Here is a 72,089-nt window from a genome sequence, read left to right as displayed (position 1 = left end):
TGAGTTCAATATTTAAAATTAAACGGGTATAATTAGTGTGTGGAATCACTTGCTTTCTTTCATTTTTTTTTGGGTGGTCAGTAAGCTACGGGAGTGCCTACTTTCACCTCCAAGCAGTCATCAAGCAAAGCTGAAGATTCATATCAACTTTGGAACACTCTTGCCAGACGCTATTTGACTTCCATTTCTGACAAATTTATTTATTATCAAAATTCATCTGCAATGGAGACATTGAGACCATCAAATGGAGAGATCTGCAGTGTTTGGGTGTCTTGAACCAAACCAATGCCCTTCAAAATATATTCAGAAGGTAGCCTAGACCCTCACTTTTTCTTATTTCAAAGGTAAAATGTGAGGTGCTGTGTTCCAGATGCAATTCGATTGGTCAGCCTAGTCAGCGTTAAGCAAAACACAATTTTTTCAAACACTATCGTTAAAATACAACAAAAGACAGAAGAATTTGGAATAACTTAATGCTATGGGAAAACTTAACAGAATAATAGATATAGTAACTATTATGATTTAACTGTTCCAATATAGCAACATCCCGTAAACATACTATTGGCAAGAAAGCAAACTCAGAAAACAGATTTTGTTTCTCACACAATCCAGCAGCTCAGGAAGAGAACCTCTGCTTTAATTAAGAGAGGGAAAAATACGTTCCACCCCCAAAAGCAACTTCGGAAAATTAACGAAAAATCCTGGATCTGTGAAAGCTTAACCATGACCATTCAGGCTGCTTCTGTTGTTCCAACTTTTAAAAAAAATCAAGCCTCACAAGTTGTTCATATTCTCATAGACTGCTCTTCGGGTATTTGGGTATTTCATCACTACTAGCGTAATACCAGTTTAAAGGATTAATCGTCTATGTCATTTCAAATGACAGATTTGTCCAAAACTCCCATACCCCTAATTCTTAGGAAATGAGGGCTTTATAGTGTACTGTTTCATTAAACAGAATGAACGTATCTGCAAGGTTCAAGATCATTGCAACACATGGAGTCTGACATCTAAACTTAGGGCTGGTCAAAGAAGTAGCAGGTTTTCATAGGCTTGTAGATTGGTTATGGCACCAAAGGAGGCCATTAGTCACAATGTGTCCGTGTGCTGTGTGCAAGAGCAACTCACTTAATAACTTCACGCTGTGTTTGCCTGTAACTCAGCACATTTTTCACTTTTTTTATACAGAGTCATAGAGATGTACAGCATAGAAACAGACCCTTAGATCCAATTCGTCCATGCCAACCAGATATCCCAAACTAATCGAGTCCCATTTGCCAGCACTTGGCCCATATCCCTCTAAACCCTTCCAATTCATATACCCTTCCAGATGCCTTTTACGTGTTGTAATTGTATCAACTTCCACCACTTCCTCTGGAAGTTCATTTCATACATGCCCTACCCTCTGCATGAAAAAGTTGCTCCTTAGGCCCCTTTTATATCTTTCCCCTTTCACCCTAAACCTATGCCCTCTAGTTCTGGACTCCTCCAGCCCAAGGAAAATACCTTGTCTATTTATCTTATCCATACCCCTCAAGATTTTATAAACCTCTATAAGGTCACCCCTCAGCCTCCGAAGCTCCAGGAAAAACAGACGCAATCCAATTCAGCCTCTCCCTATAGCTCAACCCATCCAACCCTGGCAACATTCTTGTAAATCTTTTGTGAACCCTTTCAAGTTTCACAACATCCTTCCGATAGGAAGGAGAACAGAATTTCACGCAATATTCCAACAATGGCCTAATCAATGTCATGTACAGCCTCAACATGACCTCCCAACTCTGATACTCAGTACACTGACCAATACAGGTCAGCATACCAAATGCCTTCTTCGGTATCCTATTTATCACTATCTAATCCTATCTAACTGTAACTCCACTTTCAAGGAACTATGAACCTGCACCCCAAGGTCTCCTTGTTCAGTAACTCTCCCCAGAATCTTACCATTGAGTGTTTAAGTCCTGTCCTGACCTGCCTTTCCAAAATGCAGCACCTCGCATTTATCTAAATTAAAGTCCATCTGCCTCTCCTCGGCCCATTGGCCCATCTGATCAAGATCCTGTTGTACTCTGAAGTAACCTTCTTTGCTGTCCACCACATCTCCAATTTTGGTGTCATCTGCAAACTTACTAACTATATCTCCTATGTTCACATCCAAATAATTTGTTTAAATGACAAAAAACAGTGGACCAAGCATTGATCCTTGTGGCACACTGCTGGTCACAGGCCTTCAGTTGAAGTGCAACCTCTACTACCACTTTCTGTCTTATACCTTCATTCAGTTCATTATCCAAATAGCTAGTTCTCCCTGCATTCCATGTGATCTAACCTGGCTATTCTTGGTAGTGTGGATGTGCAGAGGGATCTTGGAGTCCACGTACATAGATCCCTGAAAATTGCCACCCAGGTTGATAAAGCTGTTAAGAAGGCAAACAGAGTGTTAGGTTTCATTTGTAGAGGGATTGAGTTCCGGAGCAGCAATATTATGTTGCAACTACACAAAACGTTAGTGCAGCTACACTGGGAATATTGTGTACAGTCTGCTCGCCATATTTTGGGAAGGATGTCGAAACATTGGAAAAGGTACAGAGGAGATTTATGAGGACGTTGCCTGGTCTGGAGGGAAGGTCTTATGAGGAAAGGCTGAGAGACTTGAGTCTGTTCTCATTGCAAAGAAGAAGGCTAAAAGGGGATTTGATAGAGACATACAAGATGATCAGAGGATTAGATAGGGTAGACAGTGAAAGTCTTTTTCTTAGGATGATGTCAGCTTGTACGAGGGGGCATAACTACAAATTGAGGAGTGATAGATTTAGGACAAATGTCAGTGGCAGATTCTTTACTCAGAGAGTAGTAAGGGCATGGAATGCCCTACCTTCCAATGTAGTTAACTCAGTCACATTAGAGAGATTTAAACAATCCTTGGATAAGCACATGGATGATGATGGGATAGTGTCAGGGGACGAGCTGAGAATAGTTCATGGGTCGGTGCAACATCGAGGGCCAAAGGGCCTATTCTGCGCTGTATTGTTCTATGTTCTAACCAGTGTACTATGAGGAACCTTGTCAAATGCCTCACTGAAGTCCAGACCTTTGCCTTCATCAATCCTCTTTGTTACTTCTTCAAAAAACTCAATCCAATTAGTGAGACACAATCTCCCACGCACAAAGCCATGTTGACTCTCCCTAATCAGTCCTTGCCTTTCTAAATACATGTAAATCTTGTCCCACAGGATTTCCTCCAACAACTTGAACATTATCAACGTCAGGCTCACTGGTCTATAGTTCCCTGGCTTTTCCTTACCACCTTTCTTAAATAGTGGCACCACGTTAGCCAACCTCCAGGCTTCTGGCACCTCACTTGTTGCTATCGATGATGCAAATATCTCAGCAAGGGGCCCAACAATCTCTCCCCTCACTTCCTACAGAATACTATGGTACACCTGATCAGATCCTGGTAATAATCCAATTCCTTCCTAAATACCTTGATTAAACCTGCTTTCGCTGCACTATCAAATTGAAATGAGATCATACCAGAATAACCAGAATAATACTTCAATTTATTCACGATGACACAAAGGCATCTGTCTTGCTTGGCTGAACAGAGCTCGATCTCGCCTTACAAAAGAGATCGCGAGAATTTCAGAAAGATGAAGTCAGGAGGCCTGACATTCTGAGAATAGGACATATTGATATCTGATAAGCTCAGAGAAAGAGCTTATGGGTCTGTATGAGAGTACATGGAAATTCATTTGCATTTCACCAACGACCTATTAAAAAAAGTGATTGCTTATTGATAACTGCCCCATTGTCGATCAATCCAAACAAATGTTGAAGAAGATTATTCAGATGCATTATTCTTTTAATCTCATCAAATGCTTTCGATTTCTTCCTGAAAGTTTGAGATTGCACGGCAGTGATATAGGCAGAATTGCTCTGAATGGACAGCCTGTTTGCTCAGTATTAGTGTCCTCATTTCTGCCTTCTGTGGGTTCTTAACTGCGTACCAGGGACTGGAGACCAAAATGTAGATTGAAGCATTCACTGGAGTAATGAGGGAGTGCTGTCAGAACAGTTGTCTTTTTGATCAACTCGTAATTACAAGGCTATTTTGCTCATTCAGTTGGATGGAAAAGATGCAATGAGCTGTTCAAGACGGATAAGGAGATTTTTTTTCACCCCTCTAAAAACATAAGCAAAACCAGTTACCTGATCATTTATCTTGCTACTCCATTTTGTTCACTTAAGGGATGTGGATGTCATTGGCTGAGCCGGCATTATTGCCCATCCCTAATGAATCATAGAATCCTGAGAGTGTAGAAACAGGCCATTCAGCCTATCGAGTCTATGCCGACCTTCTGATGAGTATCCCACCCAGACCCCCTTCCCCACCACCCCACCCCATCCTATCTCCGTAACCCTGTATATCCCATGGATAACCCAACTAGCCTACACATCCCTGAACACTATGGGTGATTTAGCATGGCCAATCCACCTGAGCTGCACATCTTTGGACCGTGGATGGAAACTGGAGCACCCAAAGAAAATCCATGCAGATACAAGGAGAACGTGCAAGCGCCACACAGACAGTCGTTCAAAGATAGAATCGAACCCAGGTCCCTGGTGCTGTGAGGTAGCAGTGCTAACCACTGAGCAACCCCTAAGATGGTGGTGAGCTGCCTTCCTGAACTACTACACTGTAGGTAGATCCACAATGCCATAAGGGAGGGAGTTCCAGGACTTTGACCCAGCAACTCTTAAGAAACAGCAATATATTTCCAAGTCAGGATGGTGAGTGGCTTGGAGGGGAACGTGAACGTGGTGGTGTTCTATGTACCGCCCTTGTCCTTCTAGATATAGTTATCGTGAGTTCAGAAGATGCTGTGTGTACAGATCTTTGGTGAATTTCTGCAGTGCATCTTGTAGATAGTATACACACTGCTGCTATTGAGTATCAGTAGCAGAGGGAATGGATGTTTGTGAATATGGTGCCAATCAAGGGGGCTGCTTTGTTCTGGATGGTGTCAAGCTTCTTGAGTGTTGTTGGAGCTGCACCCATCCAGGCAAGTGGGGAGTATTCCATCTTTGTGAGATCTTGCTACAGTTGGCTGTTACATTTTCTTATATGTCAAGAGGAGCCACACATTTTAAAAGTACTTCGTTGCACATTGCGCCTGTAAAAGGGGTCTTTATAATAACAAATTTCCTCTTTCTATTATATACATAAGTACGAGGACTCGATTTGACGGCGTAAGTTTGTATTGTGCCTATGAGTTGCTCAAGCTAAATGATATCACTGATATACTTGATCTGTATCAATTGCGTGGATCTCTATAATGTGAGAAGTCCAGAGTAATGAAGAAGGGTAGCTTGCATGGTTTGCTCATAATTGCTACCTTTGTGTGAACTGAAAAGTAAATCTCTCAGTTAAGAAAAGGAGCAAGAGGAGAAGCAACATTGTATGATTGTAAAAATTGCAAACAATGCTTGCAAAATGGAAGATTTTGGGCACGGACATAATGTAGTAGAACACAATGGCTATTCAATCAGAATTTGTTTTCTGCGGTCTTACTTTCACCGAGTTAATAATTTACCATGCAGGTAAATCCTACACTTTTATTAATTATAAACATACAGTTACATTGTTGTTATCTGCTTTGTGTATTTCTAAAGACACCGCGTGATATCGAATGTCCTTCTCTGTGGTGGGTTTGATGGTGGACAGGTGATGTAATCAAGGTGGGAGGGTGGTGGCAGAAGTCCCTTGTTCAAAGACATTCAGTGCCTGATAGAGATACCCTGCGTCAGGAAGAGGTGGGCCCCTGTCCTTATTCGACGTTTCGGGCAAAAGCCCTTTATCAGGAATCCTGATGAGGGGCTTTTGCCCGAAACATCGATTTTCCTGTTCCTCGGATGCTGCCTGACCTGCTGTGCTTTTCCAGCACCACTCTAATCTAAACTCTGGTTTCCAGCATCTGCAGTCCTCACTTTTGCTCTGTCCTTATTGCTGACTCTCTCTCTCTCCTCTGTCTCAAACTTACTCTCCTACTATTACTCACCTGTGACTGTGTCCATCCATGATCCTGTGGCTTGGGTGGGTGTTGTACCTGCAACAGCTATTGCCTTCCTGACACTCAGAGTCAAGATGATTCCAAATTATGATTTAATCACTCTGATTCAGAGCTCTAAAGAAGAGAAAATTGCTGGATTTATGGTTCCCCACAGTTACATCACCATTCAAAGTCCAACTTCTTTGATTTGGCTTCTTGTTGCACTTATTAAAAGTACCTTTAATGGGATATGAGCATTGTTAGCAAGATCAACGTTTGTTGCCCATCCATAATAGCCTTTGAATTGAATAGCTCCCTTAGCCATTTCAAACAGGAGCTAAGAGTCAACCATATTGTTGTGGGTCTTGAATCAGATGCCAGTTTGGCAAGGTCGACAGAAAGGAGGCTGGAAGAGCACAGCAAGCCAGGCAGCAACATGAGGTGCACAAGTCAACATTTCAGATGTTACCCTTCTTCAGGCAGCAGATTTCATTTCTAATAAAAGTTTAGTCACAAGACAGGCTTTTACAACAATTTGATCTTTTTTTTCAAAAACTGTGACTAGTTTTATACTTTGTTTTAAATTCTCTTGTTAAGATATGTTCTGATGTACCTCTGAAACATAATAGGATGTGAAGCCATGAATTCAGAACATGAACCTTGGTATAGAGTCATAGAGATCTACAGCATGGAAACAGACCCTTCAATCCAACTCATCCATGCCAATCAGATATCCCAATCTAATCTAGTTGCATTTGCCCATATCCCTCAAAACACTTCCTATTCATATTCCCATCCAGATGCCTTTTAAGTACTTTAATTGTAACAGTCTCCACCACTTCCTATGACAGCTCATTCCATCCACGTACCACCCTCTGTGTGAAAACATTTCCCTTTAGGTCCATTTTATATCTTTCCCCCTCACCCAAAACCTATGCCCACTAGTTCTGGACTCCCCCATCCCAGGGAAAAGACCTTGTCTATTTACCCTATCCATGCTTCTCATGATTGTGTAAACCTCTATAAGGTCACCCCTCAGCCTCTGATGCTCCAGGGAAAACAGCCCTAGCCTATTCAACCTCTCCCTATAGCTCAAATCCTCCAACCCTGTCAAAATCCTTGTAAATCTTTTGTGAACCCTTTCAAGTTTCATAACATCCTCCTGATAGGAAGGAGACCAGAATTTCAAGCAATATTCCAAAAGTGGCCCAACCAACGTCCTGTATAGCTGCAACATGACCTCCCAATCCCTATAATCAATGCTCTGAACAATAAAGGAAAGCATACCAAACAGCTTCTTCACTATCCCATCTACCTGCGATTCTATTTTCAAGGAGCTATGAACTTGCACTCCAAGGTCTCTTTGTTCAGCAACACTCCCTAGGACTTTCCCATTAAGTGTGTAAGTCCTGCTCTAATCTGATTTTCCAAAAATGCAGCACCTCGCATTTATCTAAATTAAACTCCATCTGCCATTCCTCAGCCCATTGGCCCATCTGATCAAGATCCCATTGTAATCTGAGGTAACGTTCTTTGCTGTCCCCTACAACTCCAATTTTGCTGTCTTCTGCAAACTTACTAAATATACCTTTTATGCTTACATCCAAATCATTTATTTAAATGATGAAAAGTCATGGACCCAGCACTGATCCTTGTGGCACTCTACTGGTTACAGGCCTCCAGTTTGAAACACAACCCTCCACCACCACCCTCTGTCTTCTACCATCAAGCCAGTTCTGTATCCAAATGGCTAGTTCACCATGTATTCCATGAGATCTAACCTTACTAACCAGTCTCCCATGAGGAATCTTGACAAACACCTTACTGAAGTTCATAAAGGTCATGTCCACTGCTCTGCCCTCATCAATCCTCAGCACAAAGCCATGTTGACTATCCCTAATCAGTCCTTGCTGTCCAGGTATATGTAAATGCTGTCCCTTAGGATTCCCTCCAACAACATGCCCATCACCGACATCAGGCTCACTGGTCTATAGTTCCCTGGCTTGTCCTTATCACCCTTCTTAAACAGTGGCACCACGTTAGCCAACCTCCAGTCTTCCAGCACTTCACCTGTGACTATCGATGTTACAAATATCTCAACAAGGGGCGCAGCAATCACTTCCCTACCTTTACATAGTGTTCTAGGGTATGCCTGATCAGGTCCTGGGTATTTATCTGTTTTTATGCTTTCCAAAACATCTAGCACCTCCTCCTCTGTAATATGGACATTTTCCAAGATATCACCATCTATTTCCCTACATTCTATATCTTCCATGTCCTTTTACACAGGTAAACACTGATGCAAAATACTCATTTACTATCTCTTCCATCTCCTGTGGCTCCACACAAAGGCTGCATTGCTGATCCTTGAGGAGCCCTATTTGCTGCCCAGTTTCTCTTTTGTCCTTGATGTATTGGATTCTCCTTAACTGTATTTGCCAAAGCTATTTCATGTCCCCTTTTTGCCCTCCTGATTTGCCTCTTAAGTATACTCCTACTGCCTTTATACTCTTCTAAGGATTCACTCAATCTATCCTGTCTATACCTGACATATGCTTCCTTCTTTTTCTTAACCAAAACTTCAATTTATCTAGTCATCCAGCATTCCCTACACCTACCAGCCTTTCCTTTCACCCTAACGGGAATGTACTGTCTCTGGACTCTCGTTATCTCATTTCTGAAGGCTTCCCATTTTCCAGACGTCCCTTTACCAGCGAACATCAGCCCCCAATCAACTTTTGAAAGTTCTTGCCTAATATCGTCAAAATTAGCCTTCCTCCAATTTAGAACTTCAACTTTTAGATCCGGTCTATTCTTTTCCATCACTATTTTAATACTAATAGAATTATGGTTGCTGGCCCCAAAGTTCTCCCCAACTGACAAATCAGTCCCCTGCCCTTATTTCCCAAGAGTAGCTGGATGGGTATATGAATGGGAAGGGTTTGCAAGGATATGGGCCAAGTACTGGCAGGTGGGACTAGATTGGGTTGGGATATTTGGTCGGCATGGATGGGTTGGACTGAAGGGTCTGTTTCCATGCTGTACATCTCTTTGACTTTATGACTCTATGAGTAGGTCAGGTTTTGCACCTTCTCTTAGGTACATCCACATACTGAATTATGACTTCTTGATGCCATTATGTGGTAAGAGGTGTGTTCAAATTTCATGTTACCGCACCATATGAGAAGATCATGCAATATAGATGTCATTGATATTTTCTCAATTAGTGCAAGTCAGTGTAAAATAATTCAGCAGCTGGTAACCTGACATTCCTAATGGAAGAGCTACCTGACCCTGAGCAGTTTGCTATTTGACACCAAGTTGGAATGAATGGGTAACTAAGCTGCTTAAATATAATCGTGTAGGCCAGACTGCTTTGTTCATTTGCTCGTTCCAGGGAAAGGAAGGTTTGACTCAGAATAAGTTGAAACTCAGCAAAGGTGGGTCCCTCCCCAGTGTATGCATGACCTGCTTATTGAAGTTTGCTGGCAGCTGGTCTGAGGAAGAATTCCTGGATGAATCAAAATTAAAACAAAGGTATTAGGGACAAGGCAACAGGAATCGAGGACTGAACTACGCAGACATGATACTGCTGCTGCTTCACTACTTATTGCTGGACAGCTCACAAGGTACAGCTGTATTGTTTTATTCATGCACAGGATGAGGGCGTCACTGACTAGGTCAGCATTTATTGCCTATCCTTAATTAACCCGACGGCAGCAAAGAATCAACACATTGCTGTGGGTCTGGAGTCTGGAGTGAAGGATTATATCGATTGCTGTACACATAGACCCATAGAGGTCTACAACATGGAAACAGGCCCTTCAGCAACTTGTCAATGCTACCCAGTTTTCACAATTAAACTCGTCCTTATTTGCCTGCATTTGGTCTATATCCCTCCAAACATCTCCCATCCATGTACTTGTCTAAATATTTCTTAAATTATGAAATTGTACTCACTTCCACCACTAGCTCTGGCAGCCCGTTCCAGACACTCATCCCCGGGGGGAAGAAATTGCTCCTTTGGATCCTTTGTCTCTCTCTCTCACCTTAAAAGACCTTTTAGCCATGTTTTAACAAGGTTAAAATGTAATTAGTGTAATTCATTTTCCAGTCCAGCAGATTTATAATTGTGTATTGAAAGTAAACTTTCCAAAATTACAAGAATGAAGGCACTGTGAAGTGGCAATGGTAATCGCCTCAGGATTAATAATCCCGAGACCCAGGCTGATGCACCGGGGATGTGGGCTTGACAACCATCACAGCAGACAGAGGAATCTGAATTCAATTTAAAAATCTGGAATTTAAAAAAGACTAGTTCAAAGTAACCATGAAACAATTGACCTAAAAATTCTCTACTGGTTCTCTACTGTCCTTTCAAGAGAGAAATTTATCATTCTTACCTGGTTTATCCTACATATAACATCAGTCCTAGAACCATGTTTGTCTCTTAGCTGCCATTTAACATGGCCTAACAAGCATTCAGCTCAAGGCAACTAAGGGGGTATAATAAATTGTGTCCTTGCTGGTGATGCCTACATCTTATGGCAGAATAAGAAAAAGTTTCAAAAGTGCTTAATTGGTTGTTAAACACGTGATGCCTTGAGGCAATGACAGGTGTCATATAAATTTAATTACTTCTTTAACCTTTTGTGCATCTCTGTATTTTTTGAGTAATATTTACCTCCAAAACAAAAATTGATTATACAATGGCCTGATCATTGAAGTTTCAGCATTTTGGGGACATCCTCAGGCTTTCATTGTTCTTAGTGCAAATGCACTCTTAGCAAGTTTCACACGATGACTTCATTTTTGAATATATGACATGTACTGTAAAGAAAATTGCAGGGTGAAAGGAGAAAATGCATGGGACAAAGTATGGTATTGTAGCAGAGAGTTGGCATGCCACAAATGCATAATGGTGTCCTGTGCTATAGATATTCCATAACTCAGCCCCTATTAGGGTGCTGGAGATTGTTGAGCTGCTCAGTGTAAATGTTGGAATATGGATTTTTTTCCAAAGTTGGGAGAGTTACTGGTTACAAAACTGCTGCCTATAGTGACTCACAAACATAACCATATAATTAGATAAATTCTGAATAGATATAAATGCATGTTCATGTATTAAGTGTTGGAGTGTTTATGTACGGCAAAAAATTAATGTGCAGTTTTTCAGCTCCTTTGAGTTCTGGCAATCTCAATATCAGAGTATTAATTGCTATAATTTCCAAGAGGCTGATCACTTTCATTAAATTCGAACTTTCAGTACACAACTGAAAGGTGGCACAAGACTTTACATTTCCAGTTCCAAAGTCTCACAAAACTGCTCTTTTCAATCTGAATACAAGTTCTCACGGGCAGTCTTGTAGGGTGAACCATTAAGATTTTCAGTCATTTATTTCTCCCTGATTCTGCCAGACTGTATCACTGAGTTACCAAGAGAACCTTAGAAATCCTTCTCCTCTCAAAGCCCATTGCCATGGCTGTGTGAACCAGATGGGTTTTGTATTCAGATAGAAATGCTGATTAGCTCCTTTTCAGACTTCAACTCTGTTGTATATTTAAAGTAAAACACAGTTTAAAGCGTAAACATTTTTAGACTGACAATCTCAACATCTTTGTGAGATTTTGGAAATGGACAGTCTAACACAGTTGCTGCTGTCATTGTCTACAGGTGTGAAACCTTTTTCCTGCTTCCTAGCAAAATGACTTGGAGCTTCTTTTACAGCTACATCAACCAGACCTGTTGCTTGGCAGACTTCAGAACCAGGCAGAAGTGGGTACTGCAGATGCTGGAGATGAGAGTCAAGATAAGAGTGGTGTTGGAAAAGCACAGCAGGTCAGGCAGCATCCAAGGAGCAGGAAAATCGACGTTTCGGGGTGAAGGGTTTTTGCCCAAAATGTCAATTTTCCTGCTTCTTGGATGCTGCCTGACCTGCTGTGCTTTTCCAGCACCCCTCTCTAATCCTGGCTTCAGAACCGGTCGCATGACCTGCTTTATTTTATCCTGACTTAAAGGCACAGTTCTGAAACACAACAATCTTTTAAACCTCATATTTATAACAATATCCAAACTTTGAGTGAGGTGGAAGGCAATTATTGCATCGGCAATCTTAACATTGCCTGATTTTTTTGTTTGACCTGATTTGAAGTAGAAGGCAAAGTATTTTCAGGGAATGTAGAACCTGTGTAAGCAAGTTGTAGCTTGTTGCAGACTAAGAATACTTAATCCTCCACAAAGGATACCTGGGCTACTGCTGTGGTTACTGGTAAGTAGCAATCATATAGTTATTTCAACACTGAATGATTTCAGTGTCTATTATAATAAACGATGAGCAGTTTGGAAGAGCAAAGGAGTTGAGTATGTTTTATTTAAAGGGGAGCTACATGAAGAGAAGGAAAAAAGTCGCAAGTAACGTTTGTTATGACTTTGATTGGGGGGAAATGAGTTGCTAATAAAGCCCTACTGCTCCATCTCTTACACCATTGGTCCAAATGTGAGGATTTAATTATCCAAATGGCCAATAGTTTATCCTTAGTGATACTATACAGAATAAAAGAATAAAAGAGACTTTCACCAGGTTTCATTAACTAACTCAAAATAATCTGTGTATTAAAAGATCATAAAATCCCTACAGTATGAAAGCAGGCCATTTGGCCCATTAAGTTCACACCAACTCTCTGAAGAGCACCCCACCCCGACTTATTTTATCCCTGTTATACTGCATTTCCCAAGGCTAATCCACCTCGCCTGCACATCTTTGGACCGTGGGAGGAAACCCACCACACAGACACAGGGCGAACATGTAAACTGCAGATAGAGAGTCACCTGAGGCTAGAATTGAACCTGGCTCCCTGATGCTGTGATGCAGCAGTGCTAACCACTGAGTCACTATGTCATCCTAAAGATACATCTTATGTTTAAAATTAGTTTCAAACACTGATCAATATCTAAGTTATAACCTGGAATTAAAACTACATTCCCTTAATCACAAAGACAAACACAAAGAAAAACATGCAACTCAAATGACCAACAATCTCTGAAGATATGGTGATTACTAAAAATAGAGAAGGAAAACAATGCTACTGGCCAAGAATCTGAAACACAGTGACTCGTAATGACTTCTCACAGTCCACTGTTTCCTGTTGAAGAAATCAAATTTTCGATAGGCATAGACTTATGGATGAACTTCAGTTCTGATCACAAGCAACCTAAATCTAAGGCTTTGGTAGATTGTCATTGTCCAGGCTTTCAGGTTTAACAAGTTAAGCTGAAATATTGACATTTGGAAACTTTATTGGGCTCCCAGAAAGTTTACTAAAAAAGAATTTCAGGAGAGATTTGGTATTTTCCTTACTGATTACTTAGGTCTGTTGAACAGAAAACCTAAGTCCAGACTCATTCAATTGTTTTCCCTTCCCATCACCCCCAGGGTAAAATCATTCCTACAGCATTTTCAGTCTAAAGTGAAACAATGAGAAAAAAATGTGAAAGCAATATATCTACAGATTTCAAATGATTTAAAATGACATAAGGAGAATTAATGATGATGCAGCTTATACTTCCCCCTGCATTAGCAGCTATGCTTTCTTTTGCCTTGCCTAGAATTGCTGAGGTGTAATGTCTCTCTTCCCTCCTTTACAGACATTTATACCACATGCTGCATCTGAAAGGCTAAGAGCATTGTGGAAGACCCCACACACCTCTCACTCAAACTCTTCTCCGTCCTGCCATCTGACAGAAGATACTGGAGCATTTGGTCTCTCATGGCCAGACTGTGCAATAGTTGCTTTTCCCAGTCCATCGGGCTCCTTAACACTGTATGATTGGACTCTTTCCCATCTGAAATTCTTTGTACAACTCTGAATTGCTGCGAGAAAAATGTCTGTTATTTATCATTCTTCTATTACACTGTAACTTGCATGTTTTGCACTCCTTTTGCACTTTATGCCATGTACGATTGTGTAGTTTGTGCTGTCCATGTAGTACCCTTTGTCCTGGAGGAAAGCTGTCTTGTTTTTACCGTATCAGTTGTATATGGTAGAAATGACAAACAAAAGCTACTCTCTCTTAAGACTGCACAAAGAGATTATAGCTCTATCAAATAGTAATTAGCATCTATCTCGCAGGCAGCTTGTTCCATTTTAAGCTCCAATGCAGAAAACATGCCAATTCAAGATAGACCGAGGACTAGTGAATTTGAGTTGGTTATAAAATGGAGGCATGATGAATAAGAGCTAGAATATAACAGCATGATCTGTAGCATGTTATTTTTGTATAGATGCATGCTGATAACTCACACATGACTTTGGCATTTTCCCTGGCACCTGCCTCCAAAGCCTGATTGACAGCACCCTCGAAATTAATGCAAATCTCAACGTGCATTGTGAAACTATTCGAATTGATTGGCAGTTATACATTGGCACAAATCCAATTTTTGTGAAATAATGAAGATATGTTTTCCAGTAGTTTTTAGCATAGCTGCTAATGCAGGCGGAAATTTTTGAATAAATCATTTGAAATCTGTAGATATACTGCTTTCACTTTTTTCCTTATTGTTTTGCTACAGACTGAAAATGCTGTAGGAATGATTTTACCTTGGGGGTGTGGGAAGGGAAAACAATTAGATGATTCTGGACTTAAGTTTGCTGTTCAACAGACCTAAGTAGTCAGAAAGGAAAATACCCAATCTCTCCTGAAATTCTCTCCTGAAAATATGTTGGATGATATGACAATGTTCCTGATGATTTCGGGTTGTTCGTGCACAGACATAGAAAAACGCTACAGATACACCACGTTCCTAGCTTTACATATGTTGTGGTGTGCCTATGAAGCAGTGGACTAGTGGAAAGGGATGGTAAGCTTCAAGATGCCCTGTTGTGAGATTTTCCATAATAAGTGACTGAGAACAGTTCAACGGTTGGTAATCAGCCAATTTTAGGAAGTTAGATTGATGAGGAGAGAGGAGGAAATTGACGCCTTCAGGCTGATGGTCAGTAAGGTACTTGTGAACAAGGAATAGAGGCTCTGTTCAAAGAAGGTGCGACTGAGGCAGGCTGTAAGCAGCTGGGACCCAGGAGAAGTCTGGGAGTCAAGTAGGTATCATTAAATGTTGGAATTGGGACTTAGGATAGGTCCAGGGAACTATGAGGCCTCAAAACAATCTGTGTTGCATTTATAATTCAGCACAGGTGACAGCAAAGGTGAGGGAATGCCACAAGCAGTATTTGCTTTGTGCAGTTGATAATATACTCAAATTTGGAAAATGCAGGACAGAGCTGAAAATGTGTTGCTGGAAAAGCGCAGCAGGTCAGGCAGCATCCAAGGAGTAGAAGAATCGACGTTTCAGGCATGAGCCATTCTTCAGGAATGAGGAAAGTGTGCCCAGCAGGCTAAGATAAAAGGTAGGGAGGAGGAACTTGGGGGAGGGGCATTGGAAATGCGATTGGTGGAAGGAGGTTAAGGTGAGGGTGATAGGCCAGAGTGGGAGTGGGGGCGGAGAGGTCAGGAAGAAAATTGCAGGTTAGGAAGGTGGTGCTGAGTTCGAGGGTTGGGACTGGGACTGAGACTGAGGGCTGCACCAGCTTGGTTAAGTTGGCTGTCTGCAAACAAAACAGTGGATTGTGCCTGTGAGTAGTGCAAGAGTGCAATTTCAAGAGTCCAGGGAAGTGTAGTCCCAAGGAATGAGGTTTAAGTATCAAGCCATAAACAGAAAATGAAACAGTCTGTGACAGAGTGGCTTTTAGAGGAGCGCCGAAACTAAGTCTTTAAAGAAAAGGAATAGGAATCCCTTATAAAGTTTAACTGAAATTTGACGAACAGCAGTAGCATGATCTTTTGGGATGGGGGAAGGGGCAGATGTTGTTGAGAAATTTGTTGGATCTCTTGCAACTGAATTTTTTATTTCTTTTGGGTTGTTCAACTGTAGTTTGTCTGCTATGAGTATTTCTCTCATGCTTACTCTGGGATTTGGAATATAGGCTGTATAGGTGTTGTAGACCTGATAGGGAAATAACAGCAATACTGTACTTGGAAATTAACATGCTCATCATAATAGGAGCTCCATTTTGTGGCATATAAGTTGGACTAATATGAATAATTCACCAGTTTTACCAGAGTTATCTTCTGGAATTGTTTTACCTTTCTAACTTTGTGCAGTAAGTTATCGTTGTTTGTTCAAATCCCTGGAATCTCCTGACTTTATATTTCTGGATCTCACATTTTATTGGCTTTAAAAATATGTTACTCGTCTCTTGTCAGATCATTAGATAAACTTAGCAGCCTGGTCTGTGACCATAATAGTCTGAAATTTCTGTCAAAGTAGTAAAGTTAGCATTACAAATAAATTGAGATTCATTAGTTTTAGAACTCCCCTAAAAGCCATTCTGTCACAGACTGCACATGATCTTGTACTTTAATCTCATCCCCAGGGATGAAACAGTGTCTTTCTTCACCTCTGCCTTGTTAAATCAAGAGGTTTGAATAATGATTCTTACTGCTTTATTTATCTCAGATCATGAGGGAAGAGCAAAGTTGTGTTTTAATGATTAATGATTTCCTTGAGTATTCTGAGGAAGAGTCATCAGACTCAAATTGCTGACTCTCTACAGATGCTGCCACACCTGTTGAGTTTCACCAATATTGCCTGAGTTTGTTAATGATTGCCTTGAATTTAATATGTGTGATCATTGAATCCCCTTTTACCAGAATATACCTTTGCCCTTTCCAAATGTGACCAACATTCAGCAGCTGAACAGAATATCTTTATTCTAGTTCGCTAGGCCAACATTGTCAAGAAGTTCTCATCTTTAAATTGGTTTTATGAGGAAAGATGAGACAGGTCAGGCTAAAATCAGCTGGAATTGCAGAAAGTAAGAGGTGAATTAATTGAAACATGCATGATGCCGAGAGATCTAAACAGAAATTTTATCTCAGATCAATAACTTACTAAAATAAAACAGAGAACTGCGGGAGGATTTGGAGGCTGCTTCTATTTGTAGAAGATTTTAGAACTAAGGGGATTGTTTAAATATGAGGGGATCCATTTAAGTCAAAGATGAGAACTTTCTTTTCTCATAGAAGCCTGTGAATCGTTGGGACTTTCTTCCTCAAAAGACGGTGGAAACAGAGTCTTTCAACATTTTTAAAGCAGAGGCAGATAGATTGTTGTCAAAAAATGTGGAGCTGGAAAAGCACAGCCGGTCAGGCAGCATCCGAGGAGCAGGAGAGTCGATGTTTCCTGCACAAGCTCTTCATCAGGAACTTGATGAAGAGCTTATGCTTAAAACGGCGACTTCCTGCTCCTCAGATGTTGCCTGACTGGCTAAGCTTTTCCAGCACCATACTTTTTAACTGCGATCTCCAGCATATGCAGTCCTTACTTTATCCGACTAGAGAGTTTGTTGCTGAGTAAGGTAAGGATGGGTACATGGGAATTTTGAGCACACATAATCCTATTGAATGGTGGAGAAGGCTTGAGATGCTAATTGACCTTTTCCTTGCCCTTGCTCACCTGTTTGTTTGCATGGAAGAATAACAATTTGACTTAGTCAATAACTAAACAACTGTATTAAATTAGGCAAACATGCAATATTCAGAGCATACAGCATTGCCCGGAGTTAGTAATTACTGAAATGAATATGCTAGCAGTGTCCGTGGAGAGAAAACAGAGTTAATAATTCAAGCCCAGTAACCCTTCTTCAGAACTCTGTTCTCTCCCCACAGATGCTGCCGGACTTGCTGAGTTTCTCCCAGCAATTCCTGATTTAAATTTTGTTTTTGTTTTTATGAGTTTCAGATTTGTAGCATCCACAGTTCTCTGTTTTATTTTAGTAATTATTGATAAAATATTGGTACAATATTGATATTATTGATGTAGTGATATGAGTTTCTGTTTAGAGTGTGATCCAGATATGGCTTACTCCTGTTTGGAATAGTTTTTGTTTTCATACCCACATATACTTATTTATGTATCACCAAACATAAAGTTGGCCATGATTTTGAACACAATTCATGACAATCCATAAAAATACTTTGAGGTGATTGTTTACTATATTTTTTAAAATGCTTCAAAGAACATTCCTTGATATACTTCCAAAGTACTAATTTAATGCAGTCGATTAATATAAACAATGTCCATCCACCACCAAATTTTAAATAAGTCACTGTGACTAACAAATAAACAGAATGCCATTTGTTAGATTTATATTTGCAGTTTATCTGACACCAAAAATTAAACCATTCAATAGTCTGCCATTGCAATGCAGTTTCCGGAATAGAGTGGTGCTGGAAAAGCACAGAAGTTCAGGCAGCATCCGAGGAGCAGGAAAATCGACATTTCGGGCAAAAGCCCTTCATCAGGAATACATGATTTGGAGATGCCGGTGTTGGACTGGGGTGTACAAAGTTAAAAATCACACAACACCAGGTTATAGTCCTTCATCACCTGATGAAGGAGTGTCACTCCGAAAGCTAGTGTGCTTCCAATTAAACCTGTTGGACTGTAACCTGGTGTTGTGTGATTTTTAAATCAGGAATACAGGCAGAGTGCCTGAAGAGTGGAGAGATAAATGAGATGCAGTGCAGTGCTGAGGGAGGTTCTGCACTGTTAGAGACGTTATCTTTCAAATGAGACATTTTACTAAAGTTCACATTGCACTCAGGTGGATGTAAAAGATCCCAATGAATAGTAGGGTAATTCGCCCAGACATCTGTTCACTCAGTCTCCCTCAATCAACATCTTCAGAGCAAGTAATTTAGTCATTCTCATATTGCTATCTGTAAGGCCTAGTTTTGCACGAGTTGTGTGGGCTTGTGGAATACAATGTATTACCCCATATTCTTTCCTTCCTTTAATTATGAAGTCACGTTTATAAATTATTCAAGCAGCTTTATGACACTGACGTAGAAGTTCCTGGCAAGCCCAATGAAGCAAGTCCAGTCATAAAAGCTAAATCTGCCTTCAATGTCAGTATGCCAGGCCTCTCTGTTGTTGCCAAATTCACAACAAATCTGTTGTTCAAGCATGGTCAGTTGCTTAACTTTACCAGGTACTTGTATTGTGCATGGACCATTTTCCCTGTTCAACAAGGAATGTTGGGGTCAGCAGAACACTAAAAAACTGGGAACCTACTTGTTGAAATCAAAGTACAATTATTACAAAGATGTAGGGGTACTGTCCCTTTAAGGGAGTTGAAAAGCTAGCAAGGACTTCGAGAAGCAGAGAGAGGCTGGAACATGCTAACAATGTAACATCTGGTCGAAACAACTAAGAGATGTGTTGCCAGGATACAAAAACAAATTCAAATTTGGCCAATCATTTAAATTGTGCCCCAAGTTACCACAATCCAATCGAATTTGACAAAAAAAACGTTTTGGCAACACTAAACCACTGAAACTATCCAATACTTTGGAGCATAAATATCAGACATTTTGAACAGTTACTCAGAGCAGCAAAGAGCAAAAAGAAACCAACAACTGGAGAGACTGCTTGCTGAAAGGTCTGCTCTTATAAAGGTACCTTTGTCTATCAAAGACCTGGGAAGCAGAATCCCTCAGAAGAAGAAAAGAAAGCATAGGAAAATCTACAGAGGACACTCGGCAAAGCTGACTGATTTTGAAATGTGGTTATATTTTTTGTAAATCGTAATCAGGATTTTTATCAGACCAGTATTGTAGAGGGGAAGGTAAAAGATAATTTTGGAGGAAGGAGCTGTAAATAGTTGTTAATTAATTATTTTCTGTTAGACTTAAAAAAGGTTGTTAATTTTTACTTTAAATAGTGACTGGGGATAGTTCTTTGCCTCTCGAATTTTGACATATTACAGCACTGAATGAATCTTTTCTGTGTGGCTTGTTTAAATTTGCAGAGGGGTTTACCCCCATGTCATAACACAATTTCTTCACGTACTTTTTTTAAGCAAGCAAGCTTTCCTCACTATAAGTGCTGACTGTGTCACAGATGTGACAAAGTATTAAGGGGTTAAGGGCAGAGGAGGCAACAGCCTAACTATTTTATTACAAGACTATTAATCCAGAGACCCAAGTAATATTCTGGGGACCCAGGTTAAAATCCTGCCATGGTAGATGGTGGAATTTGAATTCAAATCTGGAAATAAGAGTCGAATGATGACCATGAAATGGTTGCTGATCGTCAGGAGAAGTCCATCCTGTCAGTAATATCCTTAGGAGAAAGTGAGGACTGCAGATGCTGGAGATCAATGTGGAGGGGTGTGGTGCTGGAAAAGCACAGCAGGCCAGGCAGCGTCTGAGGAGCAGGAGAAATGACATTTCGGGCATAAAGTCCTTTAGCGAAGAAAACTGTTGTCCTTAACGGGTATGGACAACATGTGACTCCAGGAACTGAGGGAGGCAATGGCCTAGTGGTGTTATGGTGGGGCTGTTCATGCAGAGACCCAGGCTCACATCCTGCAAACAGTAGATGGTGGAATTTGAATTCAATGAATATCTGGAATTAAGGATCTATTCAGGCCCATCAATTTGTTGCTGATTGTCAGAAAACCCTATCTGCTTCATGAATGGCTTTCAGAAAAGGAAACTGCCATCCTTGCCTAGTCTGGCCTACATATGACTTCAGACCCACAGCAATGTAGTTGACTCTTAACTGCCCTTTGGGCATTGAGGAATGGATAATAAATGCTACTTATCCAGTTACACCCTCATCATGTATTTTTTTTAATGTGCACTCAGTATTTCTCCACATAATGCCATAATGGTTAGAAGGGAATCACACTGCTACACTATACAGTGTAGTCACAAGCAATTCAAGATAGTGTTTCCCCACAATTCTCAAGCTGTGAACCACGGACTAGTTCACAAAAGACTCGAGGGACAACTAGAGGCAAGCCAGGGACAAGGGCAGAGAGCAGCCATCACTTACAAATGATGGTTGTACTAACGCAAGGTGGGAGAGCAGTTAGACAAAGATCATCAGTTGGGTAGAATATGATTTGTAATTGCAACTGCAATTATCACATTAAGTGATTCTTTTAATTAGAAGCTTTTCTTCAATGCTTAACAAGTAAGACAGATGAACTCAGGGCATGGTTGGGAACATGGAACTGGGATATCATAGCAATTACAGAAATGTGGCGTAGGGATGGAAAGGACTGGCAGTTTTATGTTCCAGGGTGTAGATGCTATAGGAAGGATAGAAATGGGGGGGGCAAGAGAGGAAGGGGTGTGGTGTTTTTGTTTAAGGATAACATTATGGCTGTATTCAGGGAGCATATTCCTTGGAGTACCGCCAGGGAAATTACTTAGGTGGAATTGAGAAATAAGAAAGGGATGATTACCTTATTGGGATTGTACTATGGACACCCCAATAGTCAGCGGGAAATCCAGAAGGAAAGGAGATCTCAGTTAGCTGTAAAATAATAGGATGGTAATGATAGGGGTCTTAAATTTTCCAAACATAGACTGGGACTGCCATAGTGTTAAGGGCTTGGATGGAAATGAATATGTTAAGTGTGTACAAGAAAGTTTTATGATTCAGTATGTAGATTAATCTAGAGAAGATGCAAAACTTAACCTACTCTTGGGAAATAAGACAGGGCAGGTGACTGAATTGTCAGTGAGGGAGCATGTTAGGACCAGCAACAATAATTCTATTAGTTTTAAAACAGTGATGGAAAGGATAGACCAGATCTAAAAGTTAACGTTCTAAATTGGAGGAAGGCCAATTTTGATGGTATTAGACAAAAACTTCAAAAGTTGATTGGAGGCAGACATTCACAGGAAAGGGACAGCTAGAAAATGCGAAGCCTTAAAAAAATGACATAAGGAGGGTCCAGAGACAATATATCCCTGTTAGGGTGAAAGGAAAGGCTGGTAGGTTTCGGCAATGCTGGATGATGAGAGAAATTGAGGTTTTGACCAAAGAAGGAGGAAGCATCTATCAGGAATAGACAGCGGTGATCAAGTGAATCCTTAGAATAGTATAAAGGCAGTAGGAGTATACTTAAAAGGGAAATCAGGAGGGCAAAAAAATGACTTGAGATAGCATTGGCAAATAGAGTTAAGGAGAATCCAAAGGATTTTTACAAATACAAAAGGAAAGAATAGGGCCCCTTAAAGAACAACAAGGCCACCTATGTGTGAAATTGCAGGAGATTGGAGAGAAACTAAATGAGTATTTTGTATCAGTGTTTATATGGAGAATGATGTGGAAATGAGAGAACATGGGGAAATAAATAACAACACCTTGAAAAATGTCCACATTTCAGAGGAGGGGGTGCTGGACATCTTAAAACACATAAATAAATCCCCAGGACCTGATCAGATGTACCCCTGGAACTCTGTAGGAAGCTAGGGAAGTGATTGCTGGGCCCCTTGCTGAGATATTTGCATCATCAATAGTCACAGATGACGTGCTGGAAGACTGGAGGTTGGCTAATGTGTTGCCACTATTTAAGAAAGGTGGTAAGGAAAAGCCAGGGAACGATAGACCGGTGAGCCTGACATCAGTGGTGGGCAAGTTGTTGGAAGGGACAGGAATTACATATATTTGGAAAGTTAAGGACTGATTAAGGATAATCAATGTGGTTTTGTGCATGGGAAGTTGTGTCTTATTAATTTGTCTGAGTTTTTTGAAGAAGTAACAAAAAGGATTGATGAAGACAAAGTGGTGGACATGATCTATAAGAAATTTAGTAAGGTGTTTGACGAGGTTCCCCATGGAAGATTGTTTAGCAAGGTTAGATCACATAGAATACAGGGAGGAGTAGCCATTTGGATACAGAACTGGCTCAAAGGGAGAAGACAGAGGGTGGTGGTGGAGGGTTGCTTTTCAGACTGGAGGCCTCTGACCAATGGAGTGCCACAAGGATCAGAGCTAGTGTCCACTGCATTTTGTCAATTATAAATTATGTGGATACAAATATAGGAGTTATGGTTAGTAATTTTACAGATGACACCAAAATTAGAGGTGTACTGATCAGTGAAGAAGGTTATCTCAGATTACAATGAGTTCTTGATCAGATGAGACATAGATGGAGTATAATTTAGATAAATGAGAGGTGCTGCATTTTGGAAAGGCAAATCAGGGCAGGACTTATACACTTAAAGGTAAAGCCTGGGGAATGTTGCTGAACAAAAAGATCTTGGCGTATTGGTTAATTGTTCCTTGAAAGTGAAGTTACAGGTAGATAGGATAGTGAAGAAGGCATTTGGTATATTTGCCTTTTTTAGGTCAGTGCATTGAGTATATGAATTGAGAGGCTATTTTACAGCTACATGGGACATTAGTTAGGCCACTTTTGGAATACTGTGTGCAATTCTGGACTCCCTGCTACAGGAAGGATATTGTGAAACTTGAAAGGGCTCAGAAAACATTTACAAGTTTGTTGCCAGGGTTGGAAGGTTTGAGTTATAAGGAGAGGCTGAATAAGCTGGGGCTGTTTTCCCTGGAGCATTGGAGGCTGAGAGGTGATGTTATAGAGGTTTATAAAGTTATGAGGGGCATGGATAGGGTGAATAGACAAGGTCTTTTCCCCAGGGTAGGGGGAAAAACTAGATGGCATAGATTGAAGTAGAGAGGGGAAAGATTTGGAAAGGACCTAAGGGGCAAATTTTTCACGTAGAGGATGGTACATGTATGAAATGAGCTGCTAGAGAAAGTGCTGGAGGCTGATACAATTACAACATTTAAAAGGCATCTTGATGGGTACATAATTAGGAAGAGTTTAGAGGAATATGGGCAAAATGCTGACAAATCAAGCCAAATTAATTTAGGATATCTGGTCAGCATGAAGAGTCTGTTTCCAGACTGTATAGCTCTAATTTCCTTATACACTGTTGCTAAAGTTTCTGGTGCTGGGAGCCACCCACGCATGTTGGGTGGAGTGTTGAGCAATATTTAGTAAGGCTGCACTGGTTGAGATTCATTTAAACTAACTTTAAGGTGTGTATGGAGTGATGATTTAATCAGCGTGTCTTTACACGGGACTTCATCTCGATGTCCGTCATTATGCTGTTGTCCAGTAATTTCACGATGAATCAATTCAACTTGGTCTTTGCCATATTAGGAATATTACATTATGCCTATTTAATTTTCACATTTGTCCAGAGTCTGTGAATAGAGACATTCCCAGTCCTTCTGGAATTAAGCAACATGAGATGGGAAGTGAGCCCTTGTACAACAGTCCTGTAAGTTCTAGCGTAACATGAGCAATGAGTGAATCAGAAGCTGAAAAGAAAACTATTGCTTGACACTTTTGTCAACAACCCTTATGTCATTCACACTGAATGTTCTAAACTTCTGCTGACTTTCAACTCCAGCAGTGCAACTGCCCACTTAGAAATGTTAATTAATAGAATCATTTAGAATTCACTTTGTAGACATTTTTTGGTATTATTATATCCGGTGGAATTATGACATTTTGGATCTCTTTGGATTTGTGACTGTGGAAGAATTGGAGGGTCCTCGGCTTGTGAAAGGTGCAGTATAATGTTGCAAGTTCTTAAAACTTTTCTACTTGATTTATTTCATAAGATATATTAACTGGTTGGTGAAGAAGTTGCGTGACATAGAACACAGAACGTTACAGCGCAGTCCAGGTCCACTGGCCCTTGATGTTGTACTGAACTGTGAACCAACCTAAACCATTCCATTTTCATCCATATGTTTATCCAATGACCATTTAAATGCTCTTAATGTTGGTGAGGGCATTCCACGTCCCTACTACTCTCTGAGTAAAGAAATTACCTCTGACATCCATCCAGTGCCTATCACCCCTCAATTTAAAGCTAAGACCCCTCATACTTGCCATCACCATCTGAGGAAAAATGCTCACACTGTCCACCCTATCTAACCCTCTGAGTATCTTCTATGTCTCAATTAAGTCAACTCTCAGCCTTCTTCTCACTAACGAAAACAACCTCAAGTCCCTCAGCTTTTCCTCAGAAGACCATCCCTCCGTACCAGGCAATATTCTAGTAAATCTCCTCTGAACCCTTTCCAAAGCTTCCACATCCTTCCTATAATGCGATGACCAGAACTGTATGCAATACTCAAATGTGGCCGCACCAGAGTTTTGTACAGCTGCAGCATGATCTCATGGTTCCGAAATTCAATCCCTATAACAATAAAAGCTAACACACCGTATGCCTTCTTAAAAAACCGATCAATCTGGGTGGCAACTTTCAAGGATCGATCTACCTGGACACTGAGACGTCTCTGCTCATTTAAACTACTAAGAATCTTACCCTAGCCCAGTACTCTGCATTCCTGTTTTTCCTTCCAAAGTGAATCATCTCACACTTTTCTGCATTAAACTCCATTTGCCACCTCTCAGCCCAGCTCTGCAGCTTATTTATGTCTCTTGAACCTACAACATCCTTCGTCACTATCCACAACTCTATCGACCTTAGTGTCATCCACAAATTTACTAACCTGTCCTTCTATGCCCTCATCCAGGTCATTTATATAAATGACAAACAACAGTGGTCCCGAAACAGATCGTTGTGGTACCCCACTAGTAACTGAACTCCAGGATGAATATTTCCCATCAACCATCACTCTGTCTTCTTTCAGCTAACCAATTTCTGATCCAAACTGCTAAATCACCTTCAATCCCATGCTTCTGTATTTAGTTCAATAATCTACCACGGAGAACCTTATCAAACGTCTTCCTGAAATCTATATACACCATATCAACTGCTTTACCGTCATCCACCCGTTTGGTCACCTTCTCAAATAACTCAATAAGATTTGTGAGGCACAATCTACCCTTCACAAAACCATGTTGAGTAAACCTAATCACCTTATTCTTTTCTTATAACCCTTTCCCACACTTGATCCTATCTGTCAATGACTTCTCATGTCCCCTTCTGGCTCTCCTTGCTTGCCTTCATTGATCAGAGCATTGAATATCGGAGTTTGCACGTCATATCATACAGGAAAATTGGTGAGGCCACTTTCGGAGTACTGTGCACACATCACCCTGCTATAGGAGGGATATTGTTTAATTGGAAAAGGTGCAGAAAAGATTTACAAGGATGTTACCAGGACTAGACAGTTTGAGTTATAAGAAGAGGCTGAATAGGCTGCAACGTCTTTCCCTGGAGCATTGGAGGTTGAGGGGAGATCTCATATATAAAATTGAGACGGTCATAGGCAATGTGAATAGCCAGGGTAGGGAGTTCAAAATGAGAGAACATAGTTTTAAGGTGAAAACGGAAGGATTTATAAGACATGTGAGAGGCAATTCTTTCCACACAGAATTTGGTGTGGATGTGAAATGAACATTTGGACAGATGCATGAATAGGAAAGGTTTAGAGGGACTTAGGCCAAACGCAGGCAAGTGGGAGTAATTTAATTTGGAGTGTCTGGTTGGCAAGGATGAGTTGGACTAAAGAATCTCCTTCCATGCTGTATGACTCTTCTCAAACCTTTCTTAGATTTTTTTAACCGAACAGTTATCCATTTCGTTTGAGATCTTGTGATGTAGGCATCCTTGACTTTGAGACAGAAAATCTGGCTTTGAGTCCCAGTCCAGGGCTTGTTGGTCATGGAAAGAGTGTTCATCAATTGCCCAAAGCAGGTTGATTATCAACCTGCAAACCCCTTCCAATGCACACCAGTGGTGGGCAGTAAGAGTGGGAGAGATTCCTGATCACCATGCGATGGAAAAAAAATTGGACCCTTGACATCCATAGTTCCAGAGTGTAGCCTGCCTGGAAAACTGCAGTGTTACAAAACATGGACTCCAGTGAACATGCTTCTTTTAGGAGAGCATTTAAAAGAGCCCCCTTTTATATACTAAGTGAACATATTGGAATAATGGTGTGCAACTTGAACACTGTGGCTCACTCCCTACAAATACATTGATCATTGTAACTTCTACCCCAATACGTTCCTCTAAAGGAACAACAGGTAACAGCAGGATAAATGTTTTAACTTTTCTTTGAAGAGGAACATCAATTGATACCCATTCTTCACATATTGCAATTAATTATTACTGAGTTAAAAGGCACCCCATGCTACCTCATCAGGTAGCTTTCCCCAACGCTGTCAGTGCCCAACCTGTAATTGTATAAACTGATGAGTCTTTATTAGCAACCTTTTTCATTTTCTATGTAAAGTCTCCTTTCTCACTTCCAGGTTTCTGAAGGTGTGACTTCCAGGAAAAGAATACTTTCTAGCAGCTCTTTTGTCCCTCCACCCTTTTTCAAATTGATTCATAGAAATTCTACAGGCATGAGTAAAGAATGCTTGCCTTGCTCAATAGGTATAAGCCCACGGTTTGCGTTGGAAGAAGCCTGAAGAGAATATATCAAATGCAAAGAGGTGAGGCAAAATCTGCTGAGTGCAGCGGATCTAAATTTGTAGGTGGAGAGGTAAGAAATGCATTTCCATTATTCATTTGAGTGTTTACACAGATGCCAACTATGATGGTGATTAAATCTTTTCATATTCCCACTCATCTGTCAAATATAAAGGAACAAATTTGCTTTGTCAGCAGTATCAGGAACTCGATGAATTTTACAGCCAATTTGAAATACATTTTTGAAGTGTGAATTAGAGGAAACAGCTTCCACACAGCAAGGCGAAAGTGAGGACTGCAGATGCTGGAGATTAGAATCAAGATTAGAATGGTGCTGGAAAAGCACAGCAGGTCCGGCAGCATCCGAGGTGCAGGAGAATTCATTCCTGATGAAGAGCTTATGCCCAATGTCGATTATCCTGCTCCTCGGATGCTGCCTGACATGTTGTGCTTTTCCAGCACCACTCTAATCTTCCACACAGCAAAAGTCTGCAAACAGAAATCCATTACCTGTAAAAATAAAGTCACCATAGTCCAACAGGGATACTCCCTTCTTAGAGAGTGAGATAACTGATGGTGGCGGTTTAACTTGAGGGTCATCACACCTTAGGCAAGGGGGAAGGTCGAGAAGGTAGGACCTTCATGGTAACTTCAGCCAGTGTCGGATCGACACACAGTCTGTTGGTGTTATAGAGTAGATGTTTTAGAGCACTGCAGAAACAAGATCTGTTCCACACAGTGGCTAGAATCTTGTAGAGGCCTGAACGACTTGAGGAATGTGTCGGAGAAGTCCAGCGATGATTATCCTGTCTTTGGAACAATTCACTATATCTTTTAACTTAGTTCTGGGTGTTGACATATTCTCGCTAGGCAGCAGCCCATTAAGGAGATTCCTGCTCGTTAATGACTGTATTAACTGCGCATCTCAGATCATTAATACACAGCTACCTATCCTACCACAACTCAGAGGGTAGCAGGGTTAGTATTGGGGATTGGGATAGATGACATTGAGTGAGGGAAGGTGCTTCAGGCAATAAAAAGTGGTAGAGAATAAGCCTTGGTGAGAAGTGGGTACAGTAGAAGAGATAGAGTGAGTGTGAGGTTTCAGAGGGAAGATAGTGGCGTTTACAGATTGTAGAAGGTCATCTTCCTGCCTTTTTCCTCCAGTGTTAGGCATTCCTCCAGCCAGCTGGGTATGCACTGAGGTAGCAACCTCACACCAGATGGCATGCTCTGGCGTTGTAGCCTCCCCTGCTGGCCCTTGGGGGAAGGGCACATCCTGCATCTGCACCAACCCCCATCCACCAGGACCTCCAGGTTCCTCCCAGCAATGTGTGTGGTGGCAATGTTCCCTTGTCTGTCATGTTCAGGGAAAATGTCAGGAATTGTGCAAGGCAGCTCCGGACTGACAGTATTTGTCCCTGTGCACATTGGCATTTTAAAGATGGCACCAGTGCCAGGGATGCTGGTCCACTTTGGGGTGTGGCAAGTGGAAGAATGAAGCTGGAATTGTATCAGAGCGGAGTGAATATGATGAGATGCGGCAAGCGAACTCGCTAGGCCTTGTGGAGAGAAGCCCTCCATGAAATTTGGCAAAACTGACACTTCGCCAAAAAACAGCTAACATTAAACCCATAGAAACTGGTACTAGCTCAGCAGAGATCCAAGGTACGTCGAGATTCAAGATGTCAAATATACAACACTACAAGCTTAACGCAAGGAAAGGGCTAAGTACAATTTTACCCAGAGTGCCATTTTCATTAAAGCTGACTGTTATTGAGCCCAAAATGTGTTGCTAGAAAAGCGCAGCAGGTCAGGCAGCATCCAAGGAACAGGAGAATCGACGTTTCGGGCATAAGCCCTTCTTCAGGGCTTATTGAGCCCAAACTATAAGTATTATTTCTTATATACAGTGCCTGAAATCTCCACAACAGCGCACAGTACAAACATACAGTTGCTATGTGGAAAATACACACTTACCTTCAGAATACTTTCATGTTTTTGTTATTTTTGGAACAGCATGCTTTTATGTAAGGAAGGCAATGTTAATATTAGTGTTTGAAATGCATTACCCTAGAACAAACCAGAATTAAATGATTTGCCATTATAAGTACTTCAGTGCTGACTGCAATAATGAGGAACAACCAAGGAATGGAAATTCTGAGGAAAGTTGCATTGAACTTAGATATATAAAGTTCTCTGGGCAGTGCAATGTGGCATGTGCTTATGAATTTTGTCAAATGACATGCTGAAGCCTGCAAAACACCAGCTATGTATGCAGAATATAACGATAAACCGAGGACATATTTGATTGAAACAAAAAGGAATACAGTTAACAGAAATCTCGTAAAGCAAATTATATCATTTCCGGAAAAAAGCTGAAAGCAACCTAACAGCATTCCAGTTAAAAGTGAGAAAGTCCATGTTATTGGAGAGCAGCTGACCCTGCTTTCAAAATGTGTCAAGTAATGGTGTGAAGATGTAGCACAAAAGTGCCATCACACTTTCCAAAGGAAAAGAAGTAATAGAAGAATTGAAGAACGTTCAAGGGAAATGAACTTCAAATTAAAAGTCGTTATGAATGTGAGTAATTCGCAGTTCAGCTCAATGAGACCAAATGCTGGTTACAGTGCAGTTATTTGTTTCCAATCACTGTTTGGCTGGGGTAAATTTTAAAAGGCTTGGTTTTCATCAAATTAAGAACAGATGAAGAAACGCTCACATAACTCAATAATTTCATGGGATAAGAATACATGAAGTGAGAGAAGGATCTCACTTTGCACAGGCAGTGGTACTGCCATTATGACAAGCTAGTGCTGCAAGGGTAAGACCTGCCAGCCAACAGGTAATCGTATTCATTACATCTTTAATCCTTTACTTCTAGACCAATGGAAACTGCATTAAACCCTCTGTTAAATGCAGCTGTGAATTTTGTGAGTCCAGTCCTGTAAACCCACTCACAGCAGTTTGCAAATTAAGACATGTTAAGACATAAGTGCAGAACTTGAAAAATTATTGTTTCAAACTGATTCATGTGGTTATCTGCCGTAGAATCCTAGAAAGAGTATTTGAGTTTAGTAATCTTCAATCAGTGAAAACCTGTCTGAATTAATACAAGTTATGACAGTTTGCTGACATTTTTAACCTGCTCAAAGGCTCAATCTATCAATGCAAGGGCGAGGCTGTAGGGGCTGGAAAATATAAAGAAATATTCAAGATAGCAACATCTGAGAATCAAACTGAGATTTGGGAGGTCAATGCTGAAACGAGTGTTCAGATATTTTCCTACTGCTGAGTTTTTTTCTGGATAGTTGAATGTGTGAAAGATGGGACCATTCCTCACCTTGCAACATTGACAAGGACTTTAGTAGTTATTTGGAAATGTAAATGAGCATGACTGGTATTGAGACTCATTTGCTCTTTTCCACATCATTTTGTTGCCTGTCTGAAAGACAAAGAGGAACTGTTTGAATTCTTCTGAGACAGCTGGTGAACATGGAGTTTCAGGAGCAAAAACACGCACCCAAGTTTCTGGCTGTCTGTTTCTTCTGCGTACTCAATAAAAACAGTATCTTTCTAAAACCTTTTTGTGTGCCTTTTTTGTGAGGGCAAAATGAAGAATGAAGGATCGTTGAAGACAAACTCTTACCTGAAAACAGGAAATAATTCAAGCATGTCATCAAACATCCCATCAAGGATACAGTGAGGAGCTGACAGATCCATCTCACTATCAGTGAGTAAATCCCCTTTCTTACAAGAATTATTCATACACTTGCCATAAGCAGCACATTGACATTTACAGTGTTGTCTTATAGACCAGGGTCTGTGGTTACTAATCCAGTGGAAAAGACATCCTTCAACCAAAAACATGTTTTGAGAAGTTATCGTCTTAACAACAGAGAAAATAAACAGAGTTGCTTTGCCTCTTTAACCCTTCTTCCAGAGTTTCCAGGATGAGTGGTGTAAATTTTACAAGTAGCACTTGAGGTATAGAACAGCATTTGATATACATCTGGTCAAGCAATTAGATGTAGAAGTCATTTTCTATTAATTCAAGATGTCGTCAACTTTCTAGTTATAAGTCTGATCCTCAAAAACCGAGGAGTTCTGCAAATCTTTTATTGCGAGAGGAAATGAACATACAAAGAAAGACATTATGCCTCAGTTGTTCAGGGCATAGGTCAATCTTGAATACTGTGCGCAGTTCTGGTCTCTGTATTTAATGAGACATGTAAATTCTTTGAAGGCTGTTTGAAGGAATTTGATTGAATTGATACTTGGAATGAGTGGATTGCCGTATGAGGAAAGGGTGAGCAGACTGGACTTGTTTGCATGAGCGTTTAGAAAATTAAGGGATGTCACAACTGAAGTTTATAAGTTTCTGAATGACCTTGATAATGTGGCTGTGGAAATAACATTATCTCCCGTGGGTGGGCCCAGAACTAGGGGACACTGTTTAAAAATTAACTATTGCCTTTTAGGACAGAAAGGAGGAGAAATGTTTCCTTCTCTGGGAGCCGTGCAACTTCAGAAGTCTCTACCTCCAAACGCAGTGCAGCAGGATAATTGAATATTTTATAATGTAATTATGATATGGAGGTGTTGGTGTTGGACTGGGGTGGACAAAGTTAAAAATCACACAACACCAGGTTACAGTCCAAAAGTAATTTGAAAGTACAAGCTCTCAGAGCACTACTCCTTCGGCAAGTAGCTAGCTACCTGATGAATGAGCAGCGGTCCGAAAACTTGCCCTTCCAAATAAATCTGTGGGACCACAACCTGGTGTTGTGTGATTTTCAACTTTATAATGTAGTGTTAGAGAGATTCTTTAGTCAAGGGAATGAAATGATATAAGTAGTAGGTGGAATCGTGGAATTTTAAACACAACTAAAACCATACAATGTAGAAGGAGAAGTAGGCTAACAGCCATCGAGTCTGCTCTGCCATTCAACGAGATCATGATTGATCTGATTATTCTCAACTCCATCTTTCTGCCTTTACCCCATATCTCAGACTTGAATGTATGTAATGACCCAGTCTTGATAGCCCTTTCTGGTAATGAATACCACAGATTAACAACATCCTGAGAGGAGAAATTCCTTTTTATTTCTGCCTTAAATGTGCAACCCCTCATTCTGAGATCATGTCCTCTTGTCCAATACTCTTCATAAAGGAAAACAACCTTTCAATATCTACCCTGTCATATCCTCAAAGAATCTTTTATATTTCAAAAAGGTCATCTCTCTTTTTCTAAACTCCAGTGAATAAAGGCCTAATCTGTTCAGCATCTCATTAAAAGATAGTCTCTCCCCTCCCCAGAATCAGCCCTAGTGAACCTTCTCTGGACTGCCTCCAATGTCAATCTTTCTTGAGATAAAGAGTCCAAAACTGTTCATAGTTTTGCAGCTGCAGTCTGACAACTGGCTTGTATAGTTTTGGCAAAACCTCCCGACTTTTACACACCGTCACCTTTGAAATCAAGGTCATCAGTCCATTAGGATCAGTCTTGCCCCATTGACTGACAGAACAGATGGCAGTGCTGAGTCTTTTATGTCAGTTCCTAATCATACGTCGATATGTTTGTAAATCAATTTCATTAAGGTACATTGACACTCTGTTCACAAACCATCTTTCAAAATTCACTAAAATTTTCAGCCCTGTTAGATAGGTTTCACTGATGCATTTCAGTGGAAAAGGAGACCATCTAGTCTATCATGGGAGAAAGTGAGGACCGCAGATGCTGGAGATCAGAGTCGAGGGTGTGGTGCTGGAAAAGCACAGCAGGTCAGGCAGCTTCTGAGGAGCAGCAAAATCGATGTTTCAGGCATAAGCCCTTCATCAGGATGGACTCAGATCACACTCCTGATTGTACCTTGTAGATGGTGGGTAGGCTTTGGAGAATCAGCAGGTGAGTTACTCACTGCAGGATTCCCAGTTTCTGATCTGTTCTTGCAGCCACGGTATTATATGGCAGTCCAGTTCAGTTTCTATTCACTGGTGATTTCCAGGATGTCATTTATTTGGGATCCAGTTTTTGGTAATGCCCTGTTATTGGAGATGGTCTTTGCCTGAACTGTGTGGTGTGAATGGTACTTGCCATTTTTCAGCCCAAGCCTGGATATTGTCCAGGATCTGTTGCATTTGGACCTGGACTGCTTCATAATCCAAGGGGTTGCTGAAAAATGTGTGATCATTGGTGAATATCCCCACTTCTAATCTTATGAAGGAAAGAACGTCATTGTTGAGGTATCTGAAGATGTTTACATATTTCTAAGTGAGGTTAATTAATGGTGGGAGAGGGTGGCAAATGGGAGGCATGGATGCAAGCATTAACTATTAACTACCACGGAGTTTCCCTTTTCCTCTAATAACACATGGGTGCATTGATGGTGTGGTAATTGTAACAAGGCCAGCCAGCTGGACTTCATAAAATAGGAATTCCCTGGTTGGGGTTGTTAATCTGGTCTAATCAGGGAGCCCTGGCTGACATACAAATGTTCAATGTCAGGGATATGGGCCATCTGAATACCTGGCTAAGTACTATTGTCAAAGGGTCGGCATTTGTAAATAAAGGCTGATTGCTACTGGGATACGGGCCTCTGAAGAGTTATTTCAGAGGTCCTCTTGTGGCACAGAGATTGTGCCCCTACCGCTGGACTGAGAGACCCAGGTTCAAATCCCACCTGCTCTAGAGGTGTGTAATAACATCTCTGAACAGGCTGTTTGGACAAATAGATTAAATAAATTAAAGAGATATTTCGAATGGGGAAAATTGATCTGCATGGAGCATGTTGGGGTAGATTTTGACCTTCACTTTCTGGCTGGTAACTGGGGCTGTGGGTCATCTTCCATTCTTTAGAATCTGCCCGATTTTCATTCCATTGGTTTCAACTGAAAAGCAAGCACCTGTCCCATTGTACAACAACAATATCGTCAGACAGGGTGTGAAACCGAGCTACATGGGCAGATTTTGGGAAAGGTAACCAAAAGCTTGTTCAAAGAGGTAAGTGTAAAGAAGCAATTAAATTAGGAGAGGAACACGGTATGATTGAAAAGAGTGAAGGGAACTCACTCCCTTGAAGGGTGGCATGGTGACTCATTAGTTAGCACTACTGCCTGACAGTGTCAGTGACCCAAGTTTGATTCCAGCCTTGGGGTGACTGTTTGGAGAAAGTGAGGACTGCAGATGCTGGAGTACCAGAGTTGAAAAATGTGTGCTGGAAAAACACAGCAGGCCAGGCAGATGCTGCCTGGCCTGCTGTGTTTATCCAGCACCACATTTTTCAACTTGGGGTGACTGTTTGTTTGCATGGAGTTTGATAATTTTCCCTGTAAACACGTGGGGGTTTCTGCCAATACTCTGGAGACCCCCACAGTCCAAAGAAATGCAGGTTAGGTGGATTAGCCAATGGGAAATGTGGGGTTACAGGGATAAGGGCAGCATGGTGGCTCAGTGGTTAGCACTGCTGCCTCACAGCACTCGGGACCTAGGTTCAATTCCTGCCTCAGGCAACTGTCTGTGTGGAGTTTGCACGTTCTCCCTGTGTCTGTGTGGGTTTCCTCCAGGTGCTATGGTTTCCTTCCACCGTCCAAAGATGTGCAGGTCAGGTGAATTGGCCATGCTAAATTGCCCGTAGTGTTAGGTGCATTAGTCAAGGGTAAATATAGAGTAGGGGAATGGATCTGGGTAGGTTACTCTTTGGAGGATCCAGGTGGACTTGTTGGGCTGAAGGGCCTGTTTCCACACTGTAAAGAATCTAATCTAAAAGGTGGAGGAGTTGGTGTGGAGGGTTGGTGCAGACTTGACAGGCCAAATGGCCTCTTTCTGCACCTCAGGGATTCTATGACTTTAATTCCAGGTTTTAGGCTTGAAACAGCTAAAGGAATGATTGAGTGATGGTTAAGAAGGCAGAATTCGAGGATTAGATTACTTATAGTGTGGTAACAGGCCCTTTGGCCCAACAAGTCCACACCGCCCCGCCGAAGCGCAACCCACCAATACCCCTACATTTACACCTTACCTAACACTACGGGCAATTTAGCCTGGCCAATTCACCTGACCTGCACATCTTTGGACTGTGGGAGGAAACCGGAGCACCCGGAGGAAACCCACGCAGACACGGGGAGAACGTGCAAACTCCACACAGTCAGTCGCCTGAGGCGGGAATTGAACCCGGGTCTCTGGCGCTGCGAGGCAGCAGTGCTAACCACTGTGCCACCGTGCCGCCCAAATGCAGAGATCTGAGGCTTTTAAGACTGGAGAAGGTGACAGTGAAAGGAGAAAGGCCAGGAAGTGATCTGAAAACAAGGAAGTGAATTTTAAAATTGAATTGGAATCAGAGTAAATTTCGTGGGGCCTGACCTGCTGAGGTTTCTTTTCAGCAATTTCTGTTTTTATTTCAGATTTCCAGCATCTGCAGCTCTTTCAGAATTTTAAAATTGAATTTTTGTTTAAATTGAAGCTTTAATTTCACAGACAACAGTGACATCGGGGGAACAGAATTTGGTGAGAGTTAAGAAATAGAAAGCTGAGTTTGAATGACCTGAAGGTTATGGAGAATGGAAGTATTAGCATCTGGAAAGCTTTCCTTATTGCATAATAGTGTGACTTTACTAAAAGCTGTGGTGTAGGAGCGGCGCTCTGAAAGCTAGTGTGCTTCCAATTAAACCTGTTGGACTATAACCTGGTGTTGTGTGATTTTTAACTTTGTACACCCCAGTCCAACACCCGCGTCTCCAAATCACTGTTACCAAACAGCTTTTTAATGTCTCTGGAATGTAACTAAACAGGATTAACTGGTCTTTGTTATAACCCTCTGTCAATTGAAAAAATGTGATTAATTTAATTTTAGAAAATAATTTAAAGTAATTCACTATTTAAAAAAGTTATAGTCACAATCATATCAGCTATGATAGTACTGAATGGTAGAGCTGCAATGGTACTAGACTCCCTACAGTATGGAAACAGGCCCTTCAGCCCAAGTTCACACTGACCGTCTGAAGAGTAACTTACCTGGACCCACTCCCCCTACCCTATAGTTACCCCTGACCTAACCTACACATCCCTGAACACTATGGCCAATTTACTTAACCTGCACATCTTTGTGGGAGGAGACTGGAGCACCCCTGGAGGAAACCCACGCAGACAGGGGGAGAATGTGCAAACTCCACACAGACAATCGCCTGAGGCTGGAATTGAACCTGGGTCCCCGGTGCTGTGAGGCAGCAGTTTCCCACCTCTGAGCCAGGAGGCCTGGCTTTAAATCCCACCTGCTGCGGAGGTGGGTAATAACATCTCTGAACAGGTTGGTTTTCAAAGGAAGTTCAAGATGCCGAATGGACTACACCTGTTCCTATTTCTTATGTTCTTAAAGACATGATTAGCATTCATAGTGCTCCATTGTGCACTGTTCGTGATCAGATGGTGCCTTTATAATCTGTTACTTAATCTCCTTTGGTCTATCATAGAGGTGTCCAAATTGGTGTTGAACTTGAGTAGGCACTTGTCATATCACAGTGACAGACAGTGTCAGCAATGGACATTTTCTCCTTCACTGGCACTGCAGCGCATTGCTGATCCCAGTTCTTTCCTCTGCTGAGTTTGGACATTTCCTGTCAACAACTTGTTTGATAGGGATTTTCCAAAATCATTTTAGAAAGCACTTACTTCAGTAAAACAAAGGAAGCTGTCTGCCTGTCTCCTGTGCAGCATAATAATCTCTTTGGGAGTGCTCATGCTCCTGGGGCTTTTACACATCTGGTTGACCATGATCCTAGAGATCTGGGTGAAAGCGAGGACTGCAGATGCTGGAGATCTGAGTCAAGATTAGAGTGGTGCTGGAAAAGCACAGCAGGTCAGGCAGCATCCGCGGAGCAGGAAAATCGATTTCTGATGAAGAGCTTTTGCCCGAAACGTCAATTTCCCTGCTCATCGGATGCCAACTGACCTGCTGTGCTCATGATCCTAGAGATGCCATGTCACATGACTGCCTGTGCCCCTGACCTCTCACTCCTGCCCTTAGCCTCCCAACATGCTCATTTTTGAGGTGTGCCTGATTTCATCCCATTTGGAAAGGAAATCACATCCAAAGTATGATAAAAAGCCCGTCTTTTTTTCGAGTGAGATAATTAAATAAGTAACAAACATAGTGGTTCAAAGAATTTTTTTAATGGCCCCATGATTCTTTTTCTCCTAATTTGCTGCATTGTTGCTCTGGAGATTAGCCTATGATTTCTTGAGACTCAGGGATAAACCTGCAGTGTTGGCAACCCTTTCACACGCTATGCAATCCCATTGCCATAGAGAAATAAGTCACTGGGAGAATTCGTGGGAAGGAAGAAGGGTACCAATGCATTATTCTGCCTCTGGCAAAATACTCCAGGGGCTGTAAAGCACAGGTAGTAGATGGTCAAATAAAGCTCCTTTAAGGAATGAAAGGATTTTCCAGCTGTTCTTGGCAAGTCCCGCCCAGTAGTAACCAAGAAGTGACTGAAGAAGGCTTCCTAGACACAGTTTAAGTAATCCAGCCAACTTTCTTTCACCTCCCTGCCATCATGAGGAATTGAGGAGAGATTACACAAATTAGGCCTGTTTTCCTGAGAATTTAGCATGCAGATGAGTGATCTGATTGAAGTCTTCAAGTTACTAACAGAAAACAGGGTAGCTACAGAAACTACTTCCACTCATTGGTGCTTCTAGAACCAGGGCATAGTCTGAGAATTAAGGCCAGACCATTCAGGAGAGAGATTAGGAGGCACTTCCACACACAAAGGGTGGGAGAAGGTTGGAACTCTCTTCCACAAACAGCACTGGATGCTGGATCAGTTGCGAATTTTAAATTTGAAATAAATAACTTTTCGTTAAGCAAAGATATTAAGGGATGTGGGCCAAAGACAGGCAAAGGAGTTAGGCCTCAGATCAGCCAGGATCTCATTCAATGGTGGAACACATTCGAGGGGCTGGTTGACCTACTCCAGTTCCTATGTTCCTTTGTGCCCATCATAACAGTAACTATCAGCTGCCCTATGGAGTTGCTAAAGGCATGTTTTATATGATAAAGCAAGTTGTAATGCGAGCCCTGCTATCTTGAGGTGCTCTCTCGCTCTACTGCAAAGGCAGCCTCAATCTTGGAATACCTCCAACTTTCCCTTCAACTTCCAAAGCCCACCCACTAACCTTGATTGGATAGTAAAAGCATGCTCTAAGAGTTAATTGGCTGAGTCAGGAGCTGGTATCACAACCACGCGACCGGTCCCTTGTAATGGATGGAAATTGTCTTGCCACTCTGCTCTCTCACCCTCTCACTGCTTCTGAAGGTGGGTTTGAAGGGGGGATGGGGTGTCTGCTGTATGAAATGTGGTCTTACCAAAGCCTTATAGAGTGTCAGAAATACATCCCTGCTTTATATTCTAGTTATCTCAAAATAAATGCCATCATTGCATTTGCCTACCTTACGACCGATTCAACCAGCAAGTTCACATTAAGAGAATCCTGGATGAGGACTCCCAAGTCCCTTTGTACTTCAAATTTCTGAATTTTCTCCACATTTAGAAAATAGTCTATACATCTATTCTTTCTACCAAAGTACATGACCTCAACACTTTCCCACACTGTATAAACATCTGCCACTTATTTGTCAACTCTCCTAACCTGTCTACATTCTTCTGCAGCATCCCTGCCTCCTCAACACTACCTGTCTCTCCACCTACCTTTGTATCATCTGCAGACTTAGCCAGAATGCACTCAGTTCCTTCATCTAGATCATAATTGTATGAAGTGAGAAGTTGTAGTCCCAACATTGACCCTTGCGGAACTTCACTAGTCACCCACTGCCATCCTGAGAAGGACTCTTTTATCACCACTCTCTGTTTTCTGTCAGTCAGTCAACCTTCTATCCATGTTAGTACCAGGCCTCAAACATCATGGGCTCTTAATTTACTCACCAGCCTCCTGTGCAGCAGCTTGTCAAAGGCCTTTTGGAAGTCCAAGTGGATAATATCCATTGGCTCTCCTTTGTCTAACCTGCTCATTACCTCCTCAAAGAATTCTAACAGATTTGTCAGGCCTGCCCTTCCCTTGATTGAACCATGTTGATTTTGTCCTATTTTACCATACACTTCCAAGTATTCAGGAATCTCATCCTTCACAATGGACCCCAAAATCTTATTAATGAGCGAGGTCAGGCAAATTGGCAACTAGGAAATAGGCAATTCTGGATTTAGTGATGTGCAATGAGGCAGACTTGACAAGGGAGCTTAAGGTGAAATGAACCCTGAGGAGGCAGTGACCATAGTATGATAGAACTTACCTGCAATTTGAGAGGGAGAAGGTGGTATTTGAGTTGACTAAAGACAACTACAGAGGCATGAGGGAAGAGCTGGCCAGAATTGACTAGGAGAGAAGCCTAGCAGGAAAGAGAGTGGAACAGCAATTGGCAGCAGTTTCTGGGAGTAATTCCCCTACTGCTCTACATTTAACCCAGAATAATACACTTAACTTACACATCCCTGAACACTATGGACAATTTTAACGGCCAATTCACCCAATCTGCACATCTTTGGATCGTGGGAAGAAACTGGAGCACCCAGAGGAAACTCACACAGACACAGGGAGGATGTGCAAACTCCACACAGCCAGTCACCCGAGTTGGAAATGCTGCCTTGCCCTGCATGAAAGTCAGTCTTCTTTCCATTAACTCTGTCTATATTTCCCAGCTGGGAAAACAGCCAACATAATCAAAGACCCTCCCATCCCAGTTATAATGTTTTCCACCCTCTTCCTTCGGGCAGAAGATACCAAAGTTTGAAAACGCGTACCAACAGATTAAAAAAAAGCTTCTTCCCTGCTGTCATTAGACTTATGAACAGAGCACTCACATATTAAAGTTGATCTTTCTTTGCATCTTCTCCGCAGCTGTAATACTATATTCTGCATTCGGTCCTATTACCCTAATGTATTTATGTCAGGTTAGCATGCAAAACTTTTAATTATCTTGTATATGTGACAGTGATAAATCAAATCAAACCTTGTTTTTTTTTCCCGGATGCTTTCGAATGAATGAAATAGGCTTTCAAAGAATACTTGCTGTTGTGAAGAAGGAATGGCAGCAAGTTACAGGTGCACTGCAAGATCCCACAAACCTCTTAATGACTGGATAAACAGTGTTATTGGTTAAGTGATAAATCCTAGCCCAGCACCAAGGAGATCTGCTCTTCTTCAAAATGGTGTGTATTGTGTCCAACTGAGAGGGCAGAGGTAGCTGTCTCACTTGATAGATTGCTGCGTCACAGAGTGGTTCTCCCTCAGTACCATAATGGAGAAGCAACCGAGACTCCTTAGTTCATCCTACAACAAACCTGACTGCTAACACACTTCAGTTCTGTGTGAAGAGGGATAATTTAACCCACACTTGGATGGCAATCCCAACTCTTCTTTTTATTCTCACGTGGGACATGGGCCTCACTGGCTGGTCATTATTTATTGCCCATTCCAAGTTGTCTATGAGAAGGTGGCATTGAACAGACTTCTTGAACTAAGTGAAGCTGGCATTGATCCATTGTTTTCCTGCTTTAACTGAAGTTGTTCCCATATCATGGTGCCCGTGGCATTCATTGGATCTGCTTCCTCTTCACTGGTGTTACCAGACACTCAGTGGGAGCAACTACTCACCTGGTGTCTGTGCTGCTGCCATTGAAGTAACAGCAGTAATGTAGTGGACCACTGTGTTTTCCGACATACTAAGATTCAGGGAATGGCACGGTGACTCAGTGGTTAACACTGCTGCCTCACAGCGCCAGGGACCTAGGTTTGATTCTAGCCTTGGATGACCGACTGTGTGGAGTTTGTGTGTTCTCCCTATGTCTGCGTGGGTTTACTCCAGGTGCTCTGGTTTCCTCCCACAATCCAAAGATGTGCACGTTAATGAATTAACCATGCTAAAATTGCCCATAGTGTTCAGGGATGTGTACGCTAGGTAGTCAGTGGAAAAGTAGGGTAATACGGTAGGGGAATGGATCTGAGTGGGATACTCTTCGTAGGTTCGGTATGGACTTGGTGGGCCAAATGGCCTGTTTCCACACTGTAGGGATTCTATGAATCAATGTTGTGGTGGTAATGTCACTGAACGAGGTAACTGTGGATCTAGGCTAACCACCTTGGGGTTCAAATACCATCTTGACATCTGGTTGAATGTAAATGAAACAGCCTCATTCAATTAGTTAAAGCTAAACTAAAACTGAAAGCTAATCTCAGTAACAGAAGCCATGCAACAATTTTGATTTTTTTTTCCAATTAAAAAAAACTTGCTGTTCACTGATGTCCTTTTGGGAATTGAATCTGCCATCTCACTTAGACTGGCTTACATGTTACTACAAATTGACTTCAGCTTCACTCTGCAAAGCCTACTCAATTCAAGGGCAAGAAGGAATGGGCAAGAGATGCTGTCCTTGCCAGTGACACCCACATCCCATGAAAGAAAAAGTTTGTGTTTAATTCCAAGACCTAATATAGGGTGTCCCCAATTTATGCAAGTCTGATTTATGAACACAATCCCACACAGGGCTGTAATTTTTTGACATCTGAGCATTTCCTGTACTTACAGATGACTCCTTCATATTGTTGCACATTGTGTTCCAACTTGCAAACACGTCGACTTGGGAACAGGCTCAAGAACAGACCCATTCACTTCCGTGTAGTAAAACAGTGAATTTAAAATGAGCAAACTTTCCAAATATTTTAGCTTAAAAATGGAAATTATGCAAAGAGCCATGTTCTTGGAGGGAGGTGGGAGCCAAGATTGGAATGTGAATCTCTGAGCAGGGGAGAGAAGGAACACTTTACAAATTAAATGTGGGATATTCTAGTTCAGTCTGTGTTTGAAAAGACCTTTAGCACAGACAATGTCTTTATCATGTACGTTACAAACAAAAAAAATCAGTCATAGGAAGCCTAAGGGTCTGTCAGGGCAACTTACTTCAATTTACCATGTTATTGTTCCAACACCTTAAATATGTAATTTAGGCCAGACAAGCCTGGAGATGTGTGTTTGGGAATGTGTTGGTGCAAATAAGAGAATCTCCTTCAATCCTCATTGCAATCACTAAACTCCTTTTCATTCATGGACTAAACATCATAAATTATTCTCAACATCAAAGTCCTTTTAGATCAAAGTTCAGAAAAATCTTGTCTATCTCCTCCAAAACAATTACAGAGAATACTGGTTTGCCAGCATCAGTAGAGAGAGAAACAGATTCTCATTTTGAGCCTGGTATAACTCTCTTTCAGCACCTTTGTCTATCCCCTAGTTGTTATGTACTTGTTTTGCTTGTGGGCCAGTGATTTGTTGACAGTACCAAAACAAAGGCTGGGCTCTTCCCAAAAATGGATTTGACCAAAATACGGTTGAGTTGAGAACTCAGTCAGAAAGATGTGATACATATTCAATGCTCTGCAACTTTTATTTTGTGCCGGGATAATTTTCTAGTTTACTAACAATGGCTAATTTGTTCCAAAGTATTTTGTCCTCCCTGTTGTATGAAGGTGTAAGTGTCTGAAAGAGTTAACACTGAGGAGTGCCTTCCCCACCACCCTCAACCCATGATGTCATATCATACAATCACAGAATTGTTCATTTAGTCCATCATGCTGATCACTGGCACCAGCAAATATGGACTTGGTGGGAGGATAGTTTGAAGGAGTAAGACTAACCACCCAGGTCCTCCTCACAGACTCTGGAACAATCCTGTGTAAATTGTACTTTGTTGCAATCATGCAATAAACTACATCGTGTGTTATGTGGACAGCACGGTCAGTGGTTAGCACTGCTGCCTCACAACAGCAGGGACCCAGGTTCGATTCCACCCTCAGGCTACTGTCTGTGTGGAGTTTGAACATGCTCCCTGTGTCTGTGCAGATTTCCTCCCACAATCCAAAGCTGTGCAGCTAAGGTAGATTGGCCATGCTAAGTTGCTCAGGGATATGCAGGCATGGGGAACACAGGGATGGGTCTCACTGGGATACCCTTGACTCGATGGCCTAAATGACCTCTATCTGCATCGTAGAGATTCTGTGATTTGATTTAAGACAAGAGTCACTTCTCCTGGAAGGATCAGTGGGTTTTCCTCTACCACACTAGACCAAGCAGGTCCTATAGATCCCAACCAGCAAAGAGGATTGTGGCTACAACCTACTCAGCATTTGATGTAGATCATTCAGACAACATTCCTCCTGTGTTGTGAATAGATTTTGCACTGCTTTAAAACCTTGACTCTACAATTATTAAAACTGATTTGGTATAATAGGGAATGAACATCTTAATGATGGTGATGTAACTAACCATGCAACCCTGAGCAGAGCTTGAGAGAAGCTCAGGAGTAGTCTGATTATCAGAGAGAGCTGTGTTTAATGTCATGTTTATCAGAGTGGACTTTGGGAGTTTTAGTCCTGCTTTACTTCAGGTCTGTATTTTATGTTTGGTAAATCAAGCTTCTGTTTGAAATGCTTTCTGTGTTTCCTACTGGATGTTTCCTGACCTGCTGAGTGTCTCTGGTGTTTGCTTGGTGTTGCTCTAGATTTCTAATACTCTCTGTATCGGTGCCTATGTTCTAACTTGTTCACTGCCTCTTCAGCAAATTTAGATTAGATTAGATTAGATTACTTACAGTGTGGAAACAGGCCCTTCGACCCAACAAGTCTACACCACCCCGCCGAAGCGCAACCCACCCATACCCCTACATTTTACCCCTTACCTAACACTACGTGCAATTTAGCATGGCCAATTCACCTGACCTGCACATCTTTGGACTGTGGGAGGAAACCGGAGCACCCGGGGAAAACCCACGCAGACACGGTGAGAATGTGCAAACTCCACACAATCAGTCGCCTGAGGCAGGAATTGAACCCGGGCCTCTGGCGCCGTGAGGCAGCAGTGCTAACCACTGAGCCACCGTGCCACCCAAATAGCTGTGTAATTTCACCTATGGGATCTTCTATATTTTTCTCAAAGCGTTATGTGGCATAATATTAGATACATGGAGAGATTTTAACATTATAATCCCATGCACAAATATATAAAAATATTAAACATGAATGTAGACAACATGTGCATATCATAACAGTTAAGAATTAAATTGATTGCACATAGCCAATAAAACACTGAATTACAAAGCAAAGGAATGGGGATGTTCCAGTGAAGCTCAATATAAACTTGAGGAATATCTTCCAGTTATAGAGGGATGCAGTAAAGTACTGATAATGTATTTGGACTAGTAGTCCAGAGTGGGAGACAATGACGTCTGCAGATGCTAGAGATCAGAGTTGAGAGTGTGTTGCTGGAAAAGCACAGCAGGTCAGGCAGCATCCGAGAAGCAGGAAAATTGATATTTCAGGCAGAAGCCTTTCATCAGGATGCTGCCTGACCTGCTGTGCTTTTCCAGCAACACACTAGTAACCCAGGGTGTCTAGCTAATGTTCTGAGGACTTGGGGTGAGTCCCACTGAGCCATATTGTGGCATTTGAATTCAATAAAACCTGCAAATAATCAGTGAATATATAATTGTCAATTGTTGTAAATACTCATCCATTCACTTATTTCCTTGAGGGAAGGAAACCTATTGTCTTACAGATATTTTCTAACCAGTTCAGAAAAATTTTCACACACCTCTGAATCACGGGGCTAACTACCATTGCACCCAAAGAGCCCTTGGTCTGTCCTACAAGTGACTGCAAACCCACAGCAATGTCATTGACTCTTAACTGCCCTCTGGGAAATTGGGATTGGGTATTAAATGCTCATCTAAACAGTGATACTGACATCCCATGTTGAAAATTAGAATTTTTACAACTCTTTGACTGAATCATAGAATTCCTACAGTGTGGAAGCGGGCCATTCCAAAAATTTACCAACATTCCAAAGATTCACCTCTCTCTGAATGAAGAAATTTCTCCTTTCCTGAGTCCTAAATGGCTCGCTCTTATTCAGGGAAAGTGTGTATTGTACGTGCTGTGGAACACGCCACTATCAACTAATGATTGGTACAGAGTGCTGCCACCAATCCTCCTTTCCACTTTTTCAAAATAAGACTTACTGGAGTTAGACAGCCCTTTGCGGACACTGTAATAAAAGCAAAAATCAAACTGCTAAGTCCACCTTTCTAGGTATTTTTAAATTCAACCTGTGCAGACATATTATGAACATAGCTCTGTGGCAGATAGGACTTGAACCCAGGCCTTCTAGGCCCTAGACAAAGGGACCCAATCACTGCAGCAAATGATCCCTCAACTTCATAAAGCTTTTAATCTATCAGTTCAGAGTTGCTGTTACACTATTCTGAAGCAGGTAAGACTTGAATTCAGGCCTCCTGACTCAGAGATAGGGACACTACCACTGTACTGGTACACAATCTAAGGACCTACTTAGTTACAAATGGTAGAGGATGAACTGCTAATGAGTTTTGATGAGAAGAGACAATTGTCTTAGCAAGATTCTGTTTATTGCATTCAAACAATAAGCATACATTGCCTTCTTAACCAAAATAACTAAGATTATGAGGACATTGATGACCCACCTGCCTCCATTGAGATCTTGAGCTAGCCTCTATTTTACCTCATGGAAGACTATATGACATAATCAGGTTGGAGAAGTTCCTAATACAGTCTCTAACATTAACCCTTTCAGAACCATTATATTACACAACAGGTTAGGGGGATAGGGTAGGGGGCTGGGTTTGGGTGGGACACTCTTCAGCGGGTCAGTGCACATTCTCTGGGCTGAATGGCCTCTTTCCTCATCATAGGAATTCTACGATCCTATATTCAAAACCTAGCCTCAACTGCTTTGCTGAGTAAAAGAATTCCAAATACTAACACAACTTTGAGAGATGAAATTCTTCCACATCTCTATCTTAAATGGCAAACGCAATGTCTTTAACTTGTGCCCCCTTGTTTAAATTCCCCCACAGGAAGGAAACATGCTCTAAATCCTGTCAAGCCCTCTCAAGCTTGTTACCTTCCAACTCCAGTGAATATAGGTGCAACCTGGTCAACCATTCATCATAAGACAACATTTCCATCTCAGGAATCAGTCTGGTGGACCTTCTCTGAACTATTTCAAGTGCATGTATATCCTTCTTAAAAAGATCAAAATTGTGCATAGTACTCCAGTAAACCAATGGCCTGCATAGCTGTAGTAGGACTGCCATACTCTTACAGTCTTGTTTCCTTGCAATAAAGACCCAATGTTCCAATGAATTTTCTAATTACTGTACCTGCCTGCTAACTCATTGTTATTCACATACAACAACACTCTGATCCCTTTCTATTGCAAACTTCTGCAGTCTCTTACCATTTATATGGTATTATGTTTTTTCTTTCTCCCGTATCCTTCATGCTAAAGTGGATAAACTCACATTTATCCACATTATCCTTCATCTGCCAAATATGTGTTCATTCACTTATCCTATTGGTATCCCTTCGCAGACTCTTAGCTTGCATTTGCACAAACAAAGTTGGCATGGTAGCTCAGTGGTTAGCACTGCTGCCTCACAATGCCAGGGACTCGGTTAGATTCCAGCCTCAGGCGACTGTGTAGAGTTTGCACATTCTCCCCGTGTCTGCGCGCATTTCCTTCAAGTGCTCCGGTTTCCTCCCACAGTCCAACGATATGCAAGTTAGGTGAATTAGCCGTGGGAAATTGCACGTAGTGTCCAGGGATGTGTAGGCTTGGTGGAATAACCATGGGAAATGCAGGGTTACAGGGATAGGGTAGGGGGTGGGATGCTCTCTGGAGGGGCAGTTGTGGACTCAATGGGCCAAATGGCCTGCTTCCATACTGTAGGGATTCTGCAACCATAAATCTGTAGAATTGTTGCCGTGGTTGTCACACAGATAGGAAAAGCACAAATAAGTCACAATTAAGAACACAATACTGAACAAAATGTTTACATAATGTGTGCTCAATCCAAAACATGTTTCGTCTTGCACCTGAATAAGATTTTTAAATAATGGAAATCAGAATCTAGTTGAACAAAATAAAAGAGGTACATGTTTCTGGGAATGTGGCTTTGAAAGAAATCTGACTTTTTGGCTTTCAAGTGATTCAGTAACAATATGGCACCAGTCCTCACTGTTCAAAATAGCCTTCGTTGGCCCTTTACCACTGTTACATTTGGCACATAGCACCAACAGGAGAAAGGGACATCTTAAGGAGGTAAGGCATGTGCCAACATCCATAGTCCAAGCATAAGCCTCCAATTGACACCAGAAGTCCTAGAATACAAGAAATAGGAGAAAAAATAGGCCATTCGGCCTCTCAATCCTACCTTCTCATTCATCAAGAACATGCCTGATCTGCCTGGGTCTCAACTCCTTTCTTGTGCAAGTTCCTAATAGCTTTCAACTTCCTGAAAATCTACCTACCTCCTCTTTCAATATTTTCAGTGATCTAGCTTCTACAATTCTCACTTACCCGTGTTCAAGTGAATCTACTTTGAAATCCCAAAATTCAGGTTATCTGAAGAGGGAGCAATAATAAGAAATGTATTGAGAAAGACAAGGTCAAGGAGAAAAAGTAGTCACCATCCTCACTGCAGTTCTGGAGATAAATGTAGCTTTGCCCTTTTTTCTGTCGCCAACCGCGATCTTCTCTCTGATTCTGCTGAAGGTTCTCACTGTGTTGAAATGTGATTCCACTTACATCACCTTCAAGACTACTCAGCATCCATTCTTCATTCCTAGTCAAGATAAGATCTGGTTTTAAGGGTGCTGGCCCGCTGATATTCTATCATTATGTGACAATGGCTCTTTCCAATAAAGAGTCAAAAGTTCAGGAGTGAAAATGGAGGTAGACAGTAATAGTCATATAAAAAGTAGCTGCCTCCATTCCACTCTTTAATTAGGGAGAGACAACTGGTCACCACACCTCAGACAGAGGGAGAGCATGAGAAGGAGAGACCGTCACAGTAACAGCAGCAGCTACAAGATACTGTTGGCATTACCTTACTTGCCATAACCAGCCTTCCAGCCAACTGAGCTAACATTGCTAAACCTGTTTGAAGCTTGTATTGATGGAGGGATATATGTTGGCCAGACCCCAGCAACTTTGAAATGATGCCCAAGTAATCATTTAGTTCTATTGCCTTCCCTTATGACCTCTGAGGATGAAGAACAACATCAGAACAGGCTGTGAATTCTTGTTCCAAAAGAGAAGTTGCTGGGAAAAGCTCAGCAGGTCTGGCAGCATCTGTGAAGAGAAATCAGGGTTAACGTTTTGTGTCTGGTGACCCTTCCACAGAACTGTGCTTTTTTTGTTGTCTGAACTATAGCATTGTTTGACAGGATGGCATCCCAACAGTGTTATAACATCACTGATGATTAATATTGAAACAGTAAGCACTCCTGTGTGTACACTGGATCTCTGTAATTTACCAGAACAAACTCTATTTGAACTTCTGTTCCTAGTGGGTTACAACTGAAGCATCAACTCCTGATGCTGCCTGGCTTGCTGTGTTTTTCCAGCCTCCTGCCTGTCTACTTTGGATTCTAGCATCTGCAACTTGTTTTTGGTCTATAACACAATTGTGTCAGCTGTTAAATAACCCAGTGTACATTTGAGATTCAGTCCCTGGCTTGTGCAGTCAGTCTATCCCAGAAAAGGCAGCCAGTCTGGGTTTTACTGTCTCCAGTTTATCCAAGGGAAGTGTAATCTTCTGTTGCTCCCGTTCATGATTGCCCACATACATTTCCTGGAAGCCCGATGTATCCTCAATTTCCCAATCTTTCTGGTGAAAAGATGCCATCAAGCAAGCAGCAAACCTGTCTGATCATGTAATGTCTGAAGGCTGTGAGTTTCCCCGACACCAGGCTTCAGTTTTGATAGTCCTGAATGTCCCATTCAAACAGGGAGAGTTGTTTGCTCAGTTTGAACTTGACTATAACCAGCTATCCTGCCACAAGCCCAGTGATGATGGGCAGTCCTTGAGATTATGCCGAGTTGGTCTCACACATGTATATTTGGGGTACCCAATGGTTTGTTGGATTTTTACATGCAGTGTGAGTACTTGGGAATTTGCGAGGTTTTAAGGCCATCCCGCGCATATATTTTTTCAATATTTGTTCACAGAATGAGGGCATCACTGGCTAGACCAGTACTTATTACCCATCCCTAATTGCCCAGAGGGCAGTTAAAAATCAATCACATTGCTGTGGTCCTGGAGTCACATGTAAGCCAGACCAGGTAAGGATAATATTTCCTTCCTTAAAGGGCGTAGGTGAACCAGATCAGTTTTGCCAACAATCGACAATGATTTCATGATCATCATTTGACCCTAATTCCAGATTTTTAAAAATTGATTTCAAATTCCACCATCACAGGATTTGAACCCAGGTCCCCAGAATATTGCCTGCATCCCTGGATTAATAATTGAGTGATAATACCTCTAAACCATTGCCTTCCTCCTTGCATACCTGCAAACTTAATATTTGGAGTGACATAGTCATGACGAAATTACTAAAACTTATGCTGTTCTTACTGGCAGGTCCAAATTCATATCCATTGGACCTGCAACTAAGCATGCTACACAATCCTGCTCAAAAACAAATCATAAAATCCTGTTAGAGTTGCAAGACTAATCAGTCCCTGCTGGTATGTACAATAGAATTTGTCGTCTTGACTCACTGCCTCCACCTATGTATGGCCAGTCCAATGGTAAACGTGAATCTGTTGGGCTGAATGGCCTGTCTCTTTGTTGTGAACATTGTATGTTGTCACACAAAAAGTGAATGGTAATTGGGATGATAATTAATCATTGACTTGTCTTACATCTGGCCTGACTTTCTTTTCTATTGGCCTCATTGACATCTATTGATCAACAATAAATGTTCAAACTACCCTTTCAATGTCACATCTAGACAGGACAGTAGAGGGTGCCAAGTGGCTAGGAGACAATCAGGAAAAACAAAATGGAAAGTAAAAGAGAAATAATGTCCAGGAAAAGATAATATTTGAATAACTGCAGGTAGTTCAATGCTTAATCTGGATGTAGTACAGTACAACTCAATGTGAATCTGACAAAATTAATTTCATTTCCTTTATCAGAACTTCGCAGCCTTCTTGAAATAAGAAGCAGGAGATATTATAGAAGCTTTTAGAAATCTTTCTCCTCATCATCATGCAGTCTATGCCCTCCAGAGTTTATTTCCTCCTCCCCCTTCCTTTCCCCTTGCCTCCTCACCACATCACTGTAACTTCTTCCTGTTCCCCTTCCTAATTTTGATGAGTTATTCAACTGAGTTCAGTCCCTTGATAAGAATTCTGAACTACATGCAGTGTGGGTGGCACAGTGGCACAGTGGTTAGCACTGCTGCCTCACAGCGCCAGAGACCTGGGTTCAATTCCTGCCTCAGGCGACTGACTGTGTGGAGTTTGCACATTCTCCCGTGTCTGCGTGGGTTTCCTCCAGGTACTCCGGTTTCCTCCCACAGTCCAAAGATGTGCAGGTCAGGTGAATTGGCCATGCTAAATTGCCCGTAGTGTTAGGTAAGGGGTACATGTAGGGGTATGGGTGGGTTGTGCTTCGGCGGGGCAGTGTGGACTTGTTGGGCCGAAGGGCCTGTTTCCACACTGTAAGTAATCTAATCTAATCTAATCTAATCTTAATGCTGCCTCGCTTTATCATTCACAACTAGTCAGATGAACAAAGTTTTTTAACTTCAATTAATGTTGACCCAGAGGTTTTAATAATACCATATTGGCAGTACGATTCATGGATATACCCCCAAACTAAATTTCAATGCAGTTTCAGTTAAGATTTAAACCTCTAATATGAAATACTGCAAGCATTGGCTAACTAACAGAAGACAGAGCTGGAATGCAAAGGGCATTTTCATTCTGGTCATTGAAATAACTGCAAAGAGGCTGGTATCCCATCACCAAGTCACCCTTTATTTACATGTGCACAGTACATGGCCTCTGACCATCCAGCTCAGAGCCAGTCCCTGGACTGTGGAGACCTGAGAATCACAGAATCCCAGCAATGTGGAAACAGGCCATTTTGACCCTCTGAGGGCCACGCTGACCCTCTGAAGAGTATCCCTATCCTTTTACTCTCCAGTTCCCTGACTAACGCACGTACGCATCCCTGAACACTATAGGCAATTTGACATGGCCAATTCACCTAATCTGCACATCTTTGGATTGGAGGGGGGAAACTGGAGCACCCAGTGGAAACCCGCACAGACACAGGGAGAACATGCAAACTGCACAGAGAGTCACCCAAGGCTGGAATTGAACCTGGGTCCCCGGTGCTGTGAGGCAGCAGTGCTAACCACTGAGCCACCGTGCTGCCCTTTCAACTCTGAATCTCCTATTTATATCTGTCAGCCAGGGCTCTCTGAATGGTCCAGGTCAACAATCCCAATCAAGGAACTCATAGTTAATGAGATCCACTTAGTTCTGATTCTAATTAATACAGTCACCTGGAACAAGTGCAGTGCCACAAGGATCAGTGTTGGGGCCACAATTATTCACAATATATTTCAATAACTTGAATGAGAGAAGAGAATGTATATTGCCAAATTTGAAGATATCACAAATATAATTGGGAAGGTTGGTGAAGAGGTTGCCACAAATCGTCTGCACTCTTGATGAAGTGAGTGGGCAAAAACTTACCAGACGGAATATTATGTGGGAAAATGTGAAGTTATGCACTTTGGCAAAATGAATGGAGGAGATCAATTTTATTTAAATAGGAAAAGATTGCTGAAAGCTGCAATGCGGACAGATTTAGGGGGTCCTTGTGCGTATAAGAACAAAAAGGCAGCATACAAGCTCAGCAGGTAATAGGGAAAGCAAATGGAACATTGGCATTCATTTCAAACGGAATGGAGTATAAACATAGGGAGATCTTGCTAAAACTATACACGGCACTAGCTAGATCACACCTAGCATGTACGAACAGTTCTGGTCCCTTTATCTAAGAATATTCTACTGTATTGGAGGCAGGCCAGAAAATGTTGACTCGGCTGAAGTTTGGTGGTGAAGAATTTTCTTATGAAGAGAGTTTGAGAAAGTTGGGCCTGTACTTACTGGCCTTCAAAAGAATGAGAAATGAGCCGTTTTTTTAAACCTAGAAGATTCTTAGAGGGCATTACTGGTTACATATGGAGAGATTGTTTTCCTTGTGGGACAGTCTAGGACCAGAGGACATAATCTCAGTAAGGAGTGCCCCAGTTAGGACAAAGATGAGGAGGAGTACCTTCTGTCAGAGAGTATTGAATTTGTGGAGTTTATTACTACAGAGGGCTGTTGAGGTTAGGTCATTATATATATTCAGGGCTGAGATGATGGATTTTTAATCAGTAAGGGGAATCAAGAGTTGTGGGGAAAAGGCAGAAAAGTAGATTATCAGCTCAACCATGATCTCATTGAGTGGTGGAGCAGATTCGATGGGTTGAATGGCCTACTTTTGCTTCTATGTCTCATGATCCTTATTTTAAAGAAGAATTTAGTGAGGTAGGGGTTGGTGTTCTCTCCAGTGTCCTGGCCCATTCTGGCTCCATAGCCAGCACTTACAATCAGATCATCCAGTTACTATCATTAGACTTTGGGATCCAACAATGTGCACTAATTGGCTGCTGCATTACCCTCTAGTGCAACACTGACTACACTTCAAAATTTGGAGATGCCGGTGTTGGACTGGGGTGGACAAAGTTAAAAATCACACAATACCAAGTTATAGTCCAATAGGTTTAATTGGAAGCACTAGCATTCGGAGCGCTGCTCCTTCATCAGGTGGTCATCTTAACAATCTTAGACTCCACAACCACCTGTTGAAGGAGCAGTGCTCCGAAAGCTAGTGCTTCCAATTAAACCTATTATACTATAACCTGGTGTTATGTGATTTTTAACTTTGTACACTTCAAAAGTAATTCATCAGGTGTAAAAATCTTTGGAACACGCTAAGGTCATGGAAAGAAACATCAGAACCCCCAGTCTGGGTGGTGTGGTCTTGATTCATCTGCTTCACAACTGCCGATGATTGCCTTTTTGTTTTTATTTATTTCTTCATTCATGGGATGTGGGCTTTGCTGGCAACATTTGTTTTCTGCCCCAAATTGCCCGTGAGAAGGTGGTAAGCTGCCTTCTTGAATCACTGCAATCTGTGGGCTGTGGCTACACCCACAGTGCTTTAGGGAGGGAGCTCCAGGACTTTGACTCAATGGCACTGAAGGAATGGTGATGTAGTTCCAAGTCAAGATGGTGAGAGGTCTGGGGGGGGATCTTTCTGGTGGTATCTGCTGCCCTTCTATATGGTGGTGGAAGTGAGTTTGCCTTGTAAGAAGAGAAACAATGAGCTTTACAGAAAGCTTGGGCAACACAACGACAACTGGATCCAAGCCTAGTGATATGTTAGAAACCAAGGAATGGGGCTCTTTTTAAATGTGTTTAATCAATCTGATCAGACATGTTATGGCACATCTTTAGAGTGGGTCTTGAACCCAGATTTTTGGCACAGTTTTTGGGATACCACCTCTGCATTCCCAGGGACCCAGCTACCTTTTTACTTTATTTTGAGAAGTATCTAAGATGTTTCAACGTTTTAGATATTTTCTAATCAACCTGCTCAAAGATGATATTACATACCTTCAGAGCAGACGGGACTTGAACTCAGGCCTGTCATCTTTCTTTATGTGCTCAAACACAATCAATTATCATGCATCACCTAGTTATCCTTAATAATATCCAGAGGAACCCTAATTATCTGAACAAGTCAGGCAGGCGGTATTTTGTTCAGATAACTGATTATTCAAATAATCGATTTGGCCTGAAAGAAGGGAAGCCAGACAGATTTAACACTGTGCTGTACCGGAGAGTTTGTTTAAATCTATAGTTTTGATGAATCTGTTATTTAATCAGACTAATCTTTGCATTTTGCAAATTGCAGGTTAAACTGAGAAGGACTAAACCCTTGCCATCACATAAATATATGAAATCCCAGCATTAAACAAGGTCCCAAACAGCTTCTACAAACACAAGATCATTTGTCAGTTTCCGCTGAACTCAGTGTTGCGATAGAAAGACCGAGGCACCTCCTTGCGCATGTGTTTACTGTCTCTGCCATTTTTTTCATGAATGACCCGGTAAAGTGACGGGAATAAAGTACTTACTTTTCCAAAGGGCTGTGTAACTAATCCTTACAATCGCTGTTGTTTGAGCTACTTGTGTTTCTTTGTTTTTGCCAGCATTTTCACATGTTCTTCACCGCAGGCAATCTGAATACACTTACCTCTTTGATGTATTGTTGTTATGGGACCTTGAGATCTTATTTAGATAATCTGAAATTCGGAGAATTGATATTTGGATAATCGAGGTTCCTCTGTAATTGATTTAACATTTACACCTAGACTAATGTACAATGTACTATCTGGATGTACCTGATCTGTTTTTGGATAAGGTGCTGGTGCTCAATATTTACTCAGCTATTGAAGAACTTGGATTAACCTGAACTCAATATTGATCCTGAACTTTTAAAGTGAATCACAATGTGGACTGCATTTCTCTGGAAAAGCCTAATTAGCATAACTTCTAACTATGATGCATCCAAGTAACTGCTTAAATGACAGGTGTTATTATGTGATTGCTGTTATCATTCCTACTATCAAAATGATATCTTTAGACAGCACAATGCTTCCTGTAGTATTCTGCTTGTTACTGTGAAGCCAAAACAGACTGCAGTTATGATGATATCTGACATTCTTCAACCAATAAAAAGTAATGAAGTGTTCTAATCTTCATCTTGTGGGCGGCACGGTGGCACAGTGGTTAGCACTGCTGCCTCACAGCACCAGTAGACCCGGGTTCAATTCCCGCCTCAGGCGACTGACTGTGTGGAGTTTGCACGTTCTCCCCGTGTCTACGTGGGTTTCCTCTGGGTGCTCCGGTTTCCTCCCACAGTCCAAAGATGTGCAGGTTGGGTGAATTGGCCATGCTAAATTGCCCGAAGTGTTAGGTAAGGGGTAAATGTAAGGGTATGGGTGGGTTACGCTTCGGCGGGTCGGTGTGGACTTGTTGGGCCGAAGGGCCTGTTTCCACACTGTAATCTAATCTAATTCATTTACAATCAGTTATCCCCCTTTTAAATTACGGGGGGTCCCAAGTTACAAATGTCCAACTTCTGAACACTTGTACTTATGAACAAGATCCCACACAGTGTGTGTTAACATTAATTTTAATGAACCAACATGTGAATATTTCCTGAAAACAACAAATGTTGGAGATCACAGCAGGTCAGGCAGCATCCATGGAGAGAGAACAAGCTCACGTTTAGAGTCTAGATGGTTCTTCATCAGAGCTGAAATGGACAGTGGGGAGGACATACGATAGTGTAAGGGGAACGGACAGGGGGTGGTGGGGGAGAGGTGTGGGGGTAGTGGATGTAGGGTGCTAGTGGTGAAAAAATGTTGATAGTTCAGATTAAGTGATTGGGATGTGAGAATGGCACAACAATGGTGTGTTCTCATGCCAGACTGGAAAGGACAGACAGTCTCCAGTGGGAAGGGGGTGGATGGCAGGGGATTGAGGACATGATAACATAGAATCCTTACAGTGTGGAAACAGGCCCTTTGGCCCAAGGGGTCCACACTGACCCTCCAAGGAGTAACCCATACAGACCCATTCCCCTACTAGACACATTTACCCCTGACTAATTCACCTAACCTACACGTTGCTGAACATTATGTGCAATTCACCCAACCTGCATATCTTTGGACTGTGGGAGGAAACTGGAGCACCTGGAGCAAACCCACACAGACAAGGGGAGAATGTGCAAACTCCACACAGACAGTCACCCGAGGCGAGAATCAAACCCATGTCCCTGGCACTGTGAGGTAGCAGTGCTAACCACTGAGCCACCGTGCCACCCCAAAATAGAACTTAACAAGCTAAAAAAAGGGAAGACATGGTTCACAATTTGATGGTGTTGAACTCAATATTAAGTGCAGATGGCTGTAAGGTGCCTAGTCTGAAAATGAGATGCCGTTCCTCCAGTTTGCGCTGTGATTCACTGGAACACTGCAGCACACCAAGGACAGACACATGGAGGTGTGAGCAGGATGTTGTGTTAAAATGACTGGCTATAGAAAGGTCAGGATTATGCTTGTGCGTGGACCAGAGGTGTTCCGTAAAGTGGTGACCCCATCAGAGTTTCCTTACACTTACAAAGAGTCATTATTTCCTGTACTGTAATGTACTCTGACTTGCATGCAAATCGACATGCAAATGTATGTAAGAATAAAACCCTTTCACAACCCAGGGACTGCAAATTATTGTAAAACAATTAGCAAGAGTCTCTTTTTCTTCAACAGACTTCTGACGTGTTTTTTTTTGCCTGTTTTTATTTATCTGGGCAATATTTAGGTGTGCCGACATGAATTTTGAAAGAGAATATTTCAGATTCAGAGATTGGAAAATAACATTGGATTAGATTTTGTAGTTAGGAATAAACAGTGCCAACCATCCTTTCCATTTCAACATTGTTTCAGGTTGGCGATAAGCTTCTACACTGGAGTTTGCTGTGATTAAAGTTACTTTGAAATCACATCCCCTGTGGAGGATCTTGGGCAAGTTACTTTGTGTCGGTTTTACCACTCCATTCGAAGGAGGATTATTGAACTGTCCAGTGTCTGAACTGGGAAGTGAGAATTGCCCATTTAATTCAACACCAAATCATATAGAGGAAGCAAAATAAAAAGAGACAAAGGAAGATGGGATCAGGGAAAAGGAGTTAAAAGAGATCAGGTTTAAGAAAACGGAGTGACATTTTTAACAACTCCAACAAGTATTAAAGTCTGAATACTGATCCTAGCATCCCTACAGTTCAGGAGGAGGCCATTTAACACATCGGGTCTTCACAGCCCCTCCAAAGAGCATTCCACCCAGACCCACTCTGCATGGGGCTTTTCCCATGGCTAACCTGTATACTATGGGGCAACATTTAGCATGACCAATCCACCCAACCCGCACACCTTTGGACAGTGAGTGGAAACCACAGCAAACCCATACAGAATGTGCAAATTCCAAACAGACAGACACACAAGACTGGAATTACACCCAGCTCCCTGGTGCTGTGAGGCGGCAGTGCTAGCCACTGAGCCACTCTGCACCTACAAGAGAGGAGCTGATGCAGTAAGCCTGCTGCTTTGCTATCATATCAGTCTTCCTATGATTTAGGGTGATATTTGTTGACTCTGTATGCCAACCCTGCCCTGTACTGGTTTCCTCAATATCCAATTAGTGTGCTACCATATGGAGAGAAACATGCAGATCAATGTCCAGTACTATCGTGCTTTCATCCTGCAGTAGTCGGCTGCACTACCCACCCAAGGGACAGTTACTGGGTGACAAGGATTATCTGCTGACCACGTGGCTGATAACTCTGGTATTCACCCCAGGACTTCACAATAGGAACCATCCTTCAACATGAAATGTAGCAGAGCTGATTCTTAGTCAGCATTCTGTCAAGGGGATGTCAAGATTGCATGCTACATGACTTCACCATGATGAGGGGTTAGCCCTTGCCACCCGTTAAGTTGCAAGAAGCTTACAATGTGAGCAGGAAGAGAAGAGGCAGCAACATAGACGATGTCGAACTTTCTAGCTGGGCTGTCCATGACAATCTTATGAAAGTGAAATAAGGAAGGTGGAAATGAAATTCCCCATGGACTTCCTTGGCTTCCATTTACACTGTCACTGACCAGCATAATCTTGATGTAATTTCTGCATTCTATTGAACATGCAAAGATTGATTATGCACCTTGAGCCTCATGCCCAGGACTGGTGGCTCTTGAATTTAGCCCCTGTTATGTCTGAAGAATTCAGTAACTTAGTTCCTGTTCACAATGGGCCCATCTGGGTTTTAAGGGAATATACAGAAGATGACTAAAATGATGTCGGACATGGGACACCTGAGCCTAAAGGAGAGTGGGAATGCATTTTTCAAAGAAAGGTATAGTAGAGATCTTATTACATTTTACTATGTTCACATTAACACTAATAAATCGAGCCTGGGTATATCATTTAACATAACCGCAAGATCTCAAATGGAAGAGAGAACAAACAGTTTGAAGCTAATTACTTGGTCGAAAGAGAAATTATGGAACAATCTGCCCAGGGCAATGGGAGAAATTAGCAGTTTTGGTGAGTTCAAATGCAAACGAGAGTTTTTGATTTACGAAAAGTACAGGAATTATAAATGTTGCAGTTTAATGCTCCCAGTCCAAACCTGCAAACGATCTGAAATTATTTTTTTTATGATCATGTTCCTGAAACACTTCCTGATTGTCGTCCACTCCTTAGATATGATGACTGATGAAGCCTGTTCTGTATTTGATTTCCTGATAGTCACTGCCATTACACAGAGCTCTGTGCAAAGAGAGGTCAGTCACTAATTTCATCCCACAATACTTTGAGGCCAGTTCGACAGTCTTGTGTGTGTCCAATTTGTTTGAGGAGATGAGTTCATCTTTTCTGGACATTTTTTTTTATATAGAATATATCTTGATTTGTCATTTTTGCAGATTGATTAGCAGGGATGAAATTTTCATTTATATCAAATGTACTTAGTGTGCGGTATCAACCAGGCCTTTGTACCGTTTATATGACAGCCATGTTTTGCCTGCCAGATATATATTGGTACAGTTACCAGATTATATTTATATGTACGGAACTGTTTAACTTACTACCTGAAGTATAACTCCTTAGATATGATGAGGGGCTTTGTGAGGGGCAGGTCATGCCTCACAAACCTTATCGAGTTCTTTGAGGATGTAACTAGAAAAGTTGATGAGGGTCGAGCTGTGGATGTGGTGTATATGGACTTTAGCAAGGCATTTGACAAGGTTCCCCATGGTAGGCTCATTCAGAAGGTCAGGAGGAATGGGATTCAGGGGAACATAGCTGTCTGGATACAGAATTGGCTGGCCAACAGAAGACAGCGAGTGGTGGTAGAAGGAAAATATTCTGCCTGGAAGTCTGTGGTGAGTGGTGTTCCACAGGGCTTTGTCCTTGGGCCTCTACTGTTTGTAATTTTTATTAATGATTTGGATAAGAGGATTGAAGGATGGGTCAGCAAGTTTGCAGATGACACAAAGGTTGGAGGTGTCGTTGACAGTATAGAGGGCTATTGTAGGCTGCAGCGGGACATTGATGCAGGGATGGGCTGAGAGGTGACAGATGGAGTTCAACCTGGATAAATTATTATAAGAAAGATGTGGATGCTTTGGAGTGGGTTCAGAGGAGGTTTACCAGGATGCTGCCTGGACTGGAGAGCTTATCTTATAAGGAAAGGTTGACTGAGCTCGGACTTTTTTCATTGGAGAAAAGGAGGAGAAGTGGGGACCTAATTGAGGTATAGAAGGTAATGAGAGGCATAGATAGAGTCGATAACCAGAGACTATTTCCCAGGGCAGAAATGACTAACACGAGGGGTCATAATTTTAAGCTGGTTGGAGGAAAGTATAGAGGGGATGTCAGAGGTGGATTCTTTACACAGAGAGTTGTGAGAGCATGGAATGCGTTGCCAGCAGCAGTTGTGGAGGCAGGGTCATTGGGGACATTTAAGAGACTCCTCAACATTCATATGGGGTCACAGAAATTTGAGGGTGCATACATGAGGATCAGTGGTCGGCACAACATCGTGGGCTGAAGGGCCTGTTCTGTGCTGTACTGTTCTACGTTCTATGTTCTATGTTCTATAACGTTGCATTTGTTACTGAAGTGAGCACCGTAATAAATGCCATACCTGGGGGAAGAAATTAAGTTCCACATCACACAATACACAAGAAGTAGTAGATTTTTGTATCTGTGAGTTTCCTCTCTAACTCTGGTTTCCTCCCACAAACCAAAGATGTGCAGATTAGGGCGGATTAGCCATGCTTAACTGCTCATAGTGTCCAGGAATGTGCAGACTAGGTGAATTGGCCATGGGAAATGCAGAGTTACAGGTATGGGGGGGAAGGGGCAGTTCTCGATGGGGTGCTCTTCGGACGGTCAGTGTGGACTAGATAGGGCGAATGGTCTGCTTTCATACTGTAGGGATATTATGATTCTATGACTTCATTTGAGCTGTTATTTTTGTTGTCTTGTAAATATTGAATCCTCAAATCTGACTGATCTTCCACATCACATAAATTCCACCAAATGAAATTGGTTAAATGTATCCTTTATTGACATTGAGTTTCATCTGCCACATTTGTGCTCATCCAGGCATGATCCCTTGGAGGTCTTATGGTCCTCAGAATTAATTTTATATCTCTTTGTTTGTATCTGCATTGTTGGGCACCAATCCTGTTATCTCTATAATCTAAGTTCACAGGTGGCACGGTGGCACAGTGGTTAGCACTGCTGCCTCACAGGGCCAGAGCTCTGAGTTCAAATCCCACCGCGGGCAATTGTCTGCGTGGAGTTTGCACATTCTCCCCGAGTCTGCGTGGGTTTCCTCCGACAGTCTAAAGATATGCAGGTTAGCTGAATTGGCCATGCTAAATTGCCCGTAGTGTTAGGTGTAGGGGAATGGCTCTGGGTGGGTTGCTTTTCGGTGTGGTCGGGCGGTCGGTGTGGACTTGTTGGGCCGAAGGGCCTATTTCCACACTGTAACTAATCTAACCTAAATCAAGGTAAAAAAGTGAATTGAAGTAGTTCCAGAACCAAAATCATTGAAGTAGTTCCAGAACCAAAATCATTGAAGTATTGAAACCCACTTAAAATTATCAAGAAAAAGATGTTCTTTCTCTTTCCAACTACAAACAGATTTACCTTCAATTTGCTACCTTTGCCTTGATTTAATATCCCTTTGCAGTTTCCCATCTGATACCATTTACTTCATTTCCAAATTCTACATGAGAAGTGCCATATCAATAAATATTGCGTTTTCTCTGAAATGATGGCTTGAAAAATTAATTTATTAGACATGGTACAGTTCTGTCAAAGCCTGAAGTCTTCCCCAACATCAGCATGAATCGTGACGCACATTGAGAAGAAGGATAAGCTTGAAAATGTATCTATCTAGCTTCAGAAGATGATTGACATGCTTTCCTACGTTTTGTTTATGTTTCTTGAAAGCAGGCAAAGACTAATTAGCTTCAGTTTTTTCTTTTGATGGACAGCCGATCATAAAATTTATCTCCAAGTGATTTGCCTTCAGTTCACCTCAGGAACGCATGGTATTCGGGTCCTCATGATCTTAAGGGGGAAACACTAGTGTGGTAGATTTGTGATAGATTAATAGACTGCACGTGACACAATGTGATACTCCTGCCCTAGTGAAATGGCGGATACTCCTGCATACCAAGAGCAAAGCCATCGGCACAATTTGTTAATAGACAATGAATAGACTTAGCAGTGAGAAAAGGCAATTAACTGCAAAACGCAAATCTTTCAATGCCACTTATTATTCTGTGAATTCCTCCCTATGCTGTTAAATATTTAATCTGAAAATACTTAGGTACCTGCTCTAATGACGTATGTATTCAAAACTGATCATTCATAATCTAAAGGCATTAGCTGGATTAACATGACAGCACTGATGGAACAAGGTTGAAAATAGATGCTGCCTAGAGCAAGATAATTATAATTAATATAAGTATGGTAAAATTTACAGACACTTTCATGATTCAGCTACGTCAAATATACGCTGTACTAGGAGGCTGGATGAACACAGCAAGCCAGGCAGTGTCAGGAAGTGGAGAAGTCATTGTTTCGAGAGACCCTTCATCAGGGATCTTCTCCATCTCTTGATGCTGCCTGGCTTACTGTGTTCATCCAGCCTTCTGTTTGTCTACCTTGGATTCCAGCATCTGCAGGTTTTTTTGTCTCTAATCGATGCAAATCTACTCTCTCGATACTTAATATTCTAACTTTTGTTGTGATTTTTCTGTTTTTATTTGAGGAGAATTCTAATCTACGGTAGCTCTCTTCCCATCTTCTCCAACATATTGAATATATTGCATGTGCTTCCTTCATTGATCTTGCATTATCCCCTGAAAGCATTCAAACATGTTTGTCAGAAATGACTTCTTTCTTTACAAATCTATTCTGACTGTTTTTGATCAATTCTGGCCTTTTTAAATAATGATTAGGACTGGTGCACAGAACTTTTTTTCCTCATAACTGTCTAACTACTAAGCTCAAGCTAACTGACCTGCAATCTCACCCCAACTCTGGGGCAGCGTGGTGACTCAGTGGTTAGCACTGCTGCCTCACAGTGCCAGGGACCTGGGTTTGATTCCAGCGTTGGGTAGCTGTCTGTGTGGAGGTTGTATGTTCTCTCTGTGTCTGCATGGGTTTCCTCCGGGTGCTCCGGTTTCCTCCCACAATCCAAAGATGTGCAGGTTAGGTGAATTGGCCATACTAAATTGCCCATAGTGTTCAGGGATGTGTAGGTTAGGTGCATTAGTCAGGGGTAAATGTAGAGCAATAGGGTAGGGGAATGGGTCTGGGTGAGTTGCTCTTCGCAGGATCGGTGTGGACTTGTTGGGCCAAAGGGTCTGTTTCCACACTATAGGGATTCTATACAACTCTGTTCTGTCTCAGATCATCTGCTACCAGAATCCTCAGATGTGCCTCTATTACCTCTGAATTCCCCATGGTCCACCTGTCCATGGACTTAAGAACAGGCAAACGCTGCAGCTTAAATGCAAGAGTGATGATTAGATTCGATCATGTTGGAGATAGTCATTGCATGGCTCTTGTATGGTATGAATGTTACTTGTCATTTGTCAGCCCAAGCCTGAATATTTTCCATGTTCTTCTGTATTTGGATATGACCATTTTCAGTATCAGAGGAGTCATGAATGGTGCTGAACGCTATGCAGTCACCAGCAAAGATCTTCATTCCTGTCCTTAAGATGGAGGGAAGGTCTTTGATGAAGCAACTGAAGATGGTTGGGCCTAGGATACTACATCGAGGAAGTGCTGCAGAGATGTCTTATGATTGAGAGTTTGACTTCCAACAGCCATCTTCCTTTGAGCTACGTTTGACTCCAACCAGCAGTGCATTTTCTCTGATTTCTGTTGACTCTAGTTTGACTGAACTTTGTTCCAAATTTGCTGAACCACATGCCATACAGGCCACCAGTGGTCTATCTCCCAGAATCAAACCCTGGGGTAGAAGTCCTATCCACCAAGAGCTGCTGCGAAAGAGAGGCCGGAGCCCTCATGTTGTACCATGCTGCTGACAGGATGGAGGAACCCAACACCACACTCACCCTTCCCAACCCCAACCAGCCCAGAGTCCCAGGATCACAGAAGGTCCAGGACCAAGGTAAGCAATGGAGCAGTGATGGGGGTGTTTCTCAGGTTGAGGACCTTGGGTAGAAAGGGGCAGAGTATCAGCAGCAAGGGACAGAGGCGGTTCTTAAGAGGCAACATGCTGCCCAAATTCCAGTTTCTCGCTCAGACACAGATTTCCTTGGATCGAGAGGCCTACTTCATACCCCTCCCCTTGCCAAGATAACAAGCCACTCATTGAGTTGTAGGTAAAGGCTTTGTTGCTTGACTACACGATGCCAGGAGCTTGTTTAATCCCAACTTTGGTAAATTGAGGTCCATAAATGGTCCTTAACTGGTGATGGGGAGAGAAGTTTGATCTTGGTCCTTCCTGCAAGGAAGTTAATTCTGCTGGAGGCAGGAATGTGGCAGGGTTTTGGGCTAGCTCCATTCCATCTAATTAATCGACTTAACAACCTCCAATCCTGACACCACCAGGAGCACAAGTTTCCGCCCAGGGAAAAATTTTCTTTCTTCAGCTCCTGTCTCTGGAATTATGTCAAACAAGTTCTTCATTTGTTCACCAGCATGATCTTTCAGTTCCATCAGCCTGAGGCAGACTTTCCTGTCAATTTGTTCTTAATGTTTGTGTACTTGTGATATAATAACGATTAAGTGAAGCAAAAAGGGCTGACATAAAGATAATGTTGTTTATTTTGGTCTTTTTGTAGCTGCCAAAAGTCTCAAAACAGAATACAAGTGTTTTGTTAGCCTTTCAGGGCATCACCCTTAACACCACTATAATGTCATCAGGTACATAAACCAGTATTATATTCATTGTTTTATATGTTGCTATCGATGCCTTCTTGAAATAATTTCTTCATAGTGAAAAAGTGAACCAGTGTGGATGAGGATAACCACCATCTAAATAGAAGAATCTCTTGTGGTACCACCAAGGTTACCATTGACCAGAAACTGAACTGGACTAGTCATGTAAATATAATGGTTACAAAAGTCCCCTCAGCATCCACTCTCAGAGTTGAATCTGTCATAACACTAAACTGTGTTGTAATCTGATTCAATTCAGTTACAAATCATCAATAATTATGTGGAATGTACAATATAAGGGCTCTCTCTTTGCTTTACCTCCTCACAAACCTTGCTGGTTCTTAATGGTAGCTTAGAAGGAGTTGTATGTTCCATATCCTCAAACTGTATTTGTGGATTTTTGATCTGAATCCACCTGTAGATTTGTGAAAAAGGTAGACTTTTTACTTAGAATTGAGATTTATTGTCACATGTAATCAAGCACAGTGATCCAGCAGAAGAGTGTACAAAGTCACCATTCTCCGGTGCCGTTTAGGTAAAAAGGTATTTGGATATAAAATCTTAAGTGTAAAGGAGAAAGTAAAGAAATAACATTAGAAGTTCAATATTACACTCCTTCTTAAACGCTGGGTTATGAGCCTGGATCTGAGCAACTCCACCCTGATGCTGAGACAAAGCAGTTGGCCAGCATCGATTCCCTTTGATCTTTGGCACCATCTTGCCTCTACCGACGTCATACTGTCTTCACTGACTGTACTATCTTTCAGTGTTGATATCAATGAAAAATATTTCAGTCAAACCAGTACAGTCACTACTTTCCTTCTCAGAGTCAGCATGAAACAAATTTCTTATTCCAGCATAACTAACCAAGGGATACTGTTTCTTATCTTTATGCTGCCAAGTGTTGACAAAGCGCTATAAAATCTTCTGTTGACTGTTCTTTGATCACCTGATCTAGATCTTTTGTAGTTTAATCTCTTCTGCCTTTTGAATGAGATTGAGGTCAATGCATACTTTTCAACTGAGGAATAAGAATTCCTAGCTTTTAGTACATATTTTCTCACATTTGATATCCCCGATGTTGGACAGTTGCTTGTGGCATACATTAAGTGTAATGCCCTCTGGACTTTGTAATTGAACTTTCTTAATTATGAATTGCTAAGTGCTAATATTGTGACACTTGCTCCAGCATCTAAGCTGAATTTCAGACATAAATATCAGCTTGCCAAATTCTAGGTTTGTTTCATCTATTCTCCCTAAAACAATTGAGGTTGTCTTTTTCTGGAGATTATTCTTCTCATTTACCCCTTTGTGTGGGTATTTCTTTGATCTTTCACTTTTCTATGGCTACATCTGCTTCAGTACATTGAAGTGACCAGTTTTGCAATTATACCTATCAGTTTTAATAACTGGGCATGTTGCACCTGTAGGGTTTCTTTGCTCCATTTTGTTGTCAAGAACTTTTAGCAAGTTTATTCTATTCATTACCTTGTCTTGTCTCATGTTTGTTTTGTGATTCTGTTCCTTAAAAATTGAATGCAATCTTATAATCTCCTACGTGAGTTTAATCTTGTCCTCTGGGGATTAATTTGGAACTCTCAATCTAAATGTCTTTCTTAAGACTTAGGTCTTCTTTGGACCATAATAAATCTGATAAAGGGTCATCAGTAATGTCTACAATAATTCAGACATTTGTAAACTCTTACTTTAAGTCACCATTGTCACATTTCTCCAGTAGCCTGAGATCAGTAATGAAATCATTCATGGATTCCCTGGATGCTGTATTTTTCTGTTAATATTGATCTTCTAAGAATTTTATTAGTTCTGAGGTTGAAATAGTTGTCAAAGGCTTATTTCTTCAAATGCATCTCTTGTTTTGGTTTAGGGGAGCAGTTAGCTCAGTTAGCTGGATAGTTGCCTTGTGATACAGAGAGTTAAAAACAGTATAGGTTCAATTCCTGTACCAGCTGAGGTTATCTTGAAGGATTCTCCTTTCCAACCTTGCCTAAGGCACTCAGGTTAACCCACCACCAGTCATGTGTCTCTAATTGAGAGACCAGCCATTTGGTCTGGTAAGATTATGATGACTACCTTTAGGTGTTCTTTTGCAAGTACTGCCAAAATCTGATGCTAAATAATATAAGAATCCTAACATTACAGGGCAACATATTGAAACAATTGTGAAATGTTGCTGCTACTTGTAGCTTCTCCTGCCAAGAGATTTGTTGCCAAGATGCTACGTTCATCTGTATTGTTCCACCCTCGCATATCCACTGTAGCTCATCTACTGTCACTCTGACATCTCTCTTCCAGATTCTCCTGGGTCATTGTCTTTTTCTGCTGCCCTCCCATCTGCCCACTAGAAGAAATCTTGGTAGTCTTACCACGCTCATCAAACAGCTGAAATAAGGACATTTTTCTGTCCCGGCTGTCACTTTTTTGAGTTCTGTTTGCTCTTGCAATTTCAAGGACCTCTTCAAAGTAGAGTGTTAGTGGCAAAAAATAAACTGGTCAACACGATTTGCATGGTTCCACTATATCATGTGCTCTGATCAGTTATCCATCCTCACGTATTCTTTGATACAGATAGTGAGGTGTATAATTTTGTTAAATTGCTTGCAATGTGAAGATTATATTTTTTGTGCAACACAGGTCAAATGTATTTCCTGGGAAAATAGACAAACCTAGGATTGGGAAGTCCGAAAATAGAAGGCATAGGTTTAAGATGAGAGGGGAAAGATTTAAAAGGGACCTGAGGGACATCTGTTTCACACAGAGGGTGGCACGTGTATGGATTGAGCTGGCAGAAGAAGTGGTGGAAGCTGGTACAATTACAGCATTTAAAAGGCATTTGGATGGGTATATGAATAGGAAGAGTTCAAAGGGATGTGGGCCAAGTGCTGGCAAATGGGCCTAGATAAATTTAGAAAATCTGAATTCATGTATCTCTGGACACCAGAGTGCATCTAGGAAAAATTAACGAACAGCAAAATTCACAACTGATCTTGGAGGAACCTGTGTGGGAGAGCTCACAACACAGGAGCAGATAAGTACATAGTTTTTAATGTGAAACATTGCTGTAACTATACAGTTGTGAGTAGAGTGGGTTCCTTCTTGATTATATGTTTTATTGAAATATGTCTCTTGATTAAATTTTTAAAATTATAAATTGTAAGTAGTGGGTTAGCCTGGAGCAATTTTTTTTTTCCGAGCAAAATGATGGTGCTAGTTTCTGGGTCTGTAAGATTGTGAAGGTGCAAAGATGGCCTTTAGTAGATTGATATGCTCTTCCTGTCGGATGTGGGAGTTTAGGGAGAGTTTGCATGTTACTGATAATTATGTCTGCAGGAAGTGTCTCTGGTTGTGAATTCTATCAGATCACATGGATTGGTTGGAGCGACAGTTAGAGGCAATGAGGAATTTACAAGAGCAAGGGGATGTGATGGAAGGCAGTTATAGGAAAGAAGAAAAGCCATAGACACTGTCAGATGAATAGGTTAACTCCATGAAAGGTGGAATATTTAGACAGATAGTGCAGGAGGTATGGAATGAGCTGCCAGAGGAAGTGGTGAAGGCTAGTACAATTGCAGCATTTAAAAGGTATCTGGATGGATATATGAATAGGAAGAGTTTAGAGGGATATGGGCCAAGTGCTGGCAAAAGGGACTCGATTATGTTAGAATATCTGCTTGGCATGGATGAGTTGGACCAACCAAGAGTCATTGGTTTTTGGGATTGTTGATTTTTATCATCTTTCCTACATTCCAATGATGACTACACTTCAAGTAAACAACTTGATTTGCTATGAAGTGTTTAGGGCATTCTTGGATTCCGAAAGGTGCTATGCAAATGCAAATCTTTCTTACTTGCATTTGATGCTACTGTGCTCCCTGCAATTTAATCAGTTTTCATGGGGCTCAAAGGAAGCAGCAGAAATAAAGTTCTGAGGAAAGGTCATTTGGACTCAAAACTTAACTCTGATTTCTCTCCACAGCTGCTGCCAGACTTGCTGAGCTTTTCTAGCAATTTCTGCTTTTGTAGTAGGAATAACGCCTCTATAGTGGAATTGTGACACAGTCCAACCACATTGTGGCAAACTGAAAAATTGGTTCCCACTCTGCGAACTACCTCCCTCAGGATTTAGTTTAAAGATTTCTTCACCTGTACAGAACTCTCCCCTCTCTCACTATTAAGAATCATGTTAATAGATAATTATCTGGTGTCAATAGCAGGATCCATTGTTAACGTTAGAATAAAGCCCCAAGAAAGCAAAAGCCATTAGCAGAATCTGTGAGCAAAACAGAGGTTTCAGAAATGTGTACACTCTGTTGTCGATCCATACCCTGGTATGAGCCATTGACTACTTGTTTTTGAATGCAAACTTGCTTATTTTGGAGCCTTGCTGGATTTTTCAATCAGTAGCAATTGAAACAGCAATTACATGCAGCAAAGCAGAATGAAAGATTGAGTTCACAGCAACAAAATGTACAGCTGAACTGTGTTTGCTAATGCCTGCCACCCATACCGTAAACCTGTTGAGACCAACTAAGGCAAGATTTTTCAAATCCAAATGCACTCCGTGGTGCTAGTTGAATATTTGAAGAGTTCCTATTTGAAGCATGATCTAAGATAACCAGCGCACAGCAGATGTTGATAGTGTTGAGGTTTTAGGCTGTTGTGGTGCAGCAGTGTCTCAGTGTCTGAGTCAGAGATTATGGTTCATGTCACAGCTGCCAGGGAGGTGTCTCATCACATAAATAACAAAAATTAATATTGTTTTGTATTTTAGGAACTGACCAAGGAACTTCTCCCCCTGATGAAGGCATCAATGACCAGGAGCATGGATTTAAGGGAAGGGACAGGAGGTTTGGAGGGGGTGTGAGGGGAAAGAAAATTCCCTCAGAAGGTGGTGGTAATTTGGCCCTCACTGCCTGTAGTGGGGTGATCGGGGCAGAAACTCTCAACAGTTTAAAAAAAGTGATAGACAATCACAATGTGATGGAATACAAGGCTCTGGGCCAAAGGCTGGCAAATGGGATTAGAATAGATAGGTGCTTGCTTTTGATTGGTTTAGACTAGATGGGCCAAGAGGCCTTTTTTCTGAGCTGTAGATCCCTATCCCTCTGAGAGAAGAAGCTTTTTGCTAGGAACCAAGCCACCAAAAATTTCAGTGAAGAGGAAGGAAGAGCAGGGGAGTAAATCAGACAGCTGAGAAATATAGTGGTAAATAAAAGGCTCGAGACTTGTTTGGAGCTTGACAGCATCGTTGTGAGTGACTTTTGGGAGAGATTTTGTTATTGGACCAACCATGGGATCACAGAATGTTACAGTACAGAGGGAGGCCATTTGACCCTTCTAATCTTCACTAATCTTTTAATATTAATGTTTGAAGAACATTTCACTTTGATTTTAGTTCAGCCAGCTGTTCTCTCCTCTTGCTTTCTCTTAACCTTCCTTATTCCAACCGTTGCCCCTGTCCTGCATTTGAGATACTCTTCCTGATTTCTGTTGGTACCATTGTCCTGGTGTGCATCATATACCTCCTTTTCTTTTTATCTCCTCATCAACATCCTTAGTCATCCAAGGTACTTTAGCTTTAGATTTTTCAGTTGTGAGGAAATGGAATTAGAAGCACATGGTGTAAAAATGCGGAGGTGCTGGCGATGGCCTTTCGAAAGGTGAGGGAGCAGTGCCCAAGATGACAATGGGATGTTAATGTACAAGAGAATGTCCTGAGCATGGAAACAAAAAAAATTGCACAGGTTTAGGGAGAGCAGTGAATTCAATTGATACTAATTTTGAAAACGGAGCCAGAAAGTTTGAGCATCTAGTGTCCAGCACAACCTTTGTTTAACACCTGCATTTCAAATTGAATCATTGATATCAACATGGGCAAAGATGTGGATCTGGAAATCTGTCCTTTTCTGATGACTCGTTGATAAACTCCTCAATATAGGAAATTAAGTGAGAAGAGATTTTCCTTTGAAGACAACCTTGTCTACTTTAGTAGACTCTGCGCAGAGGCAGAGTGATGCCGACAGTGTGGGTTCAGTTCCAATACTGGCTGGGGTTACCTGGAAAGATTTGCCTTCTCAACCTTGCTTAAGGCGTGGCGATCCTGAGATTAACCTCACCACCAACTGTCCTTCTCTAAGGCGGGAGTTAGATGATGGTGACTTCAACTCTTTAATAGCTCTTCCTCAATTTGCAGTTCACTAACCCAACCTTTTAATACTGCCAGAATTCTATTCCAACAAAAAAGGATGGCTGTTAAAGCACAGATCTTTTGAACTCTCCAGGGCCTTCCCAGTCTAACTGGTCAAGGATGCCAGTTAGGGTGAAAGTGAAACTGAGACAGTAAATAAACAGAAACAAAGGAAGACATTGAAGGAAAACTTGAAAAGTTTCCCTGAAGGGTCCATCAGAGGTTTCTGAGTTTCGTTGCAATTTACAAACAAAAGCAATGGGTTATTTCCAATTGTTCCATGCATTGGCAAGACTATAAGGCAGAGAGAGGAGAGTTTTGTGCTGCAGTAATTGTGAATCAACTCTTACAAATTCTCCAGCACTTCGTCCACCTGTTATGTGATGATGGTTTGATTTCAGAAAGTCACAAAGTTTAATTGCTGCCACTGACTTCCACCTTGGTTGGGATTCAATTCTCCCAACTGCAAGAAAGCCTGCTGTATTGATTGCTGGTTGTTAACTGAATTGATTTGAACCGGGTGGATCTCATTGACAACAAGATCCTCGATTGGGATTGAAACCAGGGCCAGTAAGGAAAGTTCTGGCTGATTGTTATGGACCAGGCCAGCCACCTCAAAACATTCCAAGAAAATAGCCCAGATTCAAACTTTGCTCATTGTTTTAAGCAGGTGTTAGGTAGATATTCCAGGAATGAGGCAGCTGGTCAAATTTGTTGACAAGATTACTGAATGAAACACAAACAAAAGAGAACAGAAATAAAATAACTTAACATATCTGAAACCCAACAGATTACCCCAATTTAATGATGCTGTTCCAAATACTTGTAAACACCATTTGGCAAGAAAAAGGAAAAATCAAACCCAGGGTCTTCCAGGAGAGGTGTCAACGAGAGGGAGGATCAGCTTGGGCCTACTCCTTTGGGTCCAGCAGCTTCAAATGCTGCTTGCTAAAAACCAAACCAGCTGGGAGACCTGGCTACTCCCTTTTCATTGTATGAGTGTATTTTTTCAAACTTGAAAAGCTTTTGCCTGAGGCAGTATCTGTTAGCTTTAATCAATCTGGCTATAAAACCCTTCAAACCTAGACCTTTCAGAATCGCTGCTTTTACAACCTCTCAGAAAAAAAAAGCCAAGGACAGCATAACCTTATTAAAGGAGTAGCATCATCACACTGACCTATATACACAGGGGATATAGAATCTCCTTCGTTCAGGGGTCTGACTCCAAGCTGGCTGGCCACAGCCAGTGTACTAAGAGAAAGTGAGGTCTGCAGATGCTGGAAGTCAGAGTTGAGAGTGTGTTGCTGGAAAAGCACCGCAGGTCAGGCAGCATCCGAGGAGCAAGCGAATCAACGTTTCGGGTCAGAACCATTCCTATGAAGGGGTCTGGCCTGAAACGTCAATTCTCCTGCTCCTCAGATGCTGCCTGACCCTTGCTTTTCCAGCACCATACTCTTGACAGTCCG

This window comes from Chiloscyllium plagiosum, chromosome 35 (genome assembly GCF_004010195.1).
Source record: "Chiloscyllium plagiosum isolate BGI_BamShark_2017 chromosome 35, ASM401019v2, whole genome shotgun sequence".
Lineage (NCBI taxonomy): Eukaryota > Metazoa > Chordata > Chondrichthyes > Orectolobiformes > Hemiscylliidae > Chiloscyllium > Chiloscyllium plagiosum.
This window is presented reverse-complemented; position numbering follows the sequence as displayed.